Genomic DNA, 72089 nt, shown 5'->3' with positions numbered 1-72089 from the left:
TGGTATTCTTTTTGAATCACCCTGTAGTTCCAAACATTTTCATTGAGATTAAGATCGAGTAATTTAGCGCGTTAATCGAGGGGCGGGTTGGGGTGTCTGCATGATTGTTAAATCAGGAACATACGAATGCAGCCTTCTGAACACGGTTGTTGTCAGTTTAGAAGAAGGAGTGTCCAATGCACACTCGAAAATGTAGAAGAAAGGAGCACTTGGTGACTGAGAATGTTCCAATAAATTGTTGAAACAAAATGTTCTCGGGTTTCCAGCCACGTCGAGTGATTAAAATTATACGAGCTTTCGACCAAGCACTCCTTGCTCATTCTCAAGTTGTATGACTGCCTGTGGCCTGATGGTATGCTTTTACATACCCTAGCTGCCAGCTGTGAGACCGCTAGTGCTCGCAGCACCGCCGTCTCTGTCAAGGATGTTATCGGCGATTTTCATTTCAGTGGTTTCTTTAAATCACACATCTTCAGAAGTCGTTAGTGCGAGCCACGACAGAAGCTTCGTCAGATTTGATACGGTGACCGTTCCCTAAAGCGTACTCATCTAAAACGGATTTCTCGGGGTAGCGTCGGCGATAAACCCTCCGATGCTCCTTCCTACGTTGTTGTACAGTGCTTACTGTTTGTCCGACGTAAGACTGACTACACTCGCAGGGTATCTTGCAGACCCCACATGTTCTGAGACTTGCTTCATCTTTAACTGATCTCGGTAACTGCTGGATTTTTGTCGGAGGCCTGAAGATCTGGTTGATCTTGTGTCGTTTCAGCAAGCGGCTTTTCTTCCCGACACGACGTCACAAGTTGGCAAGAAAGCAAGTTTGTTTTCCTGCTCTTCGTCGGTGGCCTTATTGTGATTCTTGTTTGAAATCACTTCATTTATTTGATGAACGTTGTAGCCATCGTCCCTGAAGACCTTGCGTGGGTGTCTCAGTTCGTGGGGCAAGTTATCAGCGTCTGAAATCAGTTTTGGACGACGTACCAACGTCTGTTACACAGTGCGCTTCTGTGCCGGGTAAAGGTGGCGGACGGCGAGCAAGTAGTGGTCAGCGTGTGTACGTTGTCTATAGACACTGCACCCAAGGCATCCATATTGTATGCGATGGACTAGGACGTCGAAGGAGGCAGTGCATTATCTTTTTTACCTCCGTGGTGAACTGGATATTACTGTTAACGCTGTTGAGATGTTCCAAGAATTCGTCAAGTTTCTAACGTCCGTGGAGTCAAATTACGAACGTGTCGTCAACGTATTGGAAGAAACAAGTAGGCTTTAATGACATCGCGTAGATTAGATTAGATTAGATTAATACTAGTTCCATGGATCATGAATACGATATTTCGTAATGATGTGGAACGAGTCGAATTTTCCAATACATGACATAATTAGGTTAATTTAAGAACATACTTAAGTTAATATAACTACTTTTTTTGTGTTTTTTTATTTGTATTTTTTTATTTTTTTATTTTTTAATATTTTTTTTCTTAATTTATATCTAAAAATTCCTCTATGGAGTAGAAGGAGTTGTCATTCAGAAATTCTTTTAATTTCTTCTTAAATACTTGTTGGTTATCTGTCAGACTTTTGATACTATTTGGTAAGTGACCAAAGACTTTAGTGCCAGTATAATTCACCCCTTTCTGTGCCAAAGTTAGATTTAATCTTGAATAGTGAAGATCGTCCTTTCTCCTAGTATTGTAGTTATGCACACAGCTATTACTTTTGAATTGGGTTTGGTTGTTAATAACAAATTTCATAAGAGAGTATATATACTGAGAAGCTACTGTGAATATCCCTAGATCCTTAAATAAATGTCTGCAGGATGATCTTGGGTGGACTCCAGCTATTATTCTGATTACACGCTTCTGTGCAATAAATACTTTATTCCTCAGTGATGAATTACCCCAAAATATGATGCCATATGAAAGCAATGAGTGAAAATATGCGTAGTAAGCTAATTTACTAAGATGTTTATCACCAAAATTTGCAATGACCCTTATTGCATAAGTAGCTGAACTCAAACGTTTCAGCAGATCATCAATGTGTTTCTTCCAATTTAATCTCTCATCAATGGACATACCTAAAAATTTGGAATATTCTACCTTAGCTATATGCTTCTGATTAAGGTCTATATTTATTAATGGCGTCATACCATTCACTGTATGGAACTGTATGTACTGTGTCTTATCAAAATTCAGTGAGAGTCCGTTTACAAGGAACCACTTAGTAATTTTCTGAAAGACAGTATTGACAATTTCATCAGTTAATTCATGTTTCTCAGGTGTGATTACTATACTTGTATCATCAGCAAAGAGAACTAACTTTGCCTCTTCATGAATATAGAATGGCAAGTCATTAATATATAATAAGAACAACAAAGGACCCATGACTGACCCTTGTGGAACCCCATTCTTGATAGTTCCCCAGTTTGAGGAATGTGCTGATCTTTGCATGTTACGAGAACTACTTATTTCAACTTTCTGCACTCTTCCAGTTAGGTACGAATTAAACCATTTGTGCACTGTCCCACTCATGCCACAATACTTGAGCTTGTCTAGCAGAATTTCATGATTTACACAATCAAAAGCCTTTGAGAGATCACAAAAAATCCCAATGGGAGGTGTTCGGTTATTCAGATCATTCAAAATTTGACTGGTGAAAGCATATATGGCATTTTCTGTTGAAAAACCTTTCTGGAAACCAAACTGACATTTTGTTAGTATTTCATTTTTACAGATATGTGAAGCTACTCTTGAATACATTACTTTCTCAAAAATTTTGGATAAAGCTGTTAGAAGGGAGATTGGACGGTAATTGTTGACATCAGATCTATCCCCCTTTTTATGCAAAGGTATAACAATAGCATATTTCAGTCTATCAGGGAAAATGCCCTGTTCCAGAGAGCTATTACACAGGTGGCTGAGAATCTTACTTATGTGTTGAGAACAAGCTTTTAGTATTTTGTTGGAAATGCCATCAATTCCATGTGAGTTTTTGCTTTTAAGCAAGTTTATTATTTTCCTAATTTCAGAGGGAGAAGTGGGTGAGATTTCAATTGTATCAAATTGCATAGGTATGGCCTCTTCCATTAACAGCCTAGCATCTTCCAATGAACACCTGGATCCTACTATATCCACAACATTTAGAAAATAATTATTAAAAATATTTTCAACTTCTGACTTTTTGTTCGTAAAGTTTTCATTCAATTTGATGGTAATACTGTCTTCCTCTGCTCTTGGTTGACCTGTTTCTCTTTTAATAATATTCCAAATTGTTTTAATTTTATTATCAGAGTTGCTGATTTCAGACATGATACACATACTCCTGGATTTCTTAATAACTTTTCTTAATATAACACAGTAGTTTTTATAATTTTTGATAGTTTCTGGGTCACTACTCTTTCTTGCTGTCAGATACATTTCCCTTTTCCGGTTACAAGATATTTTTATACCCTTAGTAAGCCATGGTTTGTTACAAGGTTTCTTACGAGTATATTTAACTATTTTCTTGGGGAAGCAGTTTTCAAATGCATTTACAAAAATGTCATGAAATAAATTATATTTTAAATTGGCATCAGGTTCACGGTACACCTCATTCCAGTCTAACTGCTGTAGGCTTTCCCTGAAATTTGCAATTGTTAAATCGTTGACTGAACGTACTACTTTGGAGGACTGCTTAGTATTGCTGAATGGAGCTATGTCATATATTGTAACCAGCTGGAGTTGACAGACTTGCCATCGCAACGCAATAGTGGCCCTTGTTCAGAAAATAAGAAGATATAGGAGTGTGCCTAAAGAGCTCGATTACGTCATTTGCAAAGAACTGGAATACTAGGTGAAAACAGTCTTTTATATGCACATTCGTAAGCAGCGCCACTACATCAAAACTGACCATAATATCACCGTAACTAATCCGAAGACGTTTAAATCGGCTGACAAAACAGGCTGAGTTTTTGATACGATGCCTACAATGTCCAACATACTGAGGAAGAAGTTTGGCTAAATACTTCACCCGCTTCTATGTTGATGAACCAATGTCGGATACGATGAGCCGGAATGGCGTCCCATTCTTGTGGATCTTCGGTAAAGTATAAGGAGTAGTTCGTTTAATTTTAATCATTTGACGCGGCTGGAAATCCCAGGAAATATTTATTCAGTGCTACCGGCGTGACACTCTCCATTCCATTACACCATATTTCATGTTCACGTTCAATCGAGAATTAGTGGGCCCTGGTCACAGTTTGAAAAACACACCTAAAACATCTCTGAACCACCTCCGACTTGACTACACACTCCGCACACTATTTTATACATCTTATTGAAACGACAACGCAATCGACACCTTAATCATTTGAAAAGAGGAAAAGTCGCGACTTGTCGGACCACGCTACACAACTTCATTCAGTTACTACGCAGATTCTGTGTTGTCTGACCCTTTGAAGACGTACAAGAAAATTTGAAAAGTAATTATATTATGAGGCAGCGGAAAAATATGTCCCGCACACGCTACGAGATGTAAGAATGCTCGCACTCAGATTTTGTGGTAATATATTTCTGCTCCCTCTCGCGAAAATCTCTTTATTTTATGATGATGAGTACTGCTGTGCGTTTGGCATCGCTGATAGTCTTCAAAGAGTAACTTTACGTTACTCTAGTTGAGGTATTTAACGTGAAATTTTCTGATATGTTATAGTGTTATGTGAGATTTCAACTTTGATACTGTAGTGTTCACGAGTAAAGTGCTATAAAAATTAGAGAAGGCTACTTTGTCTCATCAGTTTGTTAAACTCATATATTATCAGGAACACCTGCATGTTGCTTCCTTCATTGGTTAACAATCTTAGAGCAGTTGTAAAGAAAAATATCCTTTCGGCAATATTAATACTTTTCAGTTCAATGCCAAACTTAAATACCAAATTAATTATACAAGGGTTCTGAGTTCACAACATAGTTTAGTCATGTCCATTATAATTATCCGGGCTGTTATGCCGTGGTCGGTTGATGAATTCTGTGGTGATTCCCAACGTTTCGTCTCCGACTGCGGGAGACATCTTCAAGGGGCTCCGTAGCTTGATGGAAGGTCCAACACACACGCTGGCTCGCTACTGACTGCCGCTAAATTCCGTGTCCGCGCGCTCCCACACCGTGGCGTGACGTCACGTGTTTTGAAAACGTCAGTGCAATTGGCCGCTGTCCGTCGCCGTCGATCGCCGTTGCCATCACCCAGTAGTGGACGGGTGGTACACATCTTCTTTAACACCGGCATCCATATACCGTTTAATTTGACGCCCTCCTCCTTTCGGTTGAAATTATTTGGGTGTTTAGCGATTTCGATTGCCTCGCTGTAGAGCCTTTCGTAGTATCCGCTCGTGGCCGCTAGTGTGTGTGTTGGACCTTCCATCAAGCTACGGACCCCCTTGAAGATGTCTCCCGCAGTCGGAGACGAAACGTTGGGAATCACCACAGAATTCATCAACCGACCACGGCATAACAGCCCGGATAATTATAATGAACATGATATTTCTGGCCGTGAAAGTTTACATTTTAGTATAGTTTAGTCAATCTACCCTTAATTCAGTGCTGTTTTTTGAGATGAGGAATATTAACTTCAGCTTTCCTCATAAATGGCTGAATTGTTCCTGCCGAAAGCTGTAGGTTCAAAAAGTTCAAATGGCTCTGAGCACTATGGAACTTAACATCTGTGGTCATCAGTCCGCTAGAACTTAGAACTACTTAAACCTAACTAACCTAAGGACATCACTCACATCCATGCCCGAGGCAGGATTCGAACCTGCGACCGTAGCGGCCGCGCGGCTCCGGACTGAGCGCCTAGAACCGCGAAAGCTGTAGGAAGGGCATGGAATGTTAGAACTGTTGTGTAACCCCACAATATATATATATATATATATATATATATATATATATATATATATTTTCACTTATGAAATTTGTTATTAACAATCCGCCAGAAGGGGTAAATTATGGTGCCACAAAAGTCTTTGGTCACTTACCTAATAGCATCAAAAGTCTGACAGATAGCCATATAGCATTTGAAAGGAAATTAAAAGAATTTCTTAATGGCAACTTCTTCTACTCATCAGATGAATTTTTGGATATAGTAAGTGGGTAATTTCTCAATCCACACAAAAAAATTAAGATACTGAGTGTCATGTAATATTTTGTCTAATGTAATATTTTGTATAGACACCATTTATTAACCTGACACGTTCGACATCATCACGAAGTGTCGTATTCATGATCTATGGAACAAGTCCTAATCTAATCTAATCTAATTACTTTAGACAGAGCGTTGTGCTATTCAAAGCAGCATGCAGATTGACGACTATTTCACTTGAGACAAAAATATATTTTGACATGTTTTCAGCGCCCATGTTTCAAATAATTATTAGAGTTATTAAATGTTGTTTTATTCCTCACAGATCGTAATTGAAATGAAGTAAGTTGACCGTGCACACAACCGGAGCAAATATGCTAACACCGAAATTGTATACACTCTGCAGTGACATGCAGTTCAGTATAGTTGCTATCAGTATTGTGGTGCTAACGGAAGTTGTCATGACGTACAAGTTAATGAATCATTCTCGGTTGTCAGCCAGTAAAATTCACTTTACTCCTCGTCTTGTAAGCTACTGTTGCGGTGAAGCATGCCACAGGACCTACTGGTCCACAGCGACCACGCCACTTGTGATCGGTGATTCGAAGCCCTCACTATCGGCAACAATCAGTCTGAAAGCGGCTATTCGGCGATGCGCGCTCCATTACTTCGCAACTCCCCTGCCATCCAGAAAACTGTAACGTCAAGACTGATGACTTGGCGTACCCTCCGTTCGCACACTCGAACCCACAGTCTGGCTTCTGTTTTCATAACACATCCCATCCAAGCTGCTAGTTTCTCGTTAGTTGAGGCAATGGACATAAGCTTAGGTCTTACACCGGTGTGTAAAATACAGTGGCAAATATATGAAAGGAGACAACCGACACATATTAGTTCTCAGATTATTCAGCTCTAGAACATCCTCTGAAACGTCATCTCCCATGTGTTTCTTCAGGTTTACTCGGTCAACACGAACCTCAACATCACATCCTTGTACATTTGACGTCGTGAATATTTCTGTTTATTTCTAGTCATGTAATCACACTACTTTTTATTAAAACTGAATATGAGAATTTTCCCCAGGTGTAGCATTAATTTTTCACATACCGCCAGTGATGTTTAGTTCCTGTGACTCAGTTCTTTACAATACAGGAGTAACGACAGACACGGTCAATTCGACAGATTTTAGCACTTGGACTTTCTTGTAAACCTTGTACACAAACCAGTTGTTAAAAAGGTAAACACTTGATGATTCTTCTGCCAAATACCACGCCCCTGGATGTTTTTGGAATGTCTACTATATTCGAACCTTGGTCTCCCACTACAATGTTCCCCTTCCCCCCCTCCCCCCCCTTACCAACATACATTTCACCTCTGTTACTAAACTGACAATTCCTTCCTTTCTCATGATGTACTGTTTCAGCGGATCCCTTTCTTTATTTAGAGTGTGCCATAAATTTCCTCTTTCTTCAATTTCGGTTAAATACCTCATCATTAGTCACTCGATCTATCCATCCAATCTTCAACAGTCTTGTGTGATACCACATAACAGAAGTTTCTATTATCTTCTTGTCGAATTGCGTACCGTCCTCGCTTCACTTCCGTGCAAGACTACTGTCGAGACGAATACCTTCTGTAAAGACTTTTTCCCGTTTAAATTTATATTCCATGTTTACAAATATCTGTTAATCAGTAGTGCTTCTCTTGCAACTCTAAGCCTACATTTTATATCATCCCTACTTCGTGCATCATCAGTTATTTTACTATCCAAATAGCATAACTCATTTACCGCTTTTAGTGTTTCATTTCCTAATTTAATTGCCTCAGCATTGCCTGTTTTAATTCAACCATATTCCTTCACTCTTGTTTCACTTTTGTTAATGTCCATCTTATAACTTCCTTTTAAGTCGCAGTCCATCCAGTTCAACTGCCCTTCCAGGTCCTTCACCATCTTTGATAATTAAAATTTCGTCAGAAAAACCTCGAATTGTTTTGTTTCTTCCCCATGAACTTTAATTTCATTGTCAAATTTCTTCTTGGTTTCCTTCATATCTTTCTCAGTGTACAGATTGATTAACATCTGGGATAGGCAACACACGTATTTCGCTCCCTTTACCAACTACTGCTTCCGTTTTATTTCCTTCGACTCTTATAGTTGTAGTCTTGTTTTTATACAAGTTGTAGAGAACCTTTCGCTTCCTGTATTTTGTATCTTCATAACTTCAAAGAGTGTAGTCCAGTCAGCTGTGTCAAAATCTGTCTCTACAATCTACAAATATATGTAACTTTACCTGTTTTCAGACTCTCTTCTAAGTCGTAAAGTCGGTATTGCGTCACGCGGCTCTATATTTCTCCAAGACTCAAACTGATCGCCTTCGCGATCGGACTCTTTATCAGTTATTCTATTGCACTGTAAACTGTGTCAGCAGTTTAGACCATGAATTGTTAAACTGATGGTTCGATTATATTCACACCTGTTGTATTTGCCTCCTTTAGAATTAGAAATATTACATTTTTCCTGAAGTCTGAGGATATTTCGCCTATCTCATTTACCTTGTACACCACGTAGAATAATTTTGTCATGTCTGACTCCCTCCACCTATTCCAGGGGCCTCCTTTCGACTTATCATTAGGTTCCCATTCTCTATCATTTTCATAATATTGTCTTGATGTTTATTTCCCTTGTGTGCTCCTTTTACGTATTCTTTCCATGTTACGGATTTCCATAATGCTCAGTACTGGCTTGCCATATGAGCTCTTGATATTTATGTAGCTGGTTTCCTTTTCTACAAAGATCTCTCTAATTTGTCTGTGGGCGCATCTGTCTTTTTCCTAGTCATACAATCTTCTACAGCCTTGAATTTCTCGTCTAGCAATTACTGCTTAGCCACTGTCTGTTGTTCTCATAGGCGTCTGTATTCCTTTCGCCTTGTTTTATTTGCTGCCTTTTTTTAATTTTCTCCTTCCGTCAATTAAATTCAACATCTCAAGTGTTACTGAACGAGTTCTACTAGGTCTAGTCTTTTTCTCTATTTGATCCTCTGCTGTCTTCACTACTTCATCTCTCAAAGCTTCGTTTCCTTTTGCATTTCATTCCTCTGTTTCTCTCGATCTTTGTTTAATGCTCATTATGTAACTTTCAGCAATTTTTGGCTCTTCTATTTTGTGCAGATTTCAGATCCTTCATGTCCAACCTTTATGCAATATCTTCAGTGTTAATCTGCAGTTGCTGACCAATAATTTACAGTCACAATTCACATCTTCCCCCAGAAATGTTTTGAAGTCTAAAATCTGGTTTTGCCTTGCTTTCTGCTGTTGGCAGTACCATCGTAATAAAGCCGTGCTGGCTGAATGTTACAAGGCCTGATCATTCAATCGTCAAGACTATTGCCCCTAAAACTATTGGAAAACGCTGTTGTCCTTCTTCAGATACCACAGGCTGGTCTGGCCTCTTCACACATACCGCTCCATTGTAGCTGCAGCTCGGTACAGTTGTCTCTCAGACACGCAAGCCACCCCGCCCGGCGAGGTCAATGGTCTGTGGTAGGGTAGTGAGAAACACTCTGCTGAGATTATATATACCTATATAAACTGTGCAGACAGTTTCCACTACCATACCTTTTCACTGCAATATCAGCACTCAATTGCAATTCATACTTCCCATGGTACTTCAATTAACCTAACAGTAAGATGAAGTGGAGTGAAGAGCAGGCCTATTACATACAGTTAAGTTGAAAATAGTAGAACCAATGGCCATACATAAACCATAGCAGAAACTAAAGTAAGTGCTCATTCTACATCCATTATATGTAAAGAAAGTAAATAAGTAAACATTAAATTAAGCTGAACATGTTATGCTGGAATGGAACACTGTGAATTTAAAAAAATCTCCCTTTTATTATGTTTAAAGCACTGAAGGTGCTGTAAAGTATGTATGTGGAACTGTAAACGGATCCTAGCCAAGACTTGACATACGTTACGTACCAAGCATATTGGAGATGTAACACTTGTGCACAGTTTCTGGTTAAGCCACCTCACAAGTACAATTATAAATTTAAAAATTACAGGGTCGCCACCAGCCCAAGCCTTACCTAACAATTAAGAAAAGACCGAACTGGAAATTATCAGTTCAGTTAAATTAAGAATTTAACTATGAGAATGCAAGTTTTTTAAAGACACTAACAAGATGAACAGAATTGTATGTGGTATATCAATGAGCTTGTTTAATTAAATTGATTTTTCCTCCTTTTGTTTGTTCATCACAAGCAAGCAGATTAACTTTTATAAAATCAGGGAATAGAAAATTAATTTGAAAACTGGCATCAATGAGAAAGATAAAGGACGCAGAGTTTATCTTTTACGTAGCACATTTATTTCATTACTGAATTTGATGCACATTCTATGAATAAACATGAATGGTGCCTAAATGAAAAATTTAACTAAATAATTCGCCAAAAAATGGTAGAATAGCACAATTAAAAAACGAAAAATACACAAAAAGGAAAGTGGAACACAATACTTCAGTCATTCCATCTACATACCCACGACAGAAATAGTTCAGAGAGATATCTATCACCATTATGCTGATGCACTAGCTTGGAAAGAGGTTTATCCGATTCACAAGTTTTGTATAGTAGATATACGACATGGAATCCGCACCTGCCGCTTACGAACGACCGAACTTCAGCACGTGGTAAACTTGATTACGAGTTAACTGTTCAGAAATTAGACATTAAACCACGCACAAATGTAAGAAATTGTAGTGGTGATATAGCAGAATGTTTTTGCCGTCGCAGAATAAAATTAACTCGGCAAGGCAGAAACCCTCTCTAGTAGCTACTAACTGTACTCACCAACCGCTAGCTGCAGAGTGTCCTTCCTCCACCGAGCTTCGCCCAGCTACCGGTGCAACGGAAGCTACCAGAGGGGTAGGCTTCCGCCACCAACCTGACAGGCAAACCAGCCTCAGACTAAAAGGGGTAAACCTCTCTGTCCAGGTACCGGGATCCTAAGTTGGTCATCCTGTGCTACCCTCCAAACGAGAAGCAAACATCAACTGCTCCTAGCAGTCGACAACCAAGTCAGCGTACCCCCCAAAAAAAGCCCGAAACCTCTCGTAAAAACACTCATTCAGTCACATTTGCGCACACATAGGGTAGGGTGAAGGGGAAAACGTAATAAATACAGGTCATGATTTCCTATGGACCACAAAAAATCAAACATAATATCATTTAAGAAGCCTTAGTTTGATTGCTCAGTCTTTCTGGGAGAGTTAGTAAATTAAACCGCAATCAGGCGCCCGAGCGAGGTGGCTCAGTGGTTAGACACTGGACTCGCACTCGGGAGGACGACGGTTCAATCCCGCGTCCGGCCATCCTGATTTAGGTTTTCCGTGATTTCCCTAAATCACTCCAGGCAAATGCCGGGATGGTTCCTCTGAAAGGGCACGGCCGACTTCCTTCCCCATCCTTCCCTAATCCGATGAGACCGATGACCACGCTGTCTGGTCTCCTTCCCCAAACCAACCAACCAACCAACCGCAATCAGGCGGTGGACAGAATAGGATGCACAGAATCCAGTGAGACAAGCGTCTACGAAGCGACTCCACAGAGACGTTTCAGTGCATACAAAAATTTGTTGACGTTTTTGAATATAAAGCAAAACAAAGCCATTTTAAAAGGTGAGTAATGGTTATTCTTATCTAGAAGAAGAACAATATTACAACAGTATATTTATGACACTGTCAAAGCGACAAAGTGCTGTGGCGACAAGTGCAACACCATATATCACGGCAACTGTACTTCAGTCTACGCGAGGCGGAAATTCAAACCGACCAGCTTACTAGCAGATCAACAGCGGGCGACACAAATGGCCGGGCCTTCAGCAGCTCTAAAGTGCTTGTGCAGCCCCGATCTGCGAGCGCAGGACGAACTATTTCCTGTTTCCACCGAAACTAAGTTTGAGCCAGTAAAACAGAAGTGTTACTCGGCAAGAAGACTATTTAGTCCCGTGTCGCAATGGCAGCCAGTAATTCCAGCGCAGCCAGACGCTTCGGCGAGTCCTCGCCTGGACTCCGTGGTTTTACGAAGTCTTCTGCCTTTCGCCGTCACCGTGATGTGAGACGGGCCAAACGGGACACCACAGACTGGAGAGAATTTGGTACTCTATTTTGATACGTCTCCTTCATTTGTAGTTCAGTCACAGTATTACAAAATTTATTCCTACAAACTTGAATGGGATTCGGCCTGTAACTGTTACGTTTTGGAACTCAGACTCTAGGAGCATTCACTCAGCCGAGAAAGCTTCTATATTTGTTCTTCAGAAGCTAGTTATTAGGTTCATCCCAAATCTGTGAGTTTATTTCTTGTGTTGCAAATAAATCTGTTCAGTTGCTTTACCTGGTGAACTTTTTGTCTCACATAACTGAAGGAATGGACATATCACAAAGTTTGCAAGAAAACTCATGCAAGAGAGGAAATGAAGAGAACACGGAACGCAAGTCACTGAAACAGTACTTTCACGTTTCAAAACCGACGTAACTGACTCCACACAGGTGGGACGCGGATATTCTTTTGAAAAATGGGGAGAGTGGATTTCGCGGCAGCAGAAAGCGGGTTGAGCGGTCTGGTGTATTACGGGAGGGGCGTAAGTCTAAAGGCGCTGCTGGAATCCCGCAGAAGGGCTTATGTGGGGAGCCTTGCCCCGCATTATGTAACATCAAAGGGCCGCCTAGCCCCGTGGCGCAGGGCTCAAAGGGCACGGTGGGTTAGAACCCAGTGCGGCTGGGGTGCACTTGATATTAACTCCGCGCAGCACAGCAAACACTTGCTGCAAACTCTGCAAGTCCACGTCCTACACCGGTATAATCCTGCACTGTGTGTACACGGCGGAATGTCTGGGATACCAGTCACTGTGTACACCTCACCCGACAATTCTGCTTTAGCTTTCGTAACTCAGCTGTCAAATGTGTTGACAGAACTCACGGTGCAGTTTTTGCAACTGGCAGTAACAGTGCGTCATTTTTATGGCTTTCTGGAATATTCACAGAACGTTTCCTTCTGAGTATCATTATCCAATAATCCAAGACTTTAGAACTTTTATTTTATGCAAACAGTTCTAAGATACATCCTTTGCCCTACTGCGACTTAATGATACTCGAGAAGCCAACACTTTTAAACCTTTCTTCACGTGAAAAAAGTTCAGCATTAATTTTATTCGCTGTGTCTTACTGCAGCCTAAGTAAATTACACTGCGATGAGAAAAGTCATTGGAGAGGGATATGCACATGTTCAGATGGCGGTAGTATCGCGTATACAACCTATGAAAGGGCAGCGCATTGAAGGAGTTGTCATTTGCACTCATGTGAGTCACCTATAAAGGTTTCCGACGTGGTTATGGCCGCCCGACAAGAGTTAATAAACTTTGAATGTGGAATGGTAGTTGAAGCTAGACGTCTATGGGGCGTACAATTTCGGACATAGTGTAGGCAAGCAGCCTACTCACGCCTTATAAAATTCACATCAGTCTTTCCATTGTGTGCCAGCCAGTCCGCTGTAACTAGCTCTGACGTCATAAATGTTGCGCAATACTTTAAAAATCAAGTAAATAACCTGAAACGTTTCTATCATGTCAGGAGTAATACAAAATCAATATGTGTTGGATATCAGTTCAATAACTTTAACCATTTTCGAAATTTGGATGTTTTTCTGTAAAAATCATTGGTGCAACAGAAAAGAGCTAGAAACTTAAAAATTTATATTTAGATTCCTTTTGCAAAATAATTTAGTAGAAACAGTATTCTGGATCTCACAAATTAAAATTTTAATTGAAATTCACGAATTTCTGGTTTTTGTCTTAGAAATTAAGGAAGGCCCCAGTTCTCTCCAGACGCTGATTAGCGCACCACCTGTGCCGGGAGTCGCGTCGCGTCGGTATCGTTGATATAAACAGTCTCAGATGCAGTAATAAGTTACTCGGGATACGTGTAACCATGAAATCGTTTTCGAATCAAGTGTTAATTTTGGAATGACGTTAATGATCTATCTTTCGTTTGTGTATGTCGTATTTTCACGTACCGCCGCAGGACAGACATTCTACCATTATTAGCGTGGCGTTTGATGAACATTATCATCAAATTATGGCGAGCATTCCCTTAAACATTTTATTTGAACGGTTGTAGTTGCATCAGCGCATTAGACTCTGAACTGCTCTGGTTGTTGGATTGTGTGGATTCTTTTTGGTCTGTGACTTGCAGAATATAGTGAACATTTTAGAGAGAATGGTTTTTGATTATGAATTCCAGACAATCTCCTAATTCCTCAGAGCTATAAGCTGTAGCTATAAATGTATTTCTCAGATGAAGTGGGCACTAGGAATTCTAATTACAGGCTTCACGTTTTGCTAATCACTTTCTGGTTGCCAATATTGTAGTTAGAGAGCCAGTGTTGAGAACGGCAAACAACAGCATTAAATAAATAATAGGAACATTAACTATTATTCCACTCGCCGCCCCACAATAGTTAGGAAATTTAGTATTTCGAGATACACTGTGTGACGTCTCCTGGCAAGATATTTACAAAATCTGTAGAATAGAAAAAAAATAATAAAAAAACATTTATCTGTATTATTATTATTATTATTATTATTTCATTACTGTATGAATGGTTGTAGATTATGTATGAAAGGAAATAACAATTTTTCATTTTTATGTTTGTGCAATATTTATGTATCTATATTTCACAAATAACGTCTGTGGTCGCTGAATGTATGTATCAAAGCAGATAATGAAATATAATTACATAGATGCTTTTTAAATTGCTTATAAATAATGGAGGTTAAAACATTACTCCCTCTGTCTTCTTGTAGCCGTTAAAGTTGTAAGAGCCTGTGACGATCGCTGGAATGTGTAGGTAGCCTTCGTTTGTCCTTTGATCGAGAAAGACGCCATTGGAGGCTGGTATTTGTAAATTTATGTTGATGTCTTGAATATAGAAACTATTGAAAGTATTACCTGTAATAATTTATTGCTAGCTTTCCCACGATTTCATTCCACATTCTTAGCAGTTTTCAGCACATTAGTAATTTTTCATGACGCAGAGACGTGCAGCGATCGCGGGAGCCGCTGCCGCGGCAAATTCAAATTAAATCGAATGAAAGCAGTTTTCCCGTAATATAGCGGGCAGGTAACGCTACATTAAAATTATCTCTTTCACCATCCTGGAGACTTCAGAGCGAAATTGTGGATTTTATTATGTCATTTTCAGGTGGACATGGGCAGCTGCTATCATGTTATCAGTTTCGTAAATAATTCACGAGTGATAAAGTATTACTTGTGTGTGATCAAAGACTGCTGTGCAAATCCTGTTCTGGCTAATAACATATTAATTAAATTTCTTTTTTTTTGTTTCATGCGCTCATGTTAGACGTGGCAGTTAATAGTCTTCATATATTAAAAAGAAAATCCACTGCAACGTTTACGTTTTGTGAACATAACGTACTGGAACTTCTGTACAGGCAATAAGAGTAATTTTCTGTGCATTCAAGAGATGAGTAGCGAAGGGCATGTTTTTTTCGTAATTAGTTACAGTAATGATACCATGTTCCATGTCTAACAAGCCAGATCAGTGTTATATAAAAATAGTTTGCAAATTAAAGATCGTACGTCCACAGCAGTAAATCTTTCAGTGTTGTGGGTATCCCCACATAATAGGTCCATGTGCATAAAGTTAAAATATTTTCAACTGCAGAAACTAATAGCGAAAATCGATTTTATCCGTCGTGCTCGCAACAATAAGCATTATAAAAATTAATTAAAATATTATGTCATTTAAACTGCATATAAAGTAAAAAGGGTGTGCGGTGCGGATTACGCGACAACTGGGTCAAGAGAGATGACATGTTAGGCATTACCTCTCACCATGGACAACGCAGTGGTCAGTGGCCTTCACTTAACAATCGAGAGCAGCAGTATAGTATGAAGTTGTTAGTGCTAACAGACAAGCAAGACTGCACGACACAACCGGAGAAATCAATGTGGGAAGATATCCATTACGACAGTGTGGCGAAATGAGCAGCAGTATAGCATGAAGTTGTCAGTGCTAACAGACAAGCAAGACTTCGTGACACAACCGGAGAAATCGATGTGGGAAGATATCCATTAGGACAGTGCGGCGAAATGAGCAGCAGTATAGCATGAAGTTGTCAGTGCTAACAGACAAGCAAGACTGCGTGACACAACCGGAGAAATCAATGTGGGAAGATATCCATTAGGACAGTGCGGCGAAATGGGCAGCAGTATAGCATGAAGTTGTCAGTCCTAACAGACAAGCAAGACTGTGTGACACAACCGGAGAAATCAATGTGGGAAGATATCCATTAGGACAGTGCGGCGAAATGAGCAGCAGTATAGCATGAAGTTGTCAGTGCTAACAGACAAGCAAGACTGCGTGACACAACTGGTGAAATCAATGTGGGAAGATATCCATTAGGACAGTGCGGCGAAATGAGCAGCAGTATGGTATGAAGTTGTCAGTGCTAACAGACAAGCAAGACTGCGTGACACAACCGGAGAAATCAATGTGGGAAGATATCCATTAGGACAGTGCGGCGAAATGGGCAGCAGTATAGCATGAAGTTGTCAATGCTAACAGACAAGCAAGACTGCGTGACACAACCGGAGAAATCAATGTGGGAAGATATCCATTAGGACAGTGCGGCGAAATCAGCAGCAGTATAGTATGAAGTTGTCAGTGCTAAGAGGCAAGCAAGACTGCGTCACACAACCGGAGAAATAAATGTGGGGCGTGGCCCCGGACTGAAGCGCCTAGAACCGCTCGGCCACAGCGGCCGGCCTCAAGTTGTCAACAAGCCACTTCGCAAGCTGGTGGTGGCTCCATAATGGCGTGGGTCGTGTTTCGATGGAACGAACTGGGTCCTCTACGCCAACTGAACCGGTCATTGACTGGAAATGGTTATATTCAGCTACGTGGACACCTTTTTCAGGCGTTCATGGACTTCCTGTTCCCAGCCACCGATGATTTTTATCGATGACAATGCGCCTTGTCACTGGACCACAATTGTTCGCTCCTGAACAATTCGAGGGAATGATTTGGCTACCCAGATCATCCGATATGCATCCCGTCGAACATTTATGGGACATAATCTAGAGGTTAATTCGTGCATAAAACACTGCACCGGCAAGACTGTCGCATTTATGGACATCTATAGAGGCAGCATGCCTCAGTATTTCTGCGGGGGGACTTCCAGTGACTCGTTGAGTGAACGCCGTGTGGCATTGCTGCATTATGCCTGGAAGAAGGAGCTCTGACGCGATATGAGGAAGTATACTATGACTTCTTCCACCTCAGAGAAAACGCATGATTTGTTAAGCTACGGGCGTACACCCTTAGCAGCTCCGTCTAACCCTCTGATATTTCCGTTCTATCCCTCCGGGTCATATTTTGAGTAACAAAAATTCAGTATGGCTCAGCGCCTTTGCAAGAAATTCAATTGGTCACAACTTCGGTGACTTGCATGTTCCTAACCTACCCCAGTAATTCTAACAAAGGAAAGCTTAACGTAGAATCGGAACATCGCTCCATTCCCGGTGAATCTTCACACCAAAGAAAGGTGAGGCCTATGTTAAACACAGACTGAAATATTCCGTAGCTCGACTGTGATTCGATCCGGTGTCTTTTCGTTTCGCCGGCCGCGGTGGTCTAGCGGTTCTAGGCGCTCAGTCCGGAGCCGCGCGACTGCTACGATCGCAGGTTCGAATCCTGCCTCGGGCATGGATGTGTGTGACGTCCTTAGGTTAGTTAGGTTTAAGTAGTTCTAAGTTCTAGGGGACTGATGACCACAGATGTTTAGTCCCATAGTGCTCAGAGCCATTTGAACCATTTTTTTTTCTTTTCGTTTCCCAGGCACGCTCTTCGTCACTCGAAAACATTTCCGGTGAACCTGTAGACTGAAGCTGTAGCAGATGAGACCACTTTGTTGCGAGCACAGGTTTGAAGGGTGCTTGTTTTTGTTGTACGACTAATTTTGTTGACTGTCACTCTCGGAAGACGCCTGAGAGGTTCTCATCATTACACTCATCAATAATCTGACATTAATTTCTCAAAGAAGAACCATCTTACGTCTCATGCATCACTGCCTTGCGATATACGCATCCAAAGTCCTCCTTCATGTTCCCTGGTATCGTCTAGCCATGTCGGGTCTAGTGGTCTAGAGGTCAAGTGCGCGAAAACCGGTCAGGCTACGGAATTTTTCACTCTGCCTTTACGCTGAACTTCACCTCAAAATGACGTGAGAGGACACATGATTCGGATTCCATGTTAAACTCTAAGCTTCATTCCTCGGTAGGATTTCTGGGGTGGGTTGAAAGAATTCGCAAACAGGCGGCTGAATATGGAGCTTGAGGGACTCCGAGCCAGTTATGCCGTATGAACTTACCTCTGCGTTATCTTTTATCTCGCCATGCTTCCAACGTGATCGAATTGGTCTTTCCTTAGCTCTTGAATCCCAGCAAGAAACCACCGCGGTGCACTTGCGACGTCCCTCTCACAACCATTTCATTTGCAATTTTGTCATATGATGACATGGTTGGAGACCGTGGCTATTATTTGAAGACAAATGTTGATGGTGTTGAGACAGCAACCAGGCACAAACTTATTTTCAGTTCCTTTATTCAAAGGGTACCGTTACCTGTTTCTAAGCGGTATGATTCATCTTCAGGCGTTTTTCATGCTTTCATTACAACGCTTTTTACAGATTTCTGTAAGAAACGTTGTAATGAAAGAATGAAAACGGTCTGAAGATGAATCATAACGATTCGCAACAGGTAACGGTACCCTTTGAATAAAGGAACTGAAAATAAATTTTTGGCTGGTTGCTGTCTCAACATCATCAATTCATTTACATTGCGGTCGTAGTAACATCGTCTATTCTAGTCCGTTGTATGATACATTTTATTGTTTTACTGTGCCTCCTTAATATTCTCAAATGCATTTCTCCACTGCACACTGAACAGCCCTCAGTTTTTAACGTTTATTTTTATTAAAGTTGCCTACTTCAGTACCGTTGAGTCCAAACATGTTTTCCACACATTAGAAGCTTAGTTTTAGGATCTTTATTTAGTTTAGCAAAATCACCCCAGGCCATTTCTACGCATCTGTTTAATTCTTTTGCAGTGCCCTAAACACACAAACGCATAAGCTAGCTGCATGAGTTCGTTCTCAATCTGTACGACGTTCTTTTGTATATATTCCTCATAATTTACATTATTTTACTTTTATACCATTATATATCGGACGTACAGCCGGCATAATATTATTTCTTATTCCGATATTTCTGCTGATAACCGTGCGGCCGCCGCTTGCACAATTAAGACCACTTGACACAATAATGAAGAGTAAATACGAGAATGTCAGAGGTAAAAATGTCGGCAGCAAGAGTGTCAGTATTACAGGGAGACCACGCGCAACTCGGATTTTTGTAACTTTCTATATTTATGGTCCTTGATGTTAGAACTCAGGTATCAATCCAACAAAGTAGATCGAATTTTCGACAGCCAGAACGGTGCTGTGGTAGAGTATTTTCCCGTAGTGTGTGAGGCCTGGGTTCGCTTCCCAGCACTGTTAAGTAAACAAAGTACATGTTCTATGTGCATAAAGATGAAAGAATTTAATTTGTAATGAGTTTCTGTAACTGAAGTAAACTTCATTAACAATCCTTTACAGAATATTGGTAATAAGGATTTATATTTGCAATGAGATCCGGATTTTTGTGTGTGAAGTGTGATCCGAATTAAGAAGATGTGCATTTTGATAAAAATGACATATGTTTTAATTAGTTTATATTTGATAAATTTTATATTTAAATTGAACTGAAAGAATAGTATAATGACCGAAAAAACACTCGAACCAGCGATTACCAGTGTCGAGCGCAACGAATTTTTTTTCCGTCTTTAAGCAGTTCTCGCCTCGCGGAAACGCTCTTACATAATGCACCTTTGTTTGAAAATCTGTATCATCTTGGAATCAAATGCGGACTGCCTACTATGGAGACGGCAGTCTACCACAGCCCACACTGCCTGTCGACAAATCGACATTACTTCGTAACCCCCCATGGTGTTCGTAACATGTAGTATGTGTTTGTGTGACTGCCTAATGTTCTCTCCGCAATGGAATTCTCATGGCTACTAATTATTAAGAAGACTCTGCCATTGACTACCTTCACACAGGGATTTCCATAAGTCGAAGTATCGTGTAGCAGGTTTCACTTCTGTTTAGAATATCAGATCAGTCGTTCCTATTGGGATGCTACTGGAATGGATCACAACGTGGATACCGTAAATTATTTATTTTCAAAAAAACATGTATAGTGCAAAAAATGTATAAATGTGAAGTAGACAATGACAGATTTTACCCTACATGTAATTTAGAGATTGGAAGAACATACGTTTGTTTTTCTTTGGACCTTCTCCCACCCCTCCCCCCTCACCACCACGTTATTAGGACGACCCAAGTTGGCTGACGATGATTAGCGTGAGAAACATATATCCTACACCCTGGCTGGTGCTTGCACAAACTGTTCAGTGGACAAGCGAATGGAACTCAACACATTTAAAGTGTTTTCTTATCCGCTGAACCGGGCTGTGTGTATCACCTGTTTGAGTGCAGACAGCAGTCGTTCTACACGGATGATCCGCTTCCTGGGGCGTTGGCAACTGTGCGTATGAGGTATGTAGCGTCCCTGAAATATGCTGTCCACAAACTCCTAGGGCTAAAATTACAAGACAGACCAAAGGTCGAGATATCTATTTTCTCACAAGCCAGGAACAGAAATTTGACGCAAGTATTCTCCCACAAAGAAGAATTTCAATGTGTATGAGTGTCCACAGAGGTCTAAAAAAAATCACTCTGGTAAAGAGAATAACAGCTCTGTCACAGAGAAACTACTTCTCTTGTTCCCTGTGTCAAAGTCAACATTTCACAAATTTTAACTGCCAGATTCTCCGCTGTAGCTTTTACCAGTGGAGTTTCTCAGTCAATTCCCAGAGGAAACTGTCTTCGATCGATCTCAGAAGGGAAGTTCTTAACCAATTCCCTGAGGAAAGTCTTCTCTCTACGTTCACATCCCGCTCCCTCCTGGGCACAAGATGTCTGCCCTCAGGCGACAAATCCCAGCACCTATTACAAAAACATCACCTACCACTGCATAGGTCATGAATCTGCCAACCAGTCACGTGGAGACCATACTCCTTTCATAAGATTTTCTGGAAGTTTCTGTTTCCCCTCCTACACCCTTAGAGTTCCGGAAAGGAAAAAGGTGTATCTGGTTTTGGGGAGGGAGCGTGCCCCGGCACTTCCTGTGAGAAGATTCTTCGGAGCTCAGTTCGCAACTATAGTTTGTGGCCCCGCATTTTTCACACTAAAAGGATGTCCTTTCGCCTTGTTTCATCCATGATGCTCTTTCTCCAGGTATGCTATTCTGAAATTTCTTTTCGTCCCACCAGAGAGCAACCTCCTGCCAGCTCTGTCTGCACTTCGGGGGTTCTGCAGCCTCCAGCATTGTAAACCACTGCCTCCACACTCTGCTCTCTCTCAGGGCAGGCCTGCAGAACACAAGTCTCTTCCCAGACCCTCTTCAGGTGATGGCGGCTTCTGAGGAGTGCATGTCTCACTTCACCGTTTCTGTGAGAACTCAGCTCTAATTAACTCCCAGATGCCACGCGGGATTAGCCGAGCGGCCATGGGCGCTGCAGTCATGGACTGTGCGGCTGGTCCCGGCGGAGGTTCGAGTTCTCCCTCGGGCATGGATGTGTGTGTTTGTCCTTAGGATAATTTAGGTTAAGTAGTGTGTAAGCTTAGGGACTGATGACCTTAGCAGTTAAGTCCCACTAGATTTCGCAGACATTTGAACATATTTGAACTCCCAGATATTCATTACTTAGTACTACAGAAATTGTTAGTACGTGGTGCTAGCTAGTATCAACCAACGAAACGATTAATAATCCGACTGTTCTTCGTAAACAGTGATCTAATAAATATATATCTAAACGAATATTAAGTTTAGGGTGGCGAAATCTTTCCGCCTTACAGCTTTAGGATACTTAAGACACTTGGAAAACTTCAAAACTTCAAGTTCAATTTTCTCGAGAATCTGCTTCGAGTGACTGATATTTGGGTAATTTCCAAGAATGATTGCCTGTCGAAGTTGGAGGACTGCAAACGATACATATCGACGATGCGATAGTAAATCGATTATCGAAGTCTCGTGGCACGCGTTATAATAAATTATTTGTGATCGTCATTATTATCAGTTTTGCGTTGTTTCTTCAGTTCGAGTACATTACGTTGCCGCCGTAATTGTTTGTGATTACATTGGGAAATCGACACAGTTTCTCCTCATAGCCAGTGTAATGTGTGCTGCTTCTCAAGTTTCTTCTGCGGATTGCCTCACATGGAAAACTCTAATTCCTAGCATATCCACTATAGACAAATGTTTGACTTTTTTCCGGAAATATGGACCTCTGCCGGACGACGGAAGGAGGGACTGCGTAGACTGTGGTGCTGCGAAGTCTGTGAAACTGCTTAAGAGGAGAGTGTGGACACTGAGATTCCGTTGCAATTTCATTGCGGATTTGCGGAAAGCGAACCAGCATCAGGAAAAATACGTGGTTCGAGTCCTCTAAATTAACGATTCAGACGAGCGTAATTCTTGTGTCGTGCTGGATGCGAGACTTCGGGTTTGCTACGTGATAGTGACAAATGACAGTGTGCCAATTGGTGGACCGAATAAAATAGTAGAAGTAGACGAGTCACATATTGTTAGACGTAAGAATAAGAGTGGACGACCTTCTACATCATATTTCGGTTTTTGGTGGGATAGAAAAGGAGTCACGCAAGTGTGTTGTGAGGGTATTGTCCCGAGACAAGGTGACTTTAGTGGGTCTCATAAAACATTTCATACTGCCTGGAACAAAGGTCATCACAGACGGGTTTCAGTCGTACCAGACTCTCAAAGCTGAATGGCTCGAGCACGAATTCTTGAACCACTCTGTGAAGTTTGTCTCTTCAGATGACGCCAGTGTCCATACCCAGAATATAGAACGGCTGTGGAAGTCTGTCAAGTCTACCATAAAAAGAGAAGGACGTCCAGGACAGATGGACGAACTGTATTTGTTCCATTACCTATACTTTCACAACTTGCTTTTGCAGGGGAAAGTCGACACATGCGACACTCTGCCGATATTCCTGTGCGATATTGGCAGAGTTTACCCTGGGTACGGGAAAAAAGGAATTCTCCCTGCAGTCACAAGACGATAACACCGACGACGATTAAGGTAAGTCGTCTCCTTTCAATTTACAAGTGCTTCTCTAACGCTTTTCTTTTGTCGTTCTGTAGCGACACCTTCACACATACTCGTAACGCGTGCTACGAGACTTCCATAAACGATTAACTATCGCATCTTCGATATGTATCGTTTGGAGCCCTCCAACTTCGATAGGCAATCATTCTTGGAAATTACAGATATTTGAGTTCCAAACTTCATGTACCACACACACACACATATATATATATATATATATATATATATATATATATATATATATATATATTACAAAAACCAGATTTTCATGTGGTCCCCTTGTTAGACAAAACATTGTGCATCTAAGAATAAAAAATAGAAAGCACCGAGACAACAAATCCGTAGTGCTTGCGAATTACGGGGTTAATAATTAATATGGATGGCTTAAGTTGGAATGCCAGACAGGGAATATGCAGAACAATAATTTCTCTGAGAGTGCAGACGGGAAATCCATTGTTTCCATAATTCGTCGAGTTGGGAACTCCCGTATCGGTCGAGCAGGTTATCTGCTAATTGTATTTCCACAGCTTCCTTGACCACCAATCCCAACAGCACGATACTGTCGGTAGTTTCTTGACTTCCCTGTGGTCCATGGGGTGAACAGTGGAAATTTAATTTCTCTCCCCATTAAACTGAAGTTAAATTATTATGACTGAATAATACTTGGTTACTCGAATGGAAACTTTTGGGCCAGAGAAGTAGCTTCCCCAAAATTTTAGCACAGGTATCTCCCACACTCCCAGGCATTAATTTAATTCCTGTTTGAATTCTATAAAACAAAATGATCAGGCAGTTGCAGTTCGTAATCATATTCTGGCCGCTTCTTGATGTCGAAGTCAGCACCTGGAATAAAATTTCTGTGGCCCTGCAGAATTCCGGCGATCGCCGACTCTGAAAATAATTCCTAAAATAGTCAGAGGCACAATCGTACGCCGTGGGAAAGCCGTCTTCGGTGCTATGACGTATGCACTCTGCAGCATGGGAATCAGTGTCCAAGTTCTGTATTAATTTAGGTAAAAGTCCAGAAATTAATGTCTCAAAAACAGAGCATAAACGATAGCGGTGCAGGCTTTACTGATTTCCCAGGATACAAAGTTCGCTACGAGTTACGACACACCAAATAATGTTCCGAGCCACAGACAAGAGAGAACTTAAAATAACCAAAGAATTAAACGTACCTTTCCCGTTCATGAAATTATATTTTTCCATAAATTATCTTCATAGCTACATTTCAGGATACATCACCCTCTTGTATCAAATGATATGTTACCATAGTTAATCAAATTACATTTCGTAATCAAAATGACAACTTCCAACAATGTCGCCAATTACAGCTCCACTGCGATAATTCTCTCCGCAATTGCTAAATCAGAAGTAAGTTGATAGTAGACGTAATGTTTCGCATTATATCCACAGAGTTTTTATATCACGAGTCAGAGATAATCTCTCTCTCTCTTTCTCTCTCTCTCTCTCACTCTCTCTCTCTCGCGGTCGTAATGAGTCCTTTGATCCAGAGAGTTCACTTGAGCAGTTACGCACCAACATTAGCGATAAAAGAAAAATGGAACAGATAGAGGGACATAGTACCGAAATACCACGTTCAGCCACTGCAGATTTGTTGGGCTGCAGGAGGGGAGTATGTTCGATGGACAGTCGCATTGTTTGTTCTATGCAGATTTTACCACATTGACAAGGAATTTCATGACTAACTGTCTTTCGTAAAAGCGGGTCATCTTCCACAGATCCCAGAAGAACTGCCGTCCTGGCCAGTGGGCAGAAGATCACACCGACTTCATTCATCTTCATTTTTCTAGCAATTTTTACGAATAATTTCCCACAGTTAGTAGAAAGACCGTAGTATTTACATCTCTTCCTCTTGCTCTTCCTGTTATTGATTACAGGCCTAATTTCAAATTCTTTCTCTAAATTTCCGCTAATTTTTGTTGAAGTTTGTCTGGACTAGAGACAACCAGCGCAATGTCAGCTGCAAAACTAAGGTGGTTAAGATACATTCAATTAATATGTAGCCAGTTTTCGTTTCCCTATTAAGGGATCTGTAACTTCAACTGTGGCTCCTCACGGTAGTTCTGACGAAAAGAATCCTCCTTATTTGAATCTCCTTCCTGTTCTCGTTTTCTCACTATCCTGATGAAATAAGAATCTACGCACACTAGCATGGTTACACCAATTTCTTGTTTCTCTGTGTGTGTTAGTAGGGGAGGCATTTGTACCGTGAGTGTATCCAGGAATACGTTGTGGTTCTGCTGGGTGTTTCAGTCTAGTGCTCGAGTTTAGAATAACACGAGAGAATGTGCGCTAGAGACAACTATGGTCAGTTTGCGACATTTTCTTCTATCATTGTTGTTGTGAGACATGAGGTGTGTTTCGTGCAACGTTTGTAAATATTTTTCGATCTACACATCTAAGTGCTGTGTAACATCTAAAGCTGTTTTGAAGATACTGCTAATCCTTCAGTCAGAGAATTTACAGTGACTAAAATTCTACGGGGTGACTCGAAAAAACGTTTACAAACTGACGTGGCGCATCGGGCACATAACAAGGATCAATAATCACAGGAACTGGGGGGTTTCAAACGCCACGAGAGGGCGTTACCTTTCTGATACCGAAGCTTCGCAGCGACTGTCCTCTTCAGCGATGACGGTGCGTTCTCAATCGAGGGTATGACGAACGTTCGTAACTAGCATACCTGGGCGGATGTGAACCTACATGCTATATGTACTTACGCCGCACAACGCAAATTTACCCTTAACGTGTAGGCTGGCATCGTGGAGACTGTAACTGGCCCGTACATTCTCCGGAACGACTTCATAGTCGCAAGTATCTCTTATTCCTGCGAGAGGTTGTACGGTACATCTTGAATGGTGTTCCCGTGCCTGTTAGTCGCCGCATTCGATTTCAGCACGACGGAGCCACCGCTCGTTTTATCTACATCTATTTGCATTTACATGGTTACTCTGCAAATCACATTTACTCCACTCTCGAACAGCGTGCGGAAAAAAACGAACCCCTGTATCTTTCCGTGCGAGCTCTGATTTCCGTTATTTTATTATGATGGTCATTGCTCCCTGCGTCGATCGGCGTTAAGAAAATATCTCCGCATTCAGAGCAGAATGTTGATCTACATCTACCACATCTACATCCATACTCCGCAAGCCACCTGACGGTGCGTGGCGGAGGGTACCTTGAGTACCTCTATCGGTTCTCCCTTCTATTCCAGTCTCGTATTGTTCGTGGAAAGACAGATTGTCGGTATGCCTCTGTGTGGGCTCTAATCTCTCTGATTTTATCCTCATGGTCTCTTCACAAGGTATACGTGGGAGGGAGCAATATACTGTTTGACTCCTCGGTGAAGGTATGTTCTAGAAACTTCAACAATTTAAATTTCTTGAGAAGATCCCGACGCAACGAAAACCACCTCTGTTTTAATGATGTCCACCCCAAAGACTGTATAGCGTCCGTGAAACTCTCCCCTATTTCTCGATAGCACAAAACGTCCTGTTCTTCTTTGAACTTTCTCAATGTATTCCGTTAACCTTATCTGGTAAGGATTCCACACTGCGGAACAGTACTCCAAAAGGGAACGGACGAGCGTAGTGTAGGCAGTCTCTTTAATAGACCTGTTGCATCTTCTAATTCTTCCACCAATAAATCGCAGTTTTTGGTTCGCCTTCAAAAAATGTTCAAATATGCGGGAAATCTTATGGGACGTAACTGCTAAGGTCATCAGTCCCTAAGCTGACACACTATTTAACCTAAATCATGATTTTTTCTCCATTTTAAGTTGTTCAGCAGATATGTGGGAGCACATTCCCGGCCGCTCGATTGGTCACCGTGGACTAGTGCCATCGATACCACGATTACCCGATCGGTGCTCAATCGATTTTTTCCTGTGAGGGTATCTGAAGGGTCTTGTGTATGAAACACCTGCTACACCGCCGAAGGACCTAGTGTGCTGGATTGTCTGGAAATCTTCGAGATACATCAGGTATCTTTGAGAGGGTGCGTCGTTCAATGCGGCGTCCGTATCAGGCACGTCTCAATTTATCTCGACAAAACTTTGAACGTCTCCTGTAGTAGCGTCCATTTGCAGCATTTGACTTAACAACTGTAACGCCATTTAGTAGCCTCGGATGGCCTTTGCGACCTCCGGTTCCTGTGTGATTACTGATCCTTTTTGCATGCCCGACGTGCCACGTCATTTTTTAAACCATTCTGTGTATATTTTTAAAACTAGTTTATTACGTGTGGAAGGTTGAGCCATACTTCGTCGGTCTTATACCGTCTTGTACATTACAACGGAAGTAAGTTGTCTGTGAAGGAACATGTGATATTTGCAAATTAACTGAGGCTGTGTACTGTCTTAACAATTTAACATGTCTTAAATACGGCAATCTGTGTTAGTTTTCAAAAACTTCTATTCCAAAATGCTTTTAACTTCAAAATGGATTTTGATAATACTTTTACTTGATTTGAATTCACTTACTGATTATCGCTCTGTAGCAATGTTTTTTCTAGTACATCCGTTTCAAATTTCAATAGAATATTTGTTTATAGGTACATGACCACGTTTTATCTTGAAACATTTTGTCACACTGAAAAAAAAACCTTTCCTACCAGAGTAATTTCTGCAATTCCGTGCGGTCTGAGGCGCCTTTTCACGGTTATCGCAGCTTCCCCCGTCGGAGGTTCGAGTGCTTCCTCGGGCATGGGTGTGTGTGTTATCCTTAGCATAAGTTAGTTTAAGTTAGATTAAGTAGTGTGTAAGTATAGGGACCGATGCCCTCAGCAGTTTGTTCCCATAAGATCTTACCACAAATTTCCAAATTTTGTAATTTCATAAAAGGACTGCAGCACACAACTGAATATCAGCATTTAAAAATGGAATAAAAAAATTTCTGAAAAGTTACCCGAGGCACAACACTGTCTCCTACAGGTTTTGTCAGAATAGAATCACACTTTTTCTCAAGATCTACTAATCCGAGATAAAATGGCCATCGAATTCGTTGTTCCATTGTACAGCTCCTGTCTCAACTTGCAAATGATTCATTGTGCTAAAGTCATCTTCTCCCTTTGCTTGAACAGAATTGAAGCAAGCACACTTCCTTCTGGAAGGTGCAAGGGCGTGTTGAAAAGTAATTCCTTCAACTTTTTAACTGAAAACTCTGGACCATTTGAAATAAAACAAACTTTATTAAAATTGTACATCTTTATTTTTCAGGTCTACATATTTATTTCTCAACATAGTTATCCCGTGGACGCACATATTTCTCCCGGCGAGAGAGCAGTTTGTTGACACCGTCACTGTAAAATGTTTGACTTCATTGACGGAGCCAGAATCTCACCACTGCTTGCACCGCTACATCGCTATATAAGTGAAGTCCTCGAAGGTGTTCTTTGAGGTTTGGAAGCAGATGAAAATCGGATGGCGCCAAGTGGGTATTGTATAGTGGATGGTCGACGACAGTGAACTCAAGATGTCGGATTCTTGTAGATGTCACAGCGTTCCTTTGTGATCTGGCATTGTAATGCTCAAGGAGAGGGAGCTGCACTTGTGGACAAACCTTCGAATTCGAAACTCGATTACAACACACTGTTTCTCACGCACATGTTACATGGTACAATTCGGAGCTATCTAGCGGCAGAGGGTCGGAAATCATATGAAGAATAAATTTGTACAATTTGATTACGTTTGTTTTACTTAGAAAACTTTAAGAGTTTTCACATAAAATTCGAAGCATTACTTTTCTGCATATCCTCGTAATTCCTCAGCTGCCTCCACCGACTACGCTGCTTTGGAAATCGACGAAGAGATTTCGATTCTATAGGAGACTGGCAGTGAACCTCGATAGGTTTAAATCCTTGGTCAGGGTGTAGACCTTCAATGGTTTACAGTGCCATATGCGTCTAGTAAGTCGGCAGATTCTACTGCTGTCACCATACAAGGTTCATAACGGTAGTCTGTAATCTTCTTAAGGCCTTAACTGTCAGCGGTTGGACTGCGCAACGTTTACTAGGGTGAAATCAAGCTTCTTGAGGTACAAGCAAGGGATAAGTTAAACTAAGAGGCGATTTAAAATCGGTAATTGTAGTGGTTTATAACGATGAGCCGTTAGAGGAACTGATCTGCAACTCACTGAATTGCTCTTTCTTTACGAGTATCTTAAATAAAATCCTTTCAGTGATGAAATCAGAAGGAGGAAGAAAATTCATTTCCTGTATAAGAGAGGCGAAAGAGATCAGGAGTCAGCTGCTTGTAACTACAGAAAACTTGGATCTGAAATGACGTAGTTACAAAACTCTACTTCTACATCTACGTGATCACTCTGCTATTCACAATAAAGTGCCTGGCAGAAGGTTCAATGAACCACCTTCAAGCTGTCTCTCTACCGTTCCACTCTCGAACGGCACGCGGGGAAAACGAGCACTTAAATTTTTCTGTGCGAACCCCGATTTCTCTTATTTTATCGTGATGATTATATCTCCCTATGTAGGTGGGTGTTTTCGCAATCATAAGAGAAAACTGGTGATTGAAATTTCATGAGAAGTTCCCGTCGCAACGAAAAACGCCTTTGTTTTAATGATTGCCACTCCAATTTACGTGTCATGTCTGTTATACTACCTCCCCTATTTCGCGATACAATATATTTATCAGAGTTTTTATAAATATAATTTTCTACTCTTGCTAACAAGAACACAGCTTCACATATAAAATACATGAGAAAGACTTCTCATTCTGAACTGTCAAAGCAGATAACATCTCACCACCAGCCATCAGGGAGGCATCAAAGTTGTTCGCATCACATTGTTAAAATGCATCACTTCACTAGCTCAGCAATGAGCTGACAAATCTACACATTTCCAGCAACTGTTAGTCGTTAAATGGAACAACAAGTTCCCTGTTACCAGTCACCGTTTTTTATTTCCACGACGCATTTCGAAGGTTTAAACCTCCATCATCGGGTGGGTTTCTGCACTGTTTTTGTACTCGAAAATAGCCTTGATTGCCTGACTGGGCAGATTAACTTTAAATGCGAACATTTTTAGGGTAGGCTTTACCGTGACTGTTACTGACATTAAATGAAACAACAGGTTCACTGTTACCAGTCACCGTTTTTTATTTCCACGACGCGTTTCGAAGGTTTAAACCTCCATCATCGGGTGGATTTCTGCACTGTTTTTGTACTCGAAAATAGCCTTGATTGCCTGACTGGGCAGATTAACTTTAAATGCGAACATTTTTAGGTTAGGCTTTACCGTGACTGTTACTGACATTAAATGAAACAACAAGTTCACTGTTACCAGTCACCGTTTTTTATTTCCACGACGCGTTTCGAAGGTTTAAACCTCCATCATCGGGTGGATTTCTGCACTGTTTTTGTACTCGAAAATAGCCTTGATTGCCTGACTGGGCAGATTAACTTTAAATGCGAACATTTTTAGGTTAGGCTTTACCGTGACTGTTACTGACATTAAATGAAACAACAAGTTCACTGTTACCAGTCACCGTTTTTTATTTCCAGAAGTTCACTGTTACCAGTCACCGTTTTTTACTTCCAAATAAAAAACGGTGACTGGTATCAGTGAACTTGTTGTTTCATTTAATGTCAGTAACAGTCACGGTAAAGCCTAACCTTAAAATGATCGCATTTAAACTGTTACTCGCTTATATCTACCCCTTCACATTCTTTTCATCCAAGAGTTAAGAATAGTAACATTTACAGTTTCTACAGCTGATCATCCTCTTTATATAAGCAGACCCTTCCTTTTCGGTTTAACTTGCAGCACTGGGCGTAATACGGCTCAGTTTGCCTCATCAAAAAATGTTTTGAGTCCCATCTGAGTGAGAGCACTGCACTCAAGGTACTTCACTGCATCAATCTCCTTTGCCATAGCTAGTCCCTGTGGGTATGTAATTGGTGCTAACTTCTTGTCTTTCGTTTTTCAATTGTGTCTTTGTCTTCCCTAAGATCCAGTTTTGCTCCCACAAGAATAATGTGGGTGGGTGGACAGTGATGTCTTACTTCTGGATACCACTTCACTCTAACGTTCTCGAAAGATGCTGGGTTGACTAGTGAAAAGCAGATTAGGAGGACATCCGTTTGTGGATAAGACAATGGCCGCAGCCTGTCGCAATCTTCTTGTCCTGCTGTATCCCACAGACCCAAATTGATGGGCTTCCCATCCACCATCACATTGGCAGAATAGTTGTCAAACACAGTGTGAACACTTCAGACTCTTACACATGGCCTAAGAACCTAAGAAATCAAATTCTTAAAAGAAGGGCAAGAGGAGAGCAGTGGACTTCCATCACTTAGCTAACAAGAATCAAAGAAGGCTCTCAAACAGTACAAGAGAGAAAAATATTGGATTGGACGTATTGTAATATCACTAAATGTGAAGCGAAATTTCTCATTTCAGCGACACACGATAAGTAAAAGAAATGTTTTATTTGAGTTTTTGTTATTAACTGATTGGCCCGAGGACTGATTTCTTGTGCTGTTTTCCCTGTTTCATGTTCACTGTGCGAGACGGCAGCTGAGTGACGTCCATACGGACACGAATCAATAAGGACCGTCATACGGGGAGAGATGGGAACACGTGATGGACCCAGGAATAGTGTCGAACGTGATCGTTTTGGTCGTCCAGGTGTTACGGTGTTGAAAGGAATAAAGTTGCGTGGGAGTACCGACCTCCAAATTTTCGAAAACGGTACACTCACCGGTCAACTGTTCCCCCTGTGCGACTTTTCAAGAGTGCATTCGGCGCTGACTCCATTTTTACGGATGAAAATGCGCGGGAACATCGAAAAGCTCAAGTGCTGGAGCTCTGGAAAGGGGAGGATACTCGGCGAATGGACTCCCCGCTCGGGTAGACCATCGCGGCCACGACTATATACGGGGTGTTACAAAAAGGTACGGCCAAACTTTCAGGAAACATTCCTCACACACAAAGAAAGAAAGTATGTTATGTGGACATGTGTCCGGAAACGCTTACTTTCCATGTTAGAGCTCATTTTATTACTTCTCTTCAAATCACATTAATCATGGAATGGAAACACACAGCAACAGAACGTACCAGCGTGACTTCAAACACTTTGTTACAGGAAATGTTCAAAATGTCCTCCGTTAGCGAGGATACATGCATCCACCCTCCGTCGCATGGAATCCCTGATGCGCTGGTGCAGCCTTGGAGAATGGTGTATTGTACCACAGCCGTCCACAATACGAGCACGAAGATTCTCTACATTTGGTACCGGGGTTGCGTAGACAAGAGCTTTCAAATGCCCCCATAAATGAAAGTCAAGAAGGTTGAGGTCAGGAGAGCGTGGAGGCCATGGAATTGGTCCGCCTCTACCAATCCATCGGTCACCGAATCTGTTGTTGAGAAGCGTACGAACACTTCGACTGAAATGTGCACGAGCTCCATCGTGCATGAACCACATGTAGTGCCGTACTTGTAAAAGGCACATGTTCTAGCAGCACAGGTAGAGTATCCCGTATGAAATCATGATAACGTGCTCCATTGAGCGTAGGTGGAAGAACATGGGGCCCAATCAAGACATCACCAACAATGCCTGCCCAAACATTTACAGAAAATCTGTGTTGATGACGTGATTGCACAACTGCGTGCGGATTCTCGTCAGCCCACACATGTTGATTGTGAAAATTTACAATTTTATCACGTTGGAGTACATACTGACGAAACTAAAATGAGCTCTAACATGGAAATTAAGCGTTTCCGGACACATGTCCACATAACATCTTTTCTTTATTTGTGTGTGAGGAATGTGTCCTGAAAGTTTGGCCGTACCTTTTTGTAACACCCTGTATTTAGTTTTACGAAAAAACTATGTTTTCGTTGGGTTTATTCGCTGGTAATTGTTTTATTTTTTACTTTGATGAAAAAATACGTTTTTCCCGAAGTAAAACCCACATTACCCAGTCTTTGAGCAGACTGAATTATTCCGATTAGTTATTTAAATCGAAAAGGAAATGAAGCATCTTTCACAGGACATTTCATATTAAAAAGTTAACTGAATTTATTTCTGTTCCCAGAGATGTGTTGAATTGTAGTCAGAGATTTATAGCGTGCCAGGTCGAGTCCAAAAGCTAATGGTGTGTACTTTATCGGGAGCAGAGTGCTGAGTTACGACTAACTGAGTTATCGCAGAGTTGGTCTGCTTGCAGACCCCCTTGCAGAGTTTTCCTGCAGATTTACGCACGACGCGAGGCGTGACTTATCTCTGGCTTCCGACCCAATGGCTGCAGCTCAAGCAGACGCGCCGCGGCACTCAGTGGAGCAAGAGGCAGCCAACTAACTGTCCCGGGTGGAGGAGGGGGGCGTGGAATGCCAGGAAGGGCACAAACAGTCACTAACCTTGCCTCAACCCATACATCAATGCCGACCCCATAGAGAAACGGGAAAACGAGAAGGAAAAGAAAAAGCCAGAAACTGATATTAGAACTGACCATTGTATTTACTTATTTTGTACTGCCTTACGCCTTTCGGTCTTTCGCTATTCTCAGAGGCTCCAAACATCTATAACACTATCTTAGCTAAAACGAAACTGAATATTAAAAAAAAAAAAAATGTTCAAATGTGTGTGAAATCTTATGGGACTTAACTGCTGAGGTCATCAGTCCCAAAGCTTACACACTACTTAACCTAAATTATCCTAAGGACAAACACACACACCCATGCGCCCTAGAGAATTTTTCAAACATGCGCGCAAATATAATCAAGGAATGTAGACCAAATACGCTACTGGCCATTGAAATTGCTACACCACGAAGATGACGTGCTACAGACGCGAAATTAACCGACAGGAAGAAGATGCTGTGATATGCAAATGATTAGCTTTTCAAAGCATGCACACAAGGTTGGCGCCGGTGGCGACACCTACAACGTGCTGACATGAGGAAAGTTTCCAACCGATTTCTCATACACAAACAGCAGTTGACCGGCGTTACCTGGTGAAACGTTGTTGTGATGCCTCGTGTAAGGAGGAGAAATGCGTACCATCACGTTTCCGACTTTGATAAAGGTCGGATTGTAGCCTATCGCGGTTGCAGTTTATCGTATCGCGACATTGCTGCGCGCGTTGGTCGAGATCCAATGACTGTTAGCAGAATACGGAATCGGTGGGTTCAGGAGGGTAATACGGAACGCCGTGCTGGATCCCAACAGCCTCGTATCACTAGCAGTCGAGATGACAGGCATCTTATCCGCATGGCTGTAACGGATCGTGCAGCCACGTCTCGATCCCTGAGTCAACAGATGGGGACGTTTGCAAGACAATAACCATCTGCACGAACAGTTCGACGACGTTTGCAGCAGCATGGACTATCAGCTCGGAGACCACGGTTGCGGTTACCCTTGACGCTGCATCACAGACAGGAGCGCCTGTGATGGGTGTACTCAACGACGAACCTGGGTGCACGAATGGCAAAACGTCATTTTTCCGGATGAATCCAGGTTTTGTTTACACCATCATGATGGTCGCTTCCGTGTTTGGAGACATCGCGGAGAACGCACATTTGAAGCGTGTATTCGTCATCGCCATACTGGCGTATCACCCGGCATGATGGTATGGGATGCCATCGGTTACACGTCTCGGTTACCTCTTGTTCGCATTAACGGCAATTTGAACAGTGGACGTTACATTTCAGATGTGTTACGACCCGTGGCTCTACCCTTCATTCGATCCCTGCGAAACCCTACTTTTCAGCAGGATAATGCACGACCGCATGTGGCAGGTCTTGTACGGGCCTTTCTGGACACAGAAAATGTTCGACTGCTGACCTGACCAGCAAATTCTCCAGATCTCTCACCACATGACAACTTCTGGTCAATGGTGACCGAGCAACTGGCTCGTCACAATACGCCAGTCACTACTCTTGATGAAGTGTGGTGTCGTGTTGAAACTGCATGACCAGCTGTACCTGTACACGCCATCCAAGCTCTGTTTGACTTAATGCCCAGGCGTATCAAGGCCGTTATTACGGTCAGAGCTGGTTGTTCTGGGTACTGCTTTCTCAGGATCTATGCACCCAAATTGCGTGAAAGTTCTAGTATAATATATTTGTCCAATGAATACCCGTATACCATCTGCATTTGCTTGTTGGTGTAGCAATTTTAATGGCCAGTAGTGTACTTTGTATCCATGTTTGACACATTCAGTTTCTTTTTAGCTAAGAATCCGTTATAAATATTTGGAGCCTCTGTGAAGGCCGAAACGCATAAGGCAGTATAAAATCAATAAATGCAGTGGTGAAGACTATAATCAGCTTCTGAGTGCATTGAAAATGGCCGCAACATCTCATAAAGCATTAATGCATTTTGCTGCCGAGAAGAAGAAGATAATCTGTGAAGTATACGTGCAATTAGAGTTATACGCTGATCTATTTGATCGACGTCTGGTGGTACAAATTAGCTTACCCGGACCTGTCGCTTACTTTCCAGACGCTCTAGTAATTCTTAGTCTAGACTGTAGCTGCTGATTATTTTGCCATCAAAAAGACTATCAGTCACTCATGTGGGCCCCGACATCTCCTTCACTCTCTTGTACTCACTAACAGATGCACATTCTCAGGAAAGGCTTCCGTACTTTTTACGAGAACGGTATCAAATGGTTCAAATGGCTCTGAGCACTATGGGACTTAAGATCTTAGGTCATCAGTCCCCTAGAACGTAGAACTACTTAAACCTAACTAACCTAAGGACATCACACACACCCATGCCCGAGGCAGGATTCGAACCTGCGACCGTAGCAGCCTCGCGGTTCCGGACTGCAGCGCCAGAACCGCACGGCCACCGCGGCCGGCGAGAACGGTATCCTGCCAGTAACTAATAAAATGCAGTTCCCGTCTCCCGGTTCCAACCACCTGATCTGTAGATTTCCTTAATTGTCAGATAAATGCCAGAACTTTAAATTCCGCACAGATGTTTCCATTTCAAACACATGATACCTCATTTCCAGCACGCTGGCTGAAGAGATGCGAAATTTCTATAACGCCCACTATGTCCATTTAGACAGAAGTGAAATACACAAAATGAAATAAAAAATCGTTGTTACATTTAATTTTACTGCGTAAATCGGGACGTAGACGTATTAAGTTTGGGTCTGCAGTTCTCTTCTTAAAATGATTTGAGTTTTTACTCTTGGCACCCAATTTCTATAATTAGGAGAGCGAATTGGATACGAAATCTAGAAACAACTGGAGGAAACACGGCAGTACAAGCCATTGACCCCCCTTTCCACAAACAGACATAGATGTACCCCGTTTGTCCAAGTAGTTTCAGAGATTGAATTAACAAAAGATGATATGAGTTAAGATAATGGTTTCAGTCCTCCGCGTGTTGTATATAACCACCTCAAACTTGAGTACTTCGCACAGAATCTTTATACAACCATGTGAAACTGACAGGAAATTCGTTCTTTCGGATGCTGTTCAACTCGCCAGTCACACTGGCCCGAACATCGGTTATGTTGTCAAGACGTTGATCCTTCACGTGAAGTTCTGCATTTTCCAGTTCTGTGGGAGGTTCGTATTGACCATGACACTAATAATGATTTCTTCCAGAAATGAATTGTTCCCCTTTTGCATTTCAGTCGCTTCGCGGCAGGTGTCCAAGGTACCCTCCGCCACACACCGTCAGGTGGCTTGCGGAGTATGGTTGTAGATGCAGATGCAGACATTGTTATCGCTCATGAGTCGAGGCGTGCGGGACAAACTTTGTACACAATTGTCTCTTCTTTAAAAAATCTGGCGAATGTCCTGAATGCTTGCCGGTTCTAGGCGCTGCAGTCTGGAACCGCGCGACCGCTACGGTCGCAGGTTCGAATCATGCCTCGGGCATGGATGTGTGTGATTTCCTTAGGTTAGTTAGGTTTAAGTAGTTCTACGTTCTAGGGGACTGATGACCTTAGCCGTTAAGTCCCATAGTGCTCAGAGCCATTTTGAACATGAATGCTTGATTTAGATATGTTGTTCCTTTGAGGTTTTTGAGACGACAGCGATGGCAAGCAACGGCCTCAGGTACACTGCTTAACACCGCTGGGTCACAACTGACTGGTCGAATGCACGTGCCACCTTAGTTACTCCTCTGACATCAATCATACACCAGGAATAAAATAAGTCTCGGAACTTTTTGGGCGGACTGTGTAAGACAGTAATCACAGTTTCGGCTAAGGTTCTGAGACACATGTGGCAACTGTGATTCCGTTCTAAATATTCACATCTTATAGCATCACTATCTGTCTGGTTTATGATACGTTGTTGTAGCTCGTCGATGTACAGAATTTACAATTCTGGCACCACTAGGTGAGGAATAAAATGGAAAGATAAGATGATAAAAGAAGCAGTTATCAGAAATATAACAAAACTGTTTTCCGAAGCATAAAAACACGTTGTCGGAGAAAATTCAAAACGTAGCTCTTGAACGATAAAGAATCTTGAACCGGAAGCAATCACGGAGTGTTCCCTATGAGTGAACAGACCGAGACGATGTTGGTTGTCATCAGTGAAGGTAGACATAAAATGTAGTGGCTGTTTCACTTGATGTGATGGTGCGTGTACAGTCACACATTAAGTAGACCAACTCGTCTGTGATTCTAGTATCGAGTTAGGGATTTTAGTGTTATTTTTTAGCAGGTTTTAAGGTATGTGTTCTGCAGTAAACTGCACTACACCCATGAGCAGATTAGTAAAGCCCCGAATGATTAAGATATATTGTAACATATGAATAGTAACAAATGAACCTGTATTACTCAGAAAACAAATTGGAAACACTATCTTATGGTCAATATTCGGTGGAATAAACGCTTACTTAAGGAAAAGGAAATGAATTTTTCATGGCTAACTGTTCCAACTTTCAAACTGTTCAAAATATCGAGAAATTACAGAATGTGCTTGCCTTTGACGTATAGCTCTAAGCAGCTTGAAAGTGTGTGTTCCCTCTTGCCTGCATTCAGTGAATCTAGACTTGAAAGAATAATTTAAAAAATTCTTCGTTAAATCACCAAGATCATAACACAGATTCAGAACAAAGTCTCCTCTCATTAAGGCATTTAGAAAGCCCTTTGCTTGCTCTCACATATTACGTCTTACTAATATATCAGATCGTTGCAAGTCATACTCAGAACACAACATCCTTCCAGACAGCAGCCGACAGCTTACCTTTCCACACCTAAAATTAAACTACATGCAAAGAAACAAAGTATTTGCTGGTAATGGTTTGTGATTGTAGCATGTAATTAATGCAGTTAACTATTTGTCCTACCTCATGCATTTATGCGACAAAGTAGTCTGCAACAAAGATGCACACAATGGCAGCATGGCAGCACAAAACTACTTTGAGTAAAGACAAGACTTGAAAGAAGTAACTTACAGCAAATGTTGTATATGTATGTTCAGTGAAGGGACAAAGATATGGAAACACCAAGTGCACAATACATTACCGTGACTAATAAGCTGTAGGAAATTCGCTGGCATCCAAAGCAGCTTCCAGTCCTCTGGGAATGGATAAATGCAAGCCACGTATGGTTATCAAGGTAATCTTATATCATTCTTCCTGGAGAATACTCGCAAGTTGAGATAACGGTGATGGAGGTGGATAGCGATCACACCCACGTCTCTCCAAAGTAGACTAAAAAAGCTCAGTAATATTGAGATCTGATGACTTTGGTGGCCTGGGGAGATGCGACAGTTCAACCTCGTGCTCACAAAAGTTTTAGATGATGCGAATTGTGTGAACAGGGCCCCTGCCGTGTTCGAACACATCGTCAGAAATAGCCAACAAACAGTGCATCATGGGATGAGGGTGATCAGCCAAAACGGTCACATGATCCTTGGCGCTAATGCGACTTTGGTAGATTCTCATAAATCTGTTAATCTCACGGAACACACGTCATTGGGATTACACTAGAGTCTATACCTTGGGATAAAAATACTTTTAATCCTATTGTCTTTGAAAAATTTACGCCACTTGTACCCAGTATAGTATGCAGCATTGTTGGATAAAATATCTTTTGGTTTTCCCACGTTAGGAATGTAGTCACATGAGAAACGACCAATGATGGCAGTGTTAGTGACTTGGCAAGACAGCCAAGCCACTCGGAGGTAGCTGAAAGGCACACGTTTAAGCTCACGCAGACTGGCGTGAGGTCTGGAACAGGACAATGTCTTGAGAATTGCAAACAAAGTACGAAGATATTGGAATACTTAACTTTAATCCATAATTGGTGTACATAGCTCTTGTTGATACGTTAATAACAATCTGAATATAAACTGGTAATGGCGCCTTGCTAGGTCGTAGCAAATGACGTAGCTGAAGGCTATGCTAACCATCGTCTCGGCAAATGAGAGCGTATTTGTCAGTGAACCTTTCCTAGCAAAGTCGGCTGTACAACTGGGGCGAGTGCTAGTAAGTCTCTCTAGACCTGCTGTGTGGCGGCGCTCTGTCTGCAATCACTGACAGTGGCGACACGCGGGTCCGACGTATATTAACGGACCGCGGCCGATTTAAAGGCTACCACCTAGCAAGTGTGGTGTCTGGCGGTGACACCACAGCAGTAGCAGTAGCAGATCGTATAGCATACAGTTTAACATGCTTGGTGAATAAATCGTAAAATGCAACAATATATTTCACACCACCACTGCTTGTGGGATGTGGACCACATTTCTAAATGTTTACTGAGTAGAATAGAATGCAAATCAGTCTTCGTAGACAAGTTCAGAGGTTTAGATTTTTGACAGATTGCACATGTTTTGAATATACTGTGGATCTTGAGTCTCGTATTGCTAAAGTAACAATAGGTACTAAGCTTTGCTAGGCAGTTCTTGGTACCATAATGACCCCAAATAAAATGTGTGTGCCAAATCAGGTTGCGTTCAGAATCCTTAGACCAAATAGTGGCTTCATGATGACGGCGATAAAATAACACATCTCAATATATCAAATATCTGTAGGACAGAGGATGGACAGATTGATATGTGAGTAAAACTCTTACCTTATTCCAGTGAGGATCAGATTTCTACAACGTTGACATATTTCTACATAGGTCGATATAATACTGGTGATATAGCTTATCCTGCATAAGAAGTATTCGGTAATCATTCACATTCTCCAGGTCAGAGTTACACTCATTCAAGTCTTGAGGCAGACGAGACAAAGCGTCGGCAATGATGTTGTCTTTACCCTTAATATATACAATTTCAAAGGAACAGTTTGGAAAGATAAAGCCCAACGTAATAATCTGGGATGTACCAGCTTACAATTTAACAGAAATATGAGAACTTGGTGGTCTGTATAAATTTTAGTGTGCTTACCATACAAATAATAACTGGATTTCTTAAAGGCTCACACTATAGAGTGTGTTTCACGTTCTGTGGTAGAGTATGTGCGTTCACATTCGCTAAGTGTGCGGCTCGCAAAACTAGTAATTTTCACATGATCTTGTTCTCCATTCTTTACAACTTGAAACAAACGACAGCCTAAACCATAGGATGAGGCATCACCTGTCATACAAAAATCTAAATTAAAATTCGGGTGATCCAAAATATTTGCGGTTACCAAAGCATGATTAATACTATCAAAGTCTTTTTGACACTGGTTAGACCATATCCATATCTGATTCTTTTTAAGCAGGTTCCATAGATGTTCACTGTTTACTAGTTGGTGTGGTAAAAATGGCCGAAAGAAAGAACAAAGACCAAGGAAAGATTTCAATTGCTTTTTAGTTCGTGGACTAGGAAAATTCCTGATGGCCTCTAACTTTCCTGGGTCAGGTCGTAGAACTTGACCATTAATAATTTGTCCGAGATACCTAATTTCACTGCACGCAAATTTCGGCCTTTTGCGATTAGCTGTCACTCCAGCTAGTGGGAATTTATGTAGAATCTTTTGCAAAATATCAATATGTTCATACCAAGTCTTACTAGCTATGAACAGGTCATCAACGTAGTGAGTAACTGATTCAACCCATTCATCACCAAGCACGGTATATAATGGGGTGATAAGCACGCCTGAAGGACACAAAATTGATAGGTTCGCCCCCCCCCCCCACCCCTCCGAATATAATGCAGTATACTTTCTAGAATCTGGCGTGATTGGGACTTGCCAGAACGAATTGGTCAATCTATCGCAGAAAAATATTTAGAATTTAAAAATTTCTGGAGTTGCTCCTCTAAATTCTCAGGTTTCGTGTGAACAGGTAAAATAATCTCATCAGTTGCACGAGCATCCAAAACAATTCTCATATTCTCGTTGGGTTTCTTTACAAAAAGTAAAGGGCAGATCTATCTCAGAAAAATATTTAGAATTTAAAAATTTCTGGAGTTGCTCCTCTAAATTCTCAGGTTTCGTGTGAACAGGTAAAATAATCTCATCAATTGCACGAGCATCCAAAACAATTCCGATATTCTCGTTGGGTTTCTTTACAAAAAGTAAAGGGCAGATCTATCTCAGAAAAATATTTTGAATTTAAAAATTTCTGGAGCTGCTCCTCTAGATTCTCAGGTTTCGTGTGAACAGGTAAAATAATCTCATCAGTTGCACGAGCATCCAAAACAATTCTGATATTCTCGTTGGGTTTCTTTACAAAAAGTAAAGGGCAGATCTATCTCAGAAAAATATTTTGAATTTAAAAATTTCTGGAGCTGGTCCTCTAAATTCTCAGGTTTCGTGTGAACAGGTAAAATAATCTCATCAGTTGCACGAGCATCCAAAACAATTCTGATATTCTCGTTGGGTTTCTTTACAAAAAGTAAAGGGCAGATCTATCTCAGAAAAATATTTAGAATTTAAAAATTTCTGGAGCTGCTCCTCTAGATTCTCAGGTTTCGTGTGAACAGGTAAAATAATCTCATCAGTTGCACGAGCATCCAAAACAATTCTGATATTCTCGTTGGGTTTCTTTACAAAAAGTAAAGGGCAGATCTATCTCAGAAAAATATTTTGAATTTAAAAATTTCTGGAGCTGCTCCTCTAAATTCTCAGGTTTCGTGTGAACAGGTAAAATAATCTCATCAGTTGCACGAGCATCCAAAACAATTCTGATATTCTCGTTGGGTTTCTTTACAAAAAGTAAAGGGCAGATCTATCTCAGAAAAATATTTAGAATTTAAAAATTTCTGGAGATGCTCCTCTAGATTCTCAGGTTTCGTGTGAACAGGTAAAATAATCTCATCAGTTGCACGAGCATCCAAAACAATTCTGATATTCTCGCTGGGTTTCTTTACAAAAAGTAAAGGGCAGATCTATCTCAGAAAAATATTTAGAATTTAAAAATTTCTGGAGTTGCTCCTCTAAATTCTCAGGTTTCGTGTGAACAGGTAAAATAATCTCATCAGTTGCACGAGCATCCAAAACAATTCTGATATTCTCGTTGGGTTTCTTTACAAAAAGTAAAGGGCTGCAGTAAGGTGACGTGGAAGGTTCGGTAATTTCCCACTCTAACATTTGTTTCAACTCGGGCCACACAGCGGGTCTTTAGGATGTGGAAGAAAATCTGGTGAGGCTTAACTTCTATTTTATACACATATGTGTTGATCACAACTGGTCGTCTGCTATATGCTTGTATATACTTGGACAAAACATCATAAAATTCATTACGTTCATCATGCGTGACAGCTGTGGTACATGTGTCTGTGTGTCAACATCATCAGTGTCCTGTATTAACTGAATCTTGTACCCTGTACAATATTTATCGTGCTTCAGAGTCGCGGTATTCAGGTCAATTGAAATTTCCCTGCCTATATCTCTAAGTATACATTTACGTTGGAAGAAGTCAATAATGCTGTCCTTCTCGCACCATATACCTAAACCTAAGATGCAATTAGTGACCAGGTTTTGGACGACGAGGAATGGCCATTGTACGATTCCATTACCTACCTTGACTGTCACACGTACCTGTTTCTTAACCCTAGAAGACTTATTGCCGACGGCAGTTAAAATTTTACAGTTCTGTATAGGAAACTCTGGTACAGTTTCAGACTCACACATTTTCTTGTAAAAGCCATAGGACAAGACACTAACTGCCGCCCCTGTGTCCAAAATAGTAGTAGTGGGAGTAACACCTTCAACACCAGTAGTTGAGGCCATAACAATTTCACATCATGATGAACGACATTGTGTGTTCTCTTGTAATATTTTATCAGACATGTTTTCTTCATGGTTATACTTATAAATAATAATGGTTTCTGTCAGGTACATGATCATCGTGCTGTTGCAAAGTGCGCGTGTCAAACAACAAATTTAAATTGAAGTCGCCCCCCCCCCCCTCACCCGAATTGTTCCACAGCCACGACCTGGGGCACAGTAATGAATGTTTCTAGTTTGTAGTGGGTGCAGGTATAGACGGACGTGGAGTATCACTAGTTACTTCCGTAATATTTACATTTGGGTATTGTTTATTCCAGTCTCCGAACTGTGGCGGTCGTTGCGTTTCCATGTTTTGACTCACCCGCGGGTTTGTAGACGCATTCCAGTTCTGAGTTTGCATTTGCGGAGGTGGCAATTACCACTGGCCTGTATTATTGTTTTGCTGCGGTGGTGTCGCAGCGTTTTGACACTGGGCAGCGTAGTTATTGTTACTCCAAATCTGTTACTGGTTTGGTGGGGATCGATGGTCTTTTTCCTTTATTGTTTCTCTTAAAATTTTTGTTACCATTCAGATAATTATTATTACCGTTGTAGTTGCTGCTGTTGTTGTTGTTGCTGTTGCGCGGTCTCTTCTTTGGATTGCCGCCAGTAGAACAAGAAGTGTTGTAATTGCTGTTTGTGCTGTGTTGAGCATATTGGTTCTGTTGTGTAGGCCTATAGGCATTTGCAATTTGAAGCGGTTGACTCTGTTATCTTGCGTGTCCGACGGCAGCCGGCGCGCCGGAATTGGGTTGGTTGGCTACCTTACGTATTTTGCCTGGTGATGGTGTAAGCATTGTAGCAGTTGTTTTGCCGTAGGAACGCTGGTCCTCGTAAAGCATATCAACAGAATCGAGCATTGTGAGAAAATACTCTGCGTCGTTATCTGGGATGTGCAGAAGTTTTTCTTTGATATTAAACGGTAGCCTTGCCTTCAATACACGGAGAATGTCGCGCATTGCAACCGGCTCGTCAAGGAAATGTCCCGTATTTAAATATTTCTCAAAACACCGGCGCAAATTGCCGTGCTTAGGAGTGAATGGCTCACGATGCACAATCTTCCAACGAAGCCGCTCCTGTACAGATTGTGACCAAAATTTAGGTAAAAAGGCTGTCTCAGATTGTTCGTAGTTGACGCATCTGTCGTCTTCATTATACGCCCGTAGAGCTGCGTCGCCTGGATATAACCGACAACGTAAGATATCCTCTTACGGTCACTCCACTTACGAGCAAATACATTTCTGAAATGGTTCCAATGGCTCTAAGCACTATGGGACTTAACATCTGAGGTCATCAGACTGCTACATCTACATCTACATTTATACTCCGCAAGCCATCCAACGGTGTGTGGCGGAGGGCACTTTACGTGCCATTAGCATTACCTCCCTTTCCTGTTCCTGTTAGAACTACTTAAACCTAACTAACCTAAGGATATCACACACATCCATGCCCGAGGCAGGATTCGAACCTGTGACCGTAGCAGCAGCGTGGTCCCGGACTGAAGCGTCTAGAAGAGTGTTTCTGAAGGCTTTAAGAAAGATGACAGGATGTACGGTTCTTTTTTCAGGTATAAATGGCAAAAATTGTCTGTGTTTTATGAGGCTCTCCTCTTTCTTGGCATTATAGTAATGTTTAGTTTCAGAATGATTAGTGTCGAACGGCAAGGACAATGTTGCTGATAATTATCACGACTGCAATGCAGTGTGTCATGTCCAGGTGCGTACTGTTGTTGTGAGTACGTAGTGTGTGGTGTGTAGGCGTCATAAATGTACTTGTGTTCACTGCCAAACTGTGTTTTGGCTGCTATTACCGTCATTGCACACTGGTTGTACGTAATTGTCAAACTGTTTCGATTGCGCAGCGCCAGATTGTGCTGCTTGACTGATTTCGTGTTTGTTGTTATTTATAAATTCCGCCACAGTGTCGTGGACAACAGCAGGCAATTTTTGTTGTAAGCACTCATCAAAATATTTATCTTTTTGCTCGATTCAACTGTGAAATTCTCTATTGATGCATGAGAAATGGTTGCCAGCGCGTAGTCTCACTTAATCAGAAAGCTGTTTGTCAATTGTGTGAACCTTGCTTTCGACATGGGCAATACGCGTTTTTATATCATGCAGTGCCGGATAAGATGTAATCTGAGTAACAACAGACTCGCATGTTTTACTGAGATTGTTCACTTGTGTTTAGATACCTGTCACATCTTTATTTATCTTTTCTTGTTGTAATGAAAACACTGAAAACTTCACGTTGGGGTCGGTGACTCGTCCAGTCAGTCTTTTATCTACCTCCTCAACACGGCTACGCTAAGTTTCGTTTGACGTTTTAACTGCAGCTAAATCTGATTTAATTTCATAATGTCGTGTTTTCGTCTCGTCATAAGCTGTTTTCAAAGTGACGTCAATATCCTGTTTATGTTGTGTCATTTGTTTCATTATAGCAGTGAAAAACTGACAATACTAATTATGTGCAACTGTTCCGCCCCCGCCACGACGTTAGACATAACGTCAGACACCAAAATGTGTTCGGAACTAGATTTAGGCTTATTACTGCTAGACGGTCTATTTTCTAAAATTACGTCACCATTATAGTGAGTAATATGTCGCTCGTTAGTATTCGAGGCTACCGTAACGTCACTTTAAATATTTAATGGCATATCAGAGTCGGATTATGTCTGTGTTTGCAGTCTCTGGTTCTCCATATTTGCTAATTGTTTTCTTGTCAGTACCATGTAAACGTAATGTATGACACAATAAAAATTTAAACTTATAAGGGTAATCAGAATAAATATAGAAATTAATCTCGCTGTGCGACAATGTCTGAACAAGAAAATTAATTGTCGAAAGCAATGGTGGAATTTTGAATATTAATGGCTGCACGCCATATTACGTCGTACAGAACTAAAGTCAGCCATATTGTAAACTGATAAAACTCTATTGTTGCACTGTATGAATAGTGAAAATGATTTTGGAAACCGCGATGTACCTTAAAATCACTGCTACGGAAAGGGAAAATTGTGATAGATCTACCAAGCAAGCTACGATAATACAAGGCGCTTGGGTGGGATTGCCGATGTAAAGATGCGGTGCCTCACCTTGTATCCGCGATTGCAGCGTAATTTCAGGTGTCGACATTGAAACGTCCCCTTTGAAAAATTACTGACACACAATATTTTTAGCGCAACGCAATCTGACTTTCAATAATCCCTACAAAAGAATGGCCCTGACTAACATTAACCTATACCTTTCACAATTCACTTACCTCACAAAAAATCTTAGTTACTCGAACTACTGCAATACAGCGAGCGCCACTAGTGCCAGCTACATAAATGATTCAAACTACGGAAGGCACTAACTACTGATAGGCATAGATAGCAAATGAAAGATTTTAATAGAGAACAAACAATGTATTTACCTCAATAGTGCTGAAAAATCATAATATACATAGCAGTTCATGACATCCAGTCTTACAAATTTCAAAACTCCGCCATTTCTCTCCCCACATCCACCACTGCTGGCGGCTCACCTCCAACTGCGCAACGCTACGCGCTGTTCACATCCAGCTGCCGCTGCCCAATACTACAGTGGCAGACAACAATGCAAACTAGCCACAGACTGCACACAGCACAGCCAGTGATTTTCATACAGAGCGCTACGTAACGTTGCCAAAAAGAAAACAAACAGCCTACTTACAACATAGAATCCATGTATTCCGGTCCCGTATCCCGTTTGTCGTTTGCAATAAACATGTAACAAAAGGAAGACAATATAGCATATATAACAATGCGTCCAGACACGAAGTCGCCAATTTAATTAATTTTTTTTTTTTGGTTCATTCGTAACTGGACCAAGGCCGTACAATCAGTTATACTAATGAATTTAAGAAAGAAATTGTACACACTCTCGGCGCTTGAGCATGGAATTTTCGTTAAAGGTTCGTTAATGTATTTTTAACCATGCTTTTTCTCTCTGTGATTTCTCTAAAATCGGGATTCATTATGAAACGGCAGCCGAAGACGACGGTAGATCGAGCTGGACGACTTTTTGCTTAAAAGTACAGAACCTTTTGCTATGCCAAGTCACCCAATAATCTTAGAATGACTAAAGGCACAAAATAAAACATACATAGATTAGTAATTACAATATATTACGAAATAAAAACACTATTAAAAGTACACATACATTATGTGATTACGAGTGCCGTTTGGCTGCAACTCGTGAATAAAATAATGTAGTATTAATGGCGGTGTGCTACATACTTCCGATCTGGGCAAGACCTAGAAAACAAAATGTGACTCTTTCGCCGATAATACGACGATCAAAACTCTTCAAATGTTTCCAGTCTCTGCATACAATATTTATACAGCCGTGGACTATATCTATGGCTCATTTTCTTTTATTTCATGACTTATAATTACCTTTTCTGCTAAGATAAGCTGAGCATGCAAATGTGCCTTTAAAAAATCACAAATGAACCTTTAAGGGGCTCCGGAAAGGCTCAAAATCATGAAAAGTTCAATTTTTACTTTTTTGCTTTTTCTGAATCTGCAGACTATTATCTTTTAATAAATATATAATTTATTCGTTTCCGAAGACTACAACTATTTTTAAATTTTTTTTAAAATGTGTTCTACATGGGCGTGACCCACTGTGGCGCTGTTAAACTGCTGTCAAATGGTGTTATTATTAACGTCCGTGTTCATCAGGTACATTTTAGTGATGTAAGATAAAGTATGTGTTGTGGCTAACCTGTGATGGTTCAATATACACTCCTGGAAATTGAAATAAGAACACCGTGAATTCATTGTCCCAGGAAGGGGAAACCTTATTGACACATTCCTGGGGTCAGATACATCACATGATCACACTGACAGAACCACAGGCACATAGACACGGGCAACAGAGCATGCACAATGTCGGCACTAGTACAGTGTATATCCACCTTTCGCAGCAATGCAGGCTGCTATTCTCCCATGGAGACGATCGTAGAGATGCTGGATGTAGTCCTGTGGAACGGCTTGCCATGCCATTTCCACCTGGCGCCTCAGTTGGACCAGCGTTCGTGCTGGACGTGCAGACCGCGTGAGACGACGCTTCATCCAGTCCCAAACATGCTCAATGGGGGACAGATCCGGAGATCTTGCTGGCCAGGGTAGTTGACGTACACCTTCTAGAGCACGTTGGGTGGCACGGGATACATGCGGACGTGCATTGTCCTGTTGGAACAGCAAGTTCCCTTGCCGGTCTAGGAATGGTAGAACGATGGGTTCGATGACGGTTTGGATGTACCGTGCACTATTCAGTGTCCCCTCGACGATCACCAGTGGTGTACGGCCAGTGTAGAAGATCGCTCCCCACACCATGATGCCGGGTGTTGGCCCTGTGTGCCTCGGTCGTATGCAGTCCTGATTGTGGCGCTCACCTGCACGGCGCCAAACACGCATACGACCATCATTGGCACCAAGGCAGAAGCGACTCTCATCGCTGAAGACGACACGTCTCCATTCGTCCCTCCATTCACGCCTGTCGCGACACCACTGGAGGCGGGCTGCACGATGTTGGGGCGTGAGCGGAAGACGGCCTAACGGTGTGCGGGACCGTAGCCCAGCTTCATGGAGACGGTTGCGAATGGTCCTCGCCGATACCCCAGGAGCAACAGTGTCCCTAATTTGCTGGGAAGTGGCGGTGCGGTCCCCTACGGCACTGCGTAGGATCCTACGGTCTTGGCGTGCATCCGTGCGTCGCTGCGGTCCGGTCCCAGGCCGACGGGCACGTGCACCTTCCGCCGACCACTGGCGACAACATCGATGTACTGTGGAGACCTCACGCCCCACGTGTTGAGTAATTCGGCGGTACGTCCACCCGGCCTCCCACATGCCCACTATACGCCCTCGCTCAAAGTCCGTCAACTGCACATACGGTTCACGTCCACGCTGTCGCGGCATGCTACCAGTGTTAAAGACTGCGATGGAGCTCCGTATGCCACGGCAAACTGGCTGACACTGACGGCGGCGGTGCACAAATGCTGCGCAGCTAGCGCCATTCGACGGCCAACACCGCGGTTCCTGGTGTGTCCGTTGTGCCGTGCGTGTGATCATTGCTTGTACAGCCCTCTCGCAGTGTCCGGAGCAAGTATGGTGGGTCTGACACACCGGTGTCAATGTGTTCTTTTTTCCATTTCCAGGAGTGTATATCGCTGGTGTGATTGTCGATTGTTTCATGTTTACTCACTCTGTCGTTATCTCGAAAATATTCGTAATTAATTCTGTTTCTTGAGTCTCTGTTTTGTTGAAGTACAATAATGAGTAAAAGTAAAGTTATTAGAAATCCTCTGAAGGCTTTTAAGAAAAGGAGAAATGTTGGAAAGCCACAGGTATGTGTTATTACTGTAAACAATAAAGACGATAACCAAGTGAGTGAACCTAACCTCTCAAGTACACCTGCCCATAGCAGTCAACGTGGGGAAGAAAATACTTCACAGAAGAAGCTTGGTTCAATGAGTGAAAACTATGAATGTTTTATGGGCGAATCGGATGTGAATGAAATATTTGATATGTCGGTTCTCAAAGGAATTTTTTCAAACTGTGTGAGATGTATTCATTGTAGTGAAGTTGGTCTGGAACTCTCCATAATAAAGCACGTAGGACTTGCTAGTGAAATACAACTGAAATGTGATAAGTGTTCATACATGACCACCTTTTGGAACAGTGTTGCAGTAACTGCAACTGAAGAAAATGGTAGCAAAATCTACGAACACAACAACGAGCGATGCTTGCTTTAGACAAGGAACGCCTTCGGGCTGCAGACAGGGCTGTAAAGAGTCTAGAAATACAAGCAAGAGTAAACAGGAGGAGGAACAAGAGGAAGCTGGAGGAGGAGTTTGCAGAGGATGAAGATAATCCATCCTATGGACCTGGAATGCAGTAAAAAGTTAATCCAATCTTTGTCGCTCGATTCCCAAAACTTTTATTTTCTCATACTAATGACATGTTTTCTAAGGATCGTCCAAACATATTTGTTTCAAACTTTCAGTAAATGTTACATAGTACCTTCTGCATAATTTAACACAGCCTTTTTCCAAAAAACTGTATATTTTTGAATATATAAATAAAAAATTGCAAAAAAATGTTGTGAATGTTCATTACAATTGAAAAAAAAAATCATCTTTAATAACTGAACTAAAATTTTGTAAAATCCCTGTGTTAAGTTGTAGCCCATATTCCAATAAATAATCTGTAAAAAGTTCAACTTCCTACCTCAAATACTTTGTGAGGAAAGATGTAATTTATAAGCGTTATTTTAACATTGCAAGTATGGGGCGTTCCGGAGCCCCTTAAAGTGAAAGTCAGACTTGTCAAATTTTGGTAAAAATTATTTTCTACATACTTTAACGCGAAATTAATATTTCGCTTTACATTTTAATTTCAAAGAATTATATCTGATCACATACCGTTATTAATTTTGCATTGATGGTATCAATTTTTACGAAACTGCCGTTGCAGACACATTTTGCTGATATTTATTTCACTAATTCTGCCTGACATTAATTCCCGCCACTTTTCCATTATAAGCTCTAAAAGTCTAGTGACGATTGAACTGGGACTCCTCTATCCCACTGTGTGCAGTGAACTGCGGCTGCTAGTTGGTGGAGTTAATAAAAGTGAATGTTATTTAAGCGTGAGCGATGTTATTGAACGTTGTTCAGTTAAGAGATGCCTGAGTCAGATAGCAAATACCGCTAAAAATATTTTGCTAGTGATGATATGCTTTCACTTGTTTGCCATTACTGTTTTCTGACGCATTAGCCGAGCATCATGTAGATGCAGCTGGGTTTATTACATAATCTACATATTCAACATTTTATTTGCTCCTCACAGCATTACTTTTTAAATCAAAAAACTATATTACGTGACAAAATGTATTTTTTTCCCTGTTGACACGATATGTAAAGTCAATTAAATAAGAACTTGTAAGCCAACGATTTCTAAATAAGAATGTATATTATTAATAAATCGAGCTTGAGAGGCTACCATTCTTCTACGTTATATAATATTTTCACTGCGCGGCAGAAGCAACATGTAAGTCCTCTGTACTGCCTGCTTATGGAATAATAAGTCGCATTTAATTATTCTCTTAATATCGCAAGAATATTTCCTTGTAAATATCGAAATCTGATAATCTTAATTCCTAAATTATTTCGGCGTACGAAGTTTATCAAACTTTCACGGTCGAGTGTCGCTGGACAGTGAGGGCACACAACCAAAACGCGTTGGCCCGAGGCATAACGCTTCTAGTGCTTAATAACAATTTGTGCATATAAGATAGCGTGTTGAAATATTTTTGATCCCTCAGTGACCTATGTCGACAGTTGTAGCTGTCATCTTCGGATCTGCGATATACTAAGAAAAGAACATTACTATGACAATCTGGGCCGGCCGCTGTGGCCGAGCAGTTCTAGGCGCTTCAGTCCGGAACCGAGCTGCTGCTACCGTCGCAGGTTCGAATCCTATGTCGGGCATGGATCTGTGTGATGTCCTTAAGTTAGGTTTAAGTAGTTCTAAGTATAGGGGACTGATGACCTCAGATGTTAAGTCCCATAGTTCTTAGAGCCATTTGAACCATGTCAATCTGCATAATTGTACACCAGTAAAGAAGTTGAAACAACCACACTGGTCATAGTATGAAGGCTTTCACGACCGGATGACATGTCTTCTGGTAAACCTTCCGGGATGTAAGGTCGTGGTCCATGAAACTCTTCAACTCCTAACGTTACCTTAATAATATAAATCCAAGAACCCAGTTTGCAATGGAGAGAGAAAATGATAACGAAATACCGTTTTTGGATGTTTTAGTTATGAGACAGACAGATGGAAGATTGAAGCAACAGATTTTTAGAAAAATAACGCACACAGACAGATACTTACATAAAAACTCTAACCACCATCCACAACAAAAGAGAGGTGTGATTAAAAGTCTCGTTGACAGAGCCAGACGGATTTGCACGCCGGAGTATCTAGACGTCGAATTAAAACATCTGAAGCACGCTTTTGAGAAAAATGGCTACTCAAAGAAAGAAGTAAGCAGAATACTGCACCCAAACAACAAAAAGCCTAATGACAAGCCCGAAAAACGATGGAAGAATACAGTCCCTCTCCCTTTTATAAAGAAAGTAACGGATCAGATTGGAAAGATTTTAAGTAAACATGACATTAGACCTGTTTTTAGACCAACGAAGAAAATTTGTCATGTTCTCCGGTCTGTAAAAGATAAACGCGCTCCTCTATCAGCCAGTGGCGTATATAAAATTCCGTGCACGTGTGGTAAAGTTTATATTGGAACAACAAAAAGAAGCGTAAATACACGGATAAAAGAACACAGAAGTCTTTGCCGATTAGGAAAAACAGATAAATCGGCTGTAGCAGAACACGCTTTTCAGTCAGGAAATCATCAAGTGAAGTTTACCGAAACAAAAATTTTATCTACGACGACGAACTATTACCCACGGCTTTGTAGAGAAGCAATTGAAATATATAAACATAGGGATAATTTTAATCGGATAGAAGAGACCATGAAACTTAGTGATATTTGGACAGTAGCACTACAGAATTGCTAGACAGTTTTACCCGTGACGAGATTACGATAGATAGTTAAGTTTTATCTCTGACAAAGATTATCTCTGCATATCACGTGTAACTCTGGTCACGCCCACTTTCTACGATATATAAGTCGCTCTCAGACGTTCGACCCGTCAGTCGGCAAGACTCACCGGAGGAGAAACACCCCTCTGAAGATGTCCAGCGCAGCTCTGGACGAAACGTTAGGAGCTGAAGAGTTTCATGGACCACGACCTTACATCCCGGAAGGTTTACCAGAAGATAACTACACTGGTATTCCAAAGACTATTTAATAATCGTTATAATGACTCACGCCACCAGTTGACCAAGCGAGTAGCCGCCCATCGAAGCTTCCATTCCACGCCTCCTCGGTGTTTGCTGGTGGGCAGTGGCTGTAACGGCTCCACGGACGACCCATGCACATATTTCCACAAAGAGTGTAAAATATTGTGATGTGGTTATTATGTATTTGTTTCAACTTGTATACCGGTGTTCAGTTATGCGGATTGTCGTAGTAATATTCTTTCCCTTTTATATTTATAACGATATGTTTACGCAATGTGTATACATAAACATACAGTTATAAATGTCCCCGTTCGTAGTCGCTAATTATATCAATATGTTTACTTTTGTGCTGCAACATATAGCTATAATCAGCGGTGGAAGTATATTTGCGAACGCCGACAGTGTGCGGCTGTTTCTTGTTGGATCGTCTGATGAGTCGGAAGTTGTATTGCAGAGGAGAGAAAATGCCTATTCAAAGTATAATTATTTTTGGATAGCTCAACATGAATTTCCTAGGGGACCGTAGTTTATCATGCATTTACCAGTAGAATATGGCGCGGAGAAAATATTTCGCCGCATGCAACTTCCGTCCGCTTTCGACGAAAGAATTCGTGACAGTGAATTCTCTATTTGGCAGAAACACAAGGAAAATTAAATAAGTTCATGAAGGAGTGAGACATAGGTTCTATACTAAATAAATAGTCCGTACACCAGTTCCATTTAACTCTGAATTTATGGCAATTAATAGGTGAACTTACACTGCAACGGATTTAACATGGATGCCGTTTTGACTGCCACTTCTCTTCTCGTAATGAAAATAATTCCTTAGACATTTTCACACACACGTCGCACAATAAATCTACTGCTATGCAGTATTGCACTTTTAGTATTGCACTTTTACTTTACACAAAAATAATGTTATTTTTAACGATAATAATACGCCGGCAAGACATGCGCGTCCGACACAAGTTACAAGAGACAAGAGAAGAAAAAATGAGCAACTGAGTAACTGTTAATCGAGAATATCTCGTACATCAAAAGAATGTGTAAAAGTGTTCTTCTTCTGTCCGTTTTCCGCGCCGCGGTTTTCAAAGTCAGTAATTCATTGCATCTCTGACGGCGCTTCGACAATAAACACGTTACGTCACAGGTCGTTCACCTTTTGCATTCTCGCAGCATTATTTGCTAACTGTAGCTGTTGCCGAGCGGCTGCTCGATTAGTGGATGATTTAAAATGATAAGGCAATCACAGAATGTTACATATTGTAGATCCGAACATGAGAGGCAGATCTGTCGAAATTGGTCACTGAGGAAATAAAAATACTTCCTCACGCAATCTTGTTTGCAAAAATGCTTATTTATCACTAAAGATCAGATCACACCCGGTAACGTTTTCAAATTATATCATCATTTCTTTTCAGCGATGTGAATAATTAATAATATTTATTAATTTTTGAGATATGAACGGTTGCTTGTAGGAGGTTTTAATGCCGATCATAGGCCACAAACATAATCACATCGCTGTTGCAGTGTGCCTTCATGATGTGGCACAAATATGCACGTGATGTTTTGAATCATTCAGATTTTTAGCGCCACTTTGTATGATGCAAAGATGAATTAGGTACGTTTACAAAAATAATGGCCATATTTTGTGGAAAAACAAAATGTGGATGAAATATGCCCACTTCTTGTACTTGAGTTCCAATTATCCATATTTTATTCGTCTTTTCACGACATGAATTTCTGCGAGGAAACACAAAAGTTTAATGACAAACGTTATGTGCACACACTGCGTTCGATTAAGAGACGTGAACACCTCAAAGTATTTTGTACATCAATCACAGCATCAAATATATGCTTTACAGTCTTTGTTAATTCGAGGCCTGTAACATTATTGACTAGTGGAAAATGTTTGTTTGTGAACGGAAACATTGATTGTGAAGCACATGTCTGGCGCTGATATCCTGTGAGAACTGCAAAGGAAGTACCGGTAAGTCTGAGGTTTAAAGTCTTTACGACGTAGTCATTCGAGACGGAGTACATGCTCCGTTAGAGAAAAGTTGGGGATGGAAATTGGTCATATCCTTCAGAGAAACTACCCCAGCCTTCGCATTAGGCGATTTAGGGAAATCAAGCAAACCAAGAAAAACCTAAATTGGAGTGACCGGATGGGATCCGAATAGCTGTCCTCCAGAATACAAGCACAGTGTCTGACTTACCGCTACATCGCACAGTGTGAGAACTACCATGGGTCTTCAGTTGAAACTTCCGGGCTGAGAGGCCGTGGTCGATGTATAAAATTTCTACTTGACGTTTTGTCTCTATCAGCGGGAGACATCTTCTGAGGTCATCCGGCTACTGCCACTGTGGCTCCAGGTACTCTCGCATTTATAGAGCGCATAGAGGACATCACCATTCGTCACGTGATGCCGACGGTATGCCTATCTTTGGAAGGTGTCATCATTCTCGATTAAGAGTAATCGACTGTCATTCTCCTGGCGCATAATCATACAATGTAGGCTTTCACGGCCGGTGTTGTCTTCAGTTGAAACTTCCGGGCTGAGAAGCTGTGGTCGATGTACAAAATTTCTACCTGACGTTTCGTCTCCATCTGCGGGAGACATCTTCTGAGGTGTGTCTGAACGCCTAGTATGCGCACGATGTTTACTTTTGGGAATTTTTTGTTTTCTCACAAAAATTTGCACAGTCGAAGGCTGAATGAAACATTATCATTGGAGCTCAACTAAGTGGCCATATTTCATTCACTTCTTGTTCATCATAAATCAGGTACCCTGGTATCGTTCACAGAACTCGTCCCAGCGTGATTTATAGTGGAGGTAACGGCATAAATATTTTCACGCTGTGCATGAGCGGAGAACGTGTAGCGGAAGCTGTTGCGCATGTAGTAATCACAAACGTAACCGTCTGAAGATAGTCGTAGTTGCAGTAAACTGGTAATGGGCGTCAAGTACAGCTTCTTAAAAGTATTTACGGCCGTTTGCGGTCTCCCTCGGCAAAATTTAACGACGTTGAATGGTCCCCGCACCGTATAGAGGGTGTATTGACCCGCAAGAGAGGGCTGAAGGAACTCTTGTGGCGAGGGGTGAGGGGTTGCGGCATCCCCTTGATCCCGCCGGCCAAGACTACGGTGGTGGGGGAAGTGGGGGGGGGGGGTGTTGCGCGCCTCGCAACGTCATTTCCTCCCCCGCAGCGCTGCGCCAACCCCACCTCCACCCCACCTCCTGGAGCACGCCGCACGCTGCTGTTTGCGTTCCGGAGACCGCTAATTGGATCACATTTAATATTTACCGACTCTTGGCGATCAGCCCTGCCTCTCCCCAGGCAGCGGAAAGTCAAGCAAGCAAAATGCCGCAGCCTCGGGCAGGCGGGAAAGGGGATTAAGTGGTCGAGACGATGGCGGCGAGATCCAGCCTAAAGCGGACGGAGCGCTTCGCTACTTTGACAAAACACAGTATATACAGTTCCACACAGTTAATGGAATGACCCCATTAATAAATATAGACTTCGATCAGAAATCGGTAGCCAAGGTAGAATATTCAAAATAACTAGGTGTGTGCATTGATGAGGGGTTGAACTGGAAAAATCACACTGAGGATCAGCTGAAACGTTTGAGTTCAACAAATTATGCTATTAGGGTCATTACAAATTTTGGCGATATACATCTGATTAGCTTACCACGCCTATTTTCATTCTCTGCTTTCGTATGGCATCATATTCTGGGGTAACTCATCATTGAGTAAAAGAGTGTTCATAGCACAAAAGCGTGTAATCAGAATAATTGCTGGGGCTCATCCAAGATCATCCTGCAGACACTTATTTAAAGAGCTAGAAATCTTCACTGTAGCCTTGCGAGGTACCGGGGCAAGCAGTGTATTTAACGCTAAATTCTTCTAGAATCTACATATGTAAATGATACTCTAAGCCCCCCCTATTCTAACTCCGACTTTTGCTGTTGCACATGGGTTAAAAATATACGCAAACTGACTGTAATCAACCCTGCAAGTGGAATAGAAAAGAGTTTGGCAACTGCAATAATTTAATTTGATAAATAAGTTAAATAAAGGAAGGCTTCATTAATGTAGTGAGAAATGATGGGTTGCTCTACCGATTAACAGAATGAAAGTTCTGTCCAAAATAACAATATGATTTATTAAGACTAAACACAAAATAATAAACAAAAACACATGAAACATTTATAATACATCAAATTGGCTCAAATTGGATACTCAAACAAACGCTGTGAAGGTGAAGTTGTCCCTAAACTAGATTGTGAGGTTTAAGACGAAGTGGTATGTGGAGCCAATTCCTTGCCACTGAAATCTTAAGAGAGACACACAGCTAACCCAACATTAATTGCTGCTACTCAAGACAGAATAAAGTTAGAAAAAGACGAACAGGCGCGCTCTGCTGAGCTCTGATTATCACCTATGAAAATCCCTATCTGCCGGTGCTGCGGACATACATTACCAAACTGTCTTCTTAACTGCCAGAACACGATCTGGCGTACCGGAGGCGATGGCTGGTTGCTTCGACGTCCTCGACCGAAAGGCGAGAGCCGACTACCTAGAGCACCCGTACAGGCCGAACACACAACATTCCCTTCCCCACAACAGTGGCCGTGGTTAAACGTTCCAATGAGCAACTCTAAAACCGGCGGAAAATTCCACTCTATTGCCGGAGCACTACCATTCCACCAATGAAGATTATTGGCGCCAATTTCTGCGCTGATTTTGCTACGTCACGGAGCTATGCCCTGAGCAAGCCAATCATAGTTACTATTTTGCAGAAAGCGCGGGAATTTTCCCGCCACAACTGCCTGGGTACACAAGTCATTCCCACGCCTCGCTGGTAGCCTGCCAGAAAGTGTTTTCGCTAAGTTTCTGAGAAGTAACGGAACCTCTAGCCCAGCCGCTACTTCAGACCCCTCCGGGCGTGTCTTTTGACAATGTCGGCGTCTGCAAAGCATTCACTCGACTTCCTCACACCCATCGGCTTAACCCTTTCCAGATCAGCTGAGCCCGCCTGTCACCGGACCACCCGGGTGACGAGAGATGCTGCGTGGGAAGTCTGCGTGTGAAGGAATAGCGACTTTTCACTGTATGCAATTAGAGAGGAAAATCGTAAGATAGAATTATGAGAGGGGGCTCATGCCACCTCTCAGCCTCACAATATATATCACTTATGAAATTTGTTATTAACAATCCGAACGAATTCAAAAGTAATAGCAGTGTACATGGCTACAACACTAGGAGAAAGGATGATCTTCACTACTCAAGGTTAAATCTAACTTTGGCTCAGAGGGGGGCAAATTATGCTGCCACAAAAGTCTTTTGTCACTTACCTAATAGCAACAAAAGTCTGACAGATAGCCATATAGCATTTAAAAGGAAATTAAAAGAATTTCTTAATGGCAACTCCTTCTACTCATTAGATGAATTTTTGGATATAGTAAGGGGGTAATTTCCCAACCCCCACAAAAAAAATAATTAAAAATATTGACTGTCATGTAACATTTTGTCTAATGTAATATCTTGTATAGACATCTTTTATTAACCTGACACATTCCACATCATTACGAAGTGTCGTATTCATGACCTATGGAACAAGTACTAATCTAACCTCATCTAATCTAATCAAAGCGTGGCGTGAACCACAGTAGGTGGCGTGAGCTACACGAGGGACACTGTGTGGGTTGAGGAGCTGGGACGTCAACAACCAAGTTTCTCGGGAAGAAAGTGTTGGTTCTGACGTTGGTGGATGGGAGGGAGGGGGGTGGGGACAGTGTTATCGTCTTCTAACGCCGAAAATGAACCCATTTTGGGCAGTCACTTACGTTACAGTAGTGGATTTTATGCTTTTGTTTCTTTCTTGTCTTTATTTTATTAGTTTGCTTTGTTTTCACGAGAGGGATGCTCATAAAACTTCATTAGATTGTTCTTCTTCATCCACCCTAGAGCCTGGATCTCGCACCTTCTCACTTCCATCTGTTGCACTCTGTGGGAAACAGTATGGAGATGATGAGATGGTTACTGATGCAGCGTCAACGGTCTTGTGCCACTGGCAACATCGGTTCCCGTCAAATCTCCGAAGTTAAGCGCTGTTAGGCTTGACTAGCACTTGGATGAGTGACTGTCCTGGTCCGCCGAGTGCTGTTAGCAAATGCGGTGTACCCAGCCTTTGTGAGGCCAATTGAGGAGCTACATGTTTGAAAAGTAGCGGTTCGAGTCACGAACACTGAAAATGGGTGGGAGAGCGGTATGCTGACCAGAAGCCCCTCCATATCCGCATACAGTGACGACTATAGGCTGAGCATGAGACAGCCTTCAATCAGTACGATTGGGCCTTCTGAGGCCTGCCAAACGGAGTTTGACTTAGTTTGTTTTCATGGTACACCTCAAATGTTTCATGAGGGCTCTGATATTTACTCCAGTGAGTGATCTTCCATAAGAAAGACTGAATATCTGAGGGCGAAAACTGAATTTTTGCGCCACAGAAGAATGTACAAAATTTTAATGTTTTCCCCAGCCAGTGCTGAGCAAAGCCAAAACACAATGTCTCAACTGGGCTGACAACCAGGCAGGAGAGCCGATACGGCAATATTGTGGCTCACCTTCGAGGCCACTGCCACACATCGCTGCAGCGAGATGTCTGAATCACCAATTCGACAATATAACTTCACTGTGAAGGGAACATTGTCATTGTGACACCACTGTACGGTTTCATTGCAGAAAGCGCCAAGGTGAAGTGCTGAAAACCTCAGTTGAGGCACTGAAATGTGCTGAAGACCATTGATGAACCCAAAAAACGAGGTCACATTTAGTCATCCTCTCCAAACAAAAACTTCATTGCCTCTGACACAGTTATAAATACTGAGGTCCCAGAGCCCTTTTATATTTCAGTTGGTGTGAACCAGCTTCGAAGCAAGATGTATGATGTGCTGACTGTCATTCGCCAGATGACTACTACCTTCGAGCCTGCAGTCAGCCCAGTCTGCTGGACTTACTCACTGTTAACAGCTGTCCACTCATTTGTTGATGCGAAGACTTGGAGTCTTCTATCAGTGGCCAAAAGGGTGGCGCGCTAGCTGCTGCTGCCCCCTCACTTGGATCTATGCACCAACACTGGCGTCCACAGGCCACAGCCTTCCTCTCATGGAGAGGCCATGATGTAACTCTTCACCACATTCACGCAGATCTCCTGGAAGTTTATTGGGGCACTCTCTCCGACCTCAACGTGTGTGCCCTAGTAAAAAGGAGCCGTTCAGCTGTTGGACATCATCGCCAGACGAGCAACGCCTGCCGCCAGCTCCGCCAGCTACCCTGCACGGCGCCGCACTTGTTGTGGTAGCTGCCGTAAATTCGCTGATGGTCTTGAGAGGCTGCTGAGCTGGACACGTCAGCAACTTACACTCCAGAATGCATTGTGACAGGCTACCTGCAGGCAACCCCGATTAGCAACATCTACTATCTCTTGGGCTTAGCACCTCCAGTTGTCAGAAGGGAACTGTAACTGAAATGGAAAGAAAGACGCAGCAGATAGATCCAAGACATCCCCTGTGTGGATGTGAATTTCAATGTATCAGTCACCAAGATAGAAATCGAGAAAAAGTTTCCTGCAGACAACACAACCAGTTCCAGACTGAGAACTGGAGTATCTCGGCGTAAGATAAACATGAAGAAACGGGGATAAAGCTCAGAGGATGAGCTGTGTGATTGTGGTGAACCTCGAGGTCACCAGCAGCTACTCAACTGCAGGGAACTTGCAGAACCTGTCCCGATGGACGATCTGGTTATTGCCAATGATAAGGCAGTTCATAGAGAGGACTTCTGGGCATCACATGGAATATAATCATATGTATATATATTGTAACCAATATACATATATATTCTTTTGCTTGTGCTGTTTTTCCTGCAGATACGCAGGCTCGGCATGGTTAATCGGCTGTGGCAATGTTAGTTGAAGGGGTGGCTGTCTGCGACTAGAGTAATCCACGGAATAGTGCGAAAGTGTTCAGATGTCTGCGAGTCGTGTAACTGAGGCGGGACGTGGGGACCAGCCCAGTATTCACCTAGGGGGATGTGGAAAACCGCCTAAAAACCACATCCAGGCTGACTGGCACACCAGTCCTCGTCGTTAATCCACCGGGCGAATTCAATCCGGGGCCGGCGCACCTACCCGAGTCCAGGAAGCAGTGCGCTCGGCTAACCTGGCGGGTTATATATAAAACTCTTCTGTATGCTGAGTCCGCCGCCCTCCTCGCTAGTGCCACGGCACGGAGAAGACGACTCAGTCGTAAAACCAAAGTTAATAAATGCATTTTTTGCTAATGCTGTCTCATCAGTGTCCAGGGTGAGCAAACGTTAAAGGCTTTTCGGCCTCCCTCACTCCTCCCCTGTACCAGCAGCAGCCGTAGCGATGCCCGCAAGATGCACAGGTCGCGGCGCGCATATCAGGAGGGTAGGCTTGAGCTCGCTGTCCCCTTTCAGCCCAGAAGACGAACTGCGGTTCTATACCCGTTAATTCGTAATTGGGTATTTATGTACAAACGAGAATTGCGTCTTCTACTGGAATTCGGTATTATGGAGACTCACAGTTTATTAGTTCTACACTGATTAGGGTCCTAATAATTTGTTACGGCTGTACTGGGCACAATAATATTAAAATCATGCCAAAGTGATTATTGGTTACATCAGGCACTATATCTATTATGAAATGAGCATTGTTAATCAGAAGAGACTAAATGCTATAAACAAGCCTTAATACCATTTATATCTAGCATAGAATTTAAATTACAGCATACTGCAAAGCTGTGTGTTTCACTGTAGTACTAGCAATCATTAAGACCCCATTACAGCAAATTCCAGTAGCAGATGTTGTTTTCGTTTGTACGTAAATACCCAGTTACGAGTAAACAGGTTTTGGAAAGCAGTTCGTCTGCTGCGCTAAGCCTGCGAGAGAGAGAGTTCAGGCCTACCCTCGTGACGTATGCGCTGGGTCTGTCTTTCTCATGGGCCTCACGCTGTAGGAATTGATTTCAAATTGGCGTCACACTCCATGCGACATTTGCTATATTGGTTTCGTGACGGTTTGCTTTTTTTTTATTCCAACTTGCGGTATGCCGTTTCAAGGAAACGGCGCACTGAAGGTTTATCACAAACACGCTACCCTTGGTATGAATTCTTGCAATCAAATGTCAATTAATGACGCGTTGACAGTAAAAGTCTTACGATATCGTAAGATAAATAATAATGGTGATAATTTCATGAGCTCACCGTGCCCGTGTGGATAATAAGTAGATGGCTTGGGTTATTCTGGAGGAGGAGGCCAACTGCGAGGTCATCGGTCTCATCGGATTAGGGAAGCATGGGTAAGAAAGTCGGCCGTCCCCTTTTCAAAGGAACCGTCCCGGCATTTGCTTGAGGAGATTTAGGGAAATCACGGTAAACCTAAATCAGGATGGCCGGACGCGGGACTGAACCGTCGTTCTCCCGAATGCGAGTCCAGTGTGATAAGAAGTAGAGTTACAGTGCCAAAGAAAGAAGGATCGTGTCCTATTGTATGCAAAAACTTTTTTCTTTCATCTCTGCCTTTTGTAACAGATTCTGGGACCAACAATCAACCTGAATACGTCGCTGTGCGAAGCTAACGTGCCATATTTGGTTGTTTAAGTATTTACACTTGCGTATTAAAGGTATCTCCAAAACGTGTCATTTCTTAGTGTGGTTTGTTCTGCTAAAGTGTCGGGAAATGTACGTAAACGTGAAATGTGTGGAGGTAGTGCACTGAGGACTGAAATAAAGCCAGAGCTTAACACTGAACATGAGTAGGTTAACACATTTTGCTGACTCGTCGTTGTAACTCAGGAGGAAATTTAAAAGCAGAACACTAATTAGTGACGATCAACGTAACGTGAAGAAAGACTAGCATTAAAACTCTGGTTATTAGCAACCAGGGACATTTACGTCAGTCACGTCTTTGAATTTCAGTACATATACATGAGGTAGTTTCTTATGTCTGCAGTGACGTAATGTGTAAAGCAATTCAAGAATTTTATTAAAGTAACTTATATATCAGAAAGATAATGTCAATAAAATGTGAGTAATGAAACGTGAAAAAGACGTACAACCTGTCACATAGGTTACTTGATAAAACCTGCTGTATAATTTGTTAGAGGTCAGAAAGGACGATTCTGGGAAGCCCATTTTTATCATCAAAAATCTCAAACATAACAGCTTTGTAATTACAGATAGCATGAACATACGCAACGGGGAACTATCAGGTCTTTTGTATATTTTTAATATTGATAACAATAATGGATATGTATTTGCACTTTCAAAATTATGCTTCAGTGTACTTTTCCTTTTTAATAAAAGCTTGTGCCTGTTCACTCTGTCTGAGCCTGGTGCAAGTATTTATAATGAAGTTTCTCGTCTGTTTTTCGTTCCCAATTGGACCAGATTAGTGCGAGTGAAATATTTAGCTGTAGTTCCTGCTGTTTCCGAGGGACCACTCACCTACAGGACAAGGTGGAGCCAGCGTCACGATCAGCTTACTCAAAATGCGGGGCTGGACACGAACACACCATTTTGACGTCACTTCCGGCTCATGTCCCAGGGCACCATCATGCTCCACACTTCATCGCCCTACATCGGTAAGGGCCGCAGCCCACCGACCCTTACGGAATTAGTTTTTACAATAATTTGATAGGGAAAAGAGCCTACACTGAGTGAAAATAAGAACATAAATTACTGATGAAGTAGTTTCCATTCATAACCTAACTGAAAAAGTTAGTTCTGTAGAAAGAGGAATATACAGATTTTTTTTTGACATTATATTTGGTAGTTACAGGAAGAAAAACAGGCTGTATGTGTTGTCTCATAAATATTTTTGGTGGCTTTGTATGTATGTTATTTCGCTAGGAAATGAACGTCGATGTTTTGAAATAAGTGGACAACACTTGTGTTTTTGCTTCATTGTCAGCAGTTTACCATACGATTTTAATCAGGAACATTCAACACGAAATTTGCTTTGGCCATTAATAAACTTTTCATTGCTATTACCTAATTTTGACTCTATATTATGACTACCTAAATGACGAATGACATCCCATAATCTCCCTTTCAGCGTTCTGTACTGGGATAAGGGAAGTGACGCCGTGTCCAAAGTTCCGCCTAGTGTGGGCACCCCTCCATTTGACAGTGAAGCTGACGTGCGGTGTGAATCGGCCTTAAGGCAACTAAGAAAGGCATCCTATATATCGATGACGAGAAAGTATATCGAGGTGCGGTTTAGCTAACAGCGGACAATATGACGAATGTTTTGAAGCGCGCAAGTAATATTTGACGTTTATAGCCGCAGATTTACGAATAAAGACTTTTATTGAAGTATCTGCATTCTCTGTGGCATTAGAGGGCGTCTTCGAACAGGATATCAGTCACAGTAGATAATATGTGTGGGACTTGATCAAAATAAATCGTCTCCAGACAGACGCACTGCACGCCGAATCTAATCTGGACTTACAGCAACGTTATACGGCGTTTCATGTCTTCGGGACTTGCAGGCGCCTGAATGCGGTGACCTCAGAATTACTGAAGTAACAGAGAGATTACAAGCGTCTAAAAAATGAGACTGGCATGAAATGCAAAATGGATAAGCAGGAATGGTTAGAGGACAAATGTAAGAAAGATACAGAAGCATATACACTGAAGAGCCAAAGAAACTGGTACACCTCCCTAATATCGTGTAGAGCCCCGCAGAAGTGGCCCAGCACCACGTGGCATGGACTCGACTAATGTCTGAAGTAGTGCTGAAGGGAACTGACACCATGAATCCTGCAGGGCTGCCCATATAGCCGTAAGAGTACGAGGAGAGTGAAGATCTTTTCTGAACAGCACGTTGCGAGCCATCCCAGATATGCTCAATAATGTTCATGTCTGGGGAGTTTGGTCGCCATCGGAAGTGTTTAAACTCAGAAGAGTGTTCCTGGAGCCACTCTGTAGCAATTCTGGACGTGTGGGGTGTCTTATCGTCCTGCTGGAATTGCCCAAGTCCGTCGGAATGCACAATGCACATGAATGGGTGCATGTGATCAGACAGGATGCTCACGTACGTGTGACCTGTCAGAGTCGTATCTAGACATATCAGGGGTCCCTTATCACTCCAACTACTCACGCCCCACACCATTACAGAGCCTCCACCAGCTTGAGCAGTTTCAAATGGTTCACATGGCTCTGAGCAGTATGGGACTTAACATCTTAGGTCATCAGTCCCCTAGAACTTAGAACTACTTGAACCTAACTAACCTAAGGACATCACACACATCCATGCCCGAGGCAGGATTCGAACCTGCGACCGTAGCAGTCCCGCAGTTCCGGACGGCAGCGCTAGAACCGCACGACCACCGCGGCCGGCTGAGCAGTTTCCTGCTGACGTAAAGGTTCCGTGGATTTATGAGGTTGTCTCCATACCCGTACACGTCCATCCGCTCGATTCAATTTGGAATGAGACTCGTCCGACCAGGCAACATGTTTCCAGACATTAATAGTCCAATGTCGGTGCTGACGGACCCAAGTGAGGTGTAAAGTTTCGTCTCGTGCAGACATCAAGCGTACACGTGTGGGCCTTCGGCTCCGAAAGCCCATATCGATGATGTTTCGTTGAATGGTTCGCAACCTGACACTTGTTGATGGCCGAGCACTGAAATCTCCAGCAGCTTGCGGATGGGTTGCACTTCTGTAACGTTGAACGATTTTCTTCAGTCGTCGTTGGTCCCGTTATTGCAGGATCTTTTTCCGACCGCTGTCGGAGATTTGATGTTTTACCGGATTCCTGATATTCGCGGTACACTCGTCAAATGGTCGTACGGGAATATCCCCACTTCATCGGTAGCTCGGAAATGCTGTGTCCCATCGCTCGTGCGCCGATGTTCAAACTCATTTAAATCTTGATAACCCGCCATTGTAGCAGCAGTAACCGATCTAACAACTGCACCAGACACTTCTTGTCTTATATAGGCATTTCCGACCGCAGCGCCTGTTTACATATCTCTGTCTGTCTATATTAGTTTCTTCGGCGTTTCAGTGTGTAACTAGGGCTAAGATAGATGCCATCTACAGGTAAACTACAGAGACCCTTGGGGAAAAGAGAAGCAGCTGTATCAATAGCGATAGCTCAGATGAAAAACCAATACCACGCAAAGAAGAGAAAGTTGAAAGATGGACAGAGCATATACAGAAGCCATATAAGTGAAAAGAACTCGAAGGAAACATTATAAAACGGGAAGAGGACGTAGATAAATATGACGTATGAGATATGGCACTACGAGAAGAAATAGACAGATCAGTGAAAGACTTAAGTCAAAATAAGGCCTCTGTAATAGACGAGATGCCGTCAGAATCCCTGATGTCCTTGGAGGAGCCAGTCAGAGCAGAGCTACTCCACGTGCTATGCAACTTGTATGAGCAAGGTGAAATACCGTCAGACTTCAAGGAGAATTTCGTAATTACAATCTCAAAGAAAGCAGGTGCCGACCGGTGTGAATACTATGGAATTATAGTGTTAATAACTCGTGGTTGCAAAATACTAACTCAGTTATTTGTAGAAGAATGGAAAATCTGGTAAAAGCCGACCCTGGGGAAAACTGAGGTACGATTTCGAAGAAATGTAGGAACCCGTGAGGCTACACTGACCCTGCAGCTTCTTTTAGACGATAGTCTAGGGAAAAGTAAACGAACGTTTATAGGATTTGTAGTCTGAGAGAAAGCTTTTGACGATGGACTTAAGTTAGCAGCGATAAAGTTGTGGGAGCGAAAGGCTATTTACAACTTCTACACAAAACAAGACGGCGGTTACAAGATTGAAGGGGCATGAAAGGGAAGCAGAGGTTGAGAAGGAAGTGAGACAGGGTTGTATCCCACCCCCAATGTTATTCAGTCTGTATACTGAACAAGCAGTAAAGGAAACCAAAGAAAAAATTGTAGTAGGTGTTGGGGTTCAATGAGAATAAATAAAAAAATTTCCAGGTGACATAGTAATTCTATAAGAGACAGCAAAGGACATGGAAGAGCAGTTGAAAGGAATGGACAGTGTCTTGAAGGGAGGATATAAGATAAAATTCAAGGACAGTAAATCAAGGGTAAACTACTCTACGAGAATTAAGTCAGATAATGCTGAGTGAATTAGATTATGAAAGGAGGCACTTAAACTAGTAGATGACTTGTACTATTTGGACAGTAAAGTAACTGATGATGGTCGGCGTAGAGAGGACATAAACTGTAGACTAGCAATGGGAATTAAAGCGTTTGTAAAGAAGAGAAATTTGTTAACATCGAATATAATTTTAAATGTTAGGAAACCCATTCTGAAGTTATTACTCTGGAATATAGATATCGGTATGGCAGCGAAACGTGAACGAAGAAGAATGTAGACAAGAAGAAAATAGAAGCTTTTGAAATGTAGTGCCACAGAAGAAAGCTGAAAATTAAACAGGTAAATTGCATAAGTAGCGAGGTGGCACTTAACAGAATTAGGGAGACAAGGAATTTGTGGCACAGCTTGAGCAAAAGAAGGGGTAGATTCAAGAAGAACGTTCTGAGACATCAAGGGGTCACAAGTTTAGTATTGGAGGGCACTGCGTGTGTGTGTGGGGGGGGGGGGGGGGGAGCGATACAGTCAGCAGATTCAAAAGGATGTAGGTTTCAGTAGTTATTCGGAGTGAAGAGGTTTGCACAGGCTAGAGTAGCATGGAAAAATGAAGTGAAATGATCGTGCGGCATTGTTGGCCGGGAGGCCCGCACTCGGGGAATTTCAGCCATCGGGTTGCAAGTTTTTTTGAGGTGACGTCACATTAGGCGACTTGCGTATCGGTGATAATGAGATGGCGAGGAGAACAACACAACATCCACACCACGTGTGATGAAAAATCTCCTATCTGGCCGGGAATCGAACCCGGGCCCGCTGCTTGGTAGACAAACATGTTAACGCTTTTTTTATTTATTTTTTTATTATTTTTTGCCAGGAACAGGGTAAATGAACAAAATATCTTTATTGGTACAAGCTTAAATACAACATAAATGCCATCTTCCGGCCGAAATAACACGAGACATTACACTCGTACAAGGCGAGCAATTTTTCTTATGAACAAGGTGTAGGAAAAAATGAATAATAATACTGATGTAAGCTAAGAGGTGTGAAGCAATAGACAGTGGTGTGGGGGGAAAACCAGTGTGTTCTGGTATAGTGCATAAAAGAAAGGAGGTGCGGGTCCATGCGGGTTACAATATAGAAAGCAGCGGGTTACAATATAGAAAGCAGCGCGGAGAGTCTCAGATGTCAGCAGGGGGGGGGGGGGGGGAGGGGGGGGGGCAGTGCTGTCGGCGTGTGGCGACATCCACCTGAGCGGGGGTGACGTAAGGATCGCGTGTAGGTTAATTGTCGAAGAAGGCGCGGTAGCGCGGTGGACGCTCGACTTCACTGTGCACGATTTGTAAGTACTGCCAGAAATCAAGGCGTGATTTGTCGCCTTCATTATACATGTAGGTGATCGTCCATCCCTTGACCCATACAATCGCATGATTTTTGGTGGCGGGGAAATAAGTGTTCTCAGGATGGATAAAAGTCCATGGGTCAATCGAGTCCGGCGGAACGCGGAGTTAACAGGCAACGAAATGTCGGCCAAGTTTCCAGACATCACTAGTGGCAGCACAAGTCAGTCGGTGGACATCGCCATCCATGAGGTGGCAAATGGAACAAAGTGGAGAGTCCGTTAGTCCGATGGCTTGAAGAGGTTGATATGTGGTGAATTTTCCATTTGCGACGTGGTACCATGTTGCCCGGACGTTGGAGGGAAGAAAAGGCTGGTGGATATGACGCCAAACCGTGGGCCATCGCTTGGACGGATGTCTGAGTTAGATATTGTTGCTGGATGGGGTGTAAAAATCTTTAGGTCGAAGAGAACGCGTAGTCGGTAAGTGTGTGTGAGCACAACTGAAGTCGACGATGAAATCAGAAATATGCGCCAGATGGTGCTTGATGTGTCCGACTGTTATTGGTGGTGTTATGGTCGCGGGCACAAGAATTTCCAGCAAGCTGCGCGTAAGGGAGTTGCCCCCGTGCCACTGCTTGTGCATGGTGGACACGTACAAAGACGCCGCTCGGAGTCGCACATTGACAAGGCCGGGGCCTCCCGCTCGCGGGGGAAGGGTCAGCGTGTCGTAGCGGACCTTAAAGAGCGTACCGGCCGTAAGAAAGTATCCGAAAGCAGCCTGGAGGCTGCGTCCAATAGTTGATGGCAGCGGGAGGACCTGTGCGATGTGGACCATTCTCGACGCCACATATTGATTGAGGTACTGGACACGTTGTAGAGAATCGAGTCGGCGGAGAAAATTTTCAAATAACTTCCGGGAATTCAGCCAGGTAACACTTTCAGTGACCGCCGATATTTCGGCGGGAGAACACCCCGCCATTTTCAAGGCAAACTGCAACGGACAGGCAGCGTACATGAAAATTTAAAACCTCGGTACTCGGACTGAAGCAGAAAAGATAACACACACACTGAACTCTAGTGCCACCAAAGACGACCAAAGTCAGCGCTATCGATAGTGAGACTATGAATTCGCAGGTGAGGTAGCATTGACTCTGTCCCTCTGTTTTTTGACAAGGGAGAGAGCCGGATTCCAGACATAGTTTAAACAGAAACCTCCATCCCTGCTAACGAGGTTGCTCGCTAATTTAATCTCAACTGCCTCCTTAATAACTCTGTCCCAATAGCTGGACGTGCATGCCAATATCTCGGTGTTATTATTTAACATGGGGTGACCAGTATCCAAGCAATGTTCGGCATTAGCAGATCTACTTGGCTGCTGCAATCGTGTGTGCCTTTTATGCTCAGTACATCGGTCCTCCACGGTCCTGATAGTTTGACCAATATATGCCATGCCGCAGCTACAAGGAATACGATATACACCCGCCTTACGCAGTCCAAGATCATCCTTAACGGAACTCAAAAGTGCTCTGATTTTAGATGGAGGTCGGAAAACACATTTCACATCGTATTTCCGTAAAATAGACCGATCTTGTTGGACGTGTTTCCTACGTAAGGCAAAAAGGCAGTAAACTTAGGTGTTGACTCAGAATTATCATCAATCACCCGATGTACAGTTGGTCGATAGCGCAACGCGCGTTCAATCTGTCTATCACTATAGCCATTTTGACGAAATGTGACCTCAAGGTGGGACAGCTCAGCTGGCAAAGTCTCAGCGTCAGAAACGACATGTGCCCTGTGTACCAAGGTACGAAGTACCCCTTCACGCTGTAAGTACAAGTCGGTGTAAGTATGTTTCCTGTAGACTGCATGTCCCAATGATCCATCATCCTTCCTCCTAACCAACACGTCAGGAAAGGGAAGGCAACCATCCTCTTCCACCTCCATCGTAAACCGAATGTTCGGGTGGATCGAGTTCAGATGTTCTAGAAAGACATTCAAATTCTCCCTAGCATGAGGCCAAACAACGAAGTTGTATACGCCAGGAGAAACTCAGGAGAAGATTTTGTCGCACCGTCGTGTGGATAGTGTGGAGTGGACTCCGAAAATTGACGGCAGCGGAGGTGGAGGTGAAAATGATACCAAGGTATCGTTGTTCTTGTGCACACTGGAGAGGTGCTAAGTCGTCGTGTGAGAGGCCGCGTCCATACTCAGTTAAGCAGGCGGACGAGTAGCGTGGAGAGCTGCGTCAGACGAGTCTTCGTACTGAAGACGCCAACAACAACAATTATAAAAAAAGTAGGTGCTGTGATCACGACCGGGCAACTTTCGTGGCGGGTACTCTGGGGACAGTTACGAGATGAAACATCCGTCTGGTGCGGTAGTCAGTGCAAGCTTGCGGGCGTGGCCGGTGAGACCGGTAGCACGACACGCGACGCAGTGGGCCACTGGAGCGACTCTCTCCAGCCGCAGTCAGAGGCGCGGCCTCGGCCGTCCCGTTACTCCAGCCTCCTGGCGACTTGAGTGATGGTCCCTGTGTGGGCGCCCCGTATGTTTTGACAGCGGCGCACCTGGAGACGCTCCCTGGCCGCCGCGTGGGAAGGAGGAGCTGGTCGCCCTAATCTACCCACACTCGCCACACCTGCTGTACGTAATCGCGCCTCGCACCGGCGGTCGCAGACACCGCTAGCACGGCCATTACTCGGTGCGAGGGACAGCGTCTGTCGAGTCCAACCACCCCAAAGTGGTTTCATGTCGTAAATCTCGCACCTAATGAGGTACTTCGATAGCGCCTCCTAGTTGGGCGTGAGCTTTAAAAAGCTGTACTGCCCACACTGACGGGAAATGAGCTACAGTTCCAGGTTGGCTTAATGGGCGAGGTAGACATAACAGCGATCGGTAACGTTAAGAAACATCAAAACGGACACTTTCTCTTCTACAGTGAGTCAACTGCAGGATTCACGGTAATTTTCTGTTCCCTTACTTTTGCATTCTTCTGTGCCACGAATAAGTAGGGTAAGGTGGGGTAAAACCGACCT

The 72089-nt window shown here is 42.4% G+C and overlaps 1 pseudogene; it reads right to left on the bottom strand.

Moving 5' to 3' along the window:
• Positions 1-31252: 31252 nt before the first annotated feature.
• Positions 31253-71804, bottom strand: LOC124615647 (annotated as a pseudogene).
• Between the last annotated feature and the right edge of the window lie 285 nt (positions 71805-72089).

This window comes from Schistocerca americana, chromosome 5, assembly GCF_021461395.2.
Source record: "Schistocerca americana isolate TAMUIC-IGC-003095 chromosome 5, iqSchAmer2.1, whole genome shotgun sequence".
NCBI classification, from domain to species: domain Eukaryota; kingdom Metazoa; phylum Arthropoda; class Insecta; order Orthoptera; family Acrididae; genus Schistocerca; species Schistocerca americana.
The sequence above is the reverse complement of the archived record's forward strand: the minus strand, read 5'-3'. Positions and strand labels throughout refer to the sequence as shown.